This window comes from Eubalaena glacialis, chromosome 4 (assembly GCF_028564815.1).
Source record: "Eubalaena glacialis isolate mEubGla1 chromosome 4, mEubGla1.1.hap2.+ XY, whole genome shotgun sequence".
Lineage (NCBI taxonomy): Eukaryota > Metazoa > Chordata > Mammalia > Artiodactyla > Balaenidae > Eubalaena > Eubalaena glacialis.
The window spans coordinates 183,506,867-183,563,712 of record NC_083719.1 but is presented as its reverse complement, the minus strand read 5'-3'; the positions used below and the strand labels follow the sequence as shown (position 1 = coordinate 183,563,712).

At 57.0% G+C, this 56,846-nt stretch overlaps 1 protein-coding gene across 3 annotated transcripts; it reads right to left on the bottom strand.

The window, feature by feature from the left end:
* Positions 1-2,884: 2,884 nt before the first annotated feature.
* DPP9 (dipeptidyl peptidase 9) lies at positions 2,885-43,716 on the bottom strand. Of its 3 annotated transcripts, XM_061190691.1 has the most exons (22): positions 43,556-43,716; positions 42,515-42,567; positions 39,856-39,944; positions 35,917-36,170; positions 30,191-30,303; positions 28,819-28,992; positions 28,569-28,737; positions 27,698-27,811; positions 24,550-24,678; positions 23,209-23,270; positions 21,504-21,604; positions 20,656-20,833; positions 20,261-20,423; positions 16,694-16,773; positions 13,738-13,890; positions 13,201-13,336; positions 11,054-11,199; positions 9,956-10,102; positions 8,889-9,041; positions 8,120-8,262; positions 6,672-6,783; positions 2,885-3,998 (listed from the first exon to the last, which is right to left on the bottom strand). In XM_061190691.1, exons 3-22 carry the CDS (start codon positions 39,909-39,911, stop codon positions 3,906-3,908), a joined length of 2,676 nt encoding a protein of 891 aa, XP_061046674.1. In that variant the 5' UTR covers positions 39,912-39,944; positions 42,515-42,567; positions 43,556-43,716; the 3' UTR covers positions 2,885-3,905. The 3 variants fall into 3 exon arrangements, 2 of the variants coding, with proteins under 2 accessions (XP_061046674.1, XP_061046675.1); XM_061190692.1 differs by lacking the exons at positions 2,885-3,998; positions 6,672-6,783 and adding an exon at positions 8,632-8,766 and having other exon boundaries at positions 8,175-8,262; XR_009700882.1 differs by lacking the exons at positions 2,885-3,998; positions 6,672-6,783; positions 8,120-8,262 and having other exon boundaries at positions 8,953-9,041; positions 11,070-11,199.
* Between the last annotated feature and the right edge of the window lie 13,130 nt (positions 43,717-56,846).

Genomic DNA, 56,846 nt, shown 5'->3' with positions numbered 1-56,846 from the left:
AGGTCTAGAGTCTAGTTAATTGCGTCGTATTCACATCAGTTTCCTGGTGTGACAGTGTGCTAGGGTTAGGTAAGATGTAAGCTGGGTGAATGAAGGGTACACGGGGCTCTGCATTGTGTTTGCAACTTCTCATGTGTCTATAGTTGATTTAAAAAAAAAACAAAAAAAAAGAAACAGAGGTTTCCCTGGTGGTCCAGTGGTTGGGACTCCGTGCTTCCGCTGAGGGGGCATGGGTTCGGTCCCTGGTTGGGGACCTAGGATCCAGCATGCCTCGAGGTGCGGCCAAAAAAACAAAACACCATACAGCATTATAAATCAACTATACTTCAATTTTAAAAAAATAGAGAATTTTAAAAATACCATAAACATGTTTGAAAGGCAAATGACAAACTGGGAAAGTATCTGCAAACGATATGAAACGGGTTTTTATGTCCATCGCTTATGGGTTCTTGCCAGTTAGTGAAGAGCTGAGTGCTTCCACCAAGAAAGGACTCGAGCATGTACACGGGTGACCTGAAACAGAGCCGGAACCCTCCCTCAGATGGAAATCCCACCAGTGGTGGAGAAAACAAGTGGCCCTGTATCAACCATGAAGAAAACAAAGGTCTCTTAACCTGCCACCTCCAAGACCAAGACCTTCTGCCAGCAGACACTTGTCCTTTTGTAGCTGCCCCTCACCCATTCCCCCCATGTCCCTCCCCAGGCCTTGTTGTCCGGGCAGGAATACAACTGACTGAAGTTTGGCCAATGGATGCTGAGTACTGACCTAGGGAGGTAGGGGTAGTAAGTTCCGACGAAGAGCTCCTGCTTGAGGGGCTTCCCTGGTGGTCCAGTGGTTAAGACTCCACGCTTCCACTGCAGGGAGTGTGGGTTCGATCCCTGGTTGGGGAACTAAGATCCCGAACGCTGTGAGGCACGCCCTGCCCCCCCCAAAAAAGTTCCTGCTTGAGACAATTGCAGGGCACCGGCTGCCAAGCCTCGGGGGGCAACCCCAGTGTCCCCTTTCTCACCAGCTTCTGTCATTCTGTGACTCGTGACTAGTTGCCTCTCCACTTTCTTTCACAGCGGATTAAGGGCAAGACACCTTCTTGTTCCTGAGATGATTTTAAACATTCACTGGCTGAGATTCCTACCCATAAAACATTTTGAGATCAGCAACACAGTTCAATTTGCAACATGTATGACCATGGACTGATTTCCTTCATATATAAAGAGTGTCTACAAATCAGTGAGGTCAATAGATCAAAAGAAAGGTGGGCAAATGATTACTCCTAAACAAGTGTCTTAAAGCATGAAAATATTCGTACACATAAAAGAAATGTGGGGGGCTTCCCTGGTGGCGCAGTGGTTGGGGGTCTGCCTGCCAGTGCAGGGGACACAGGTTCGAGTCCTGGTCTGGGAGGATCCCACATGCCACGGAGCGACTGGGCCCATGGGCCACGATTGCTGAGCCTGCGCGTCTGGAGCCTGTGCTCCGCAATAAGAGAGGCTGCGATGGTGAGAGGCCCGCGCACTGCGAGATGAGGGGCGGTCCCGGCTTGCCACAGCTGGAGAGGGCCCTCGCGTGGGAACGAAGACCTAACACAGCCACGGATGGGGTAAATAAATAAATAAATAAATAAATAAATAAATAAATAAAGGGGGAAAAAAAAGAAATGTGCATTTGAATTACAGTGAGATGCCATGTGTCACTCCTAAGATCGGCAAAAATAACACGTAATGAAGGAATGGAGGAGCAAGCACACTTCACCAAGAAGTGTGTACACTGAGGCATTCTTTAGAAGGTAATTTGCAATATCCTTCAAAATTAAAAATGAATATGCCTTTTTATAATTCTAGGAATTTACCCTATACACTCAGACATATGCCCCAACCATGTACAAGGCTGTTTGTTGTAGGATCCTTTATACCAGGGATTGGTCAATTACAGCCTGTGGGCCAAATCTGGCCGGCTGTGTGGCTTTGTAAATAAAGCTTTATAGGCACACAGCCATGCCCACTCATTCACACATCACCGGTGGCTGCTTTTGAACTGCAAGGGCCAGAGTTGAGCGGTTGCAACAGAGACTGCCTGGCCTACAAAGCCTGAAATATTTACTATCTGGCCCTTGACAAAGTCTGTTGATTTATACGAAAAGCCCAGAATAATCTATGTTATCCCTTGATAGGTGCCTGGCAAAATAAATTATGGCACATTCACAGGGCAGAATAGAAAGCCGGTATTAAAAAGAGAGACTGGGGAGGGGTTACCTCTCAGAAGGGAGGGCGTATTTTTCCTCTCTATATCCTTTTGTACTGGTTTGTTTTATTCTTTAAGCCATTAAAAATAAAACTGGACCTTCCGAAAGGATGGAGCGGGTGATGGCACAGGGAGAGGCTACCGTGCTATTAGAAACTCAAGTACCAAGAGTGCCCTCTGCGCAGGCATGGTCTCCGGTCTCCTAGTCTCTCAGCTGTAAGGACAGACATGAAGAGGGGCATGGCCTGCCCTCCCTTGTCGGTGTGTCCTGACCCCCAACCGCTAAGTCAAGTCTCCGGACAAGGAGAGGTGCAAAAGGAAGTAAGGGCCAGGCCACCCGTGACACCCTGGGCTGGGCACCTCGGAGGCACCCACGGGCTGCCTCAGGACCTCTGGGACTGTCCTTACTGGGCCAGTTGACTGAGGGGTGGGGCATCTTCCAGCCACGATATGGTGCCCCACACCCCCACTTCGTGCCAGGGCAGCACCGCTGAGCAAGCAGCTCCCCCATCCTTTGACTGCAAGGACTGCCATGCCCTTGGCTCAGCCTCCTCCCAGGACCCCCGCCCACTCAAGGAGCCCCCATCACCAGCCCCAGGGGTTCAGAAGGAACCTCAGGCAGGTGGCGACGCTTCCATCTGGAATCGTTTAATGAGTCTACTTCTTACACGCATAATTATAAAAGAATAAGAATCGACAAAAATATTTTCTTTCCATAATGTGTAGAGGTGGTTCGTCTCTGGTGGGGGTTTTTTTTGTTTTGTTTTCTTTCCTACCCGCCCCTGGCAGAACTCTTGGCGGGAGGGAAAGGAAGGAGTAAGGATAACCCTGAGGCGGGGAGGGTTCCACTCCCAGCCCTGGAACCCCGGTCTGGGCGGGCGGGCCAGGCAGAAACATGTGCCCGGAGGGCTGGGCTGGGGAGGGGGCGGCAGCCGCTGAGCAGCAGAGAACGGGGCTGGGCGCGCTTCAGAGCCTGCCTGAAAGCCGGGCCGGACGGCTGCCCCGCTTCCCTGCGCACCGCTCACGGCCTGCCGGGCACGACTCCCGCTGTGGGCTTCGGGTGCTGGCTGGGGTGAATCCTGTGGCCCGGCGGCAGACCCCGATTCTAGATTTAGGCAGCCCTTGCTTTCTGTCTTTTAAATAATTAAGAAAAATGCCCACCCCCCAAAAGAAAAACAAAACGAAACACAAATATGAAGTGGGCGGGTGGGGAGGAAAGGCAACCGCATGCTTCTGTGCCGGTGGCCGGGCTGGGCCTGGGGGTCCCCGGGGCAAAGGCCCGGCCCCTCCGAGTCTCTTCTGGCCTCCAGTGCCCAGTGGAGTTGAGGCTCCTGCTCCTGGACGACAGGGAGAGGAGGGATGGCTTGAGGAAGTGCCTCGTGGACGTTGGCCTCATCTCTCCACCCTGGCCACGAAGAAGCAGCAGGCAGAAACCCCAGGAGCGTTAACGAAAACAGTAAGTAAAAGGCGTTGGGGCGAAGGCTGCAGCTCCTGGGGTGGGTGGGGCGGGCGGTCTGGCGGGGCCGGTGGGAGGAGGCGCTGCGCAGGGCCTGCGGGGCCGCTCGGTCCCTCCTGCCTCGTCCCCCACCCCCATCCTGCAACGGCGGTGGCGGCGAAGCCACTTGTGCTCTGACTGTGCAGGCCCCGCATGTGGCGGCCCGTGGGCTCAGAGGTATTCCTGTAGAAAGTGCAGCAGTGTGACTTCATAGTGCTCGCCGGACTCGGGGCAGCGGATACTGTGTCTCTCGTTGGGGTAGATCTGGGTGGACAGAGAAGGCAAAGCTGGTGGCACCGAGGCACCCCTGCACCCTGTGCCCCGCTATCCCCGAACCTCTCCACCCCTGGCTCAGAGCATCTCTCCTCAGGGCCTCGGTCCCGCCCCCGGCCCCCCACCCCCCGGGGAGGGCACTGAGGGACCCAGGTTCGAATCCCCCCTCCACGGCCAGCTTGCTGTGTTAGCTCTGGGCAAGTGACAGCCTCCCTGACTGCAGCCCCCCATGAAAACTGAGCGAAGAATTCAGACCCTGTAGGGTCTTTGTGGCCTGGGCAAGCTAAGGTCTCAGACACAGAGCACTTGCATATACGAAAGCCTGAAGAAACTGTGCTGCTGCTCTATCCCCCAAACCCAGGGAGCTGCAAGGAACCCAGCTCCGCGGAGTGGCTGGGGCTTCATGTGTCACAGACGTTTGGTGCCTCCGCCTGAGCCACGTTCATTTCACCAACAGGCCCCATTGGGGATTATACACGCTAAGGCCCCAGGACAGCCTCTCCACCCCAGGCTGTGCCAGGTGTTTTCCTGGGTCTGCTCACCACCTGAGGGGGGGGGGTCATCCCCAGAGAGAAGCGGCAGCACGCTGGTGCCAAGGGCCATGCCCAAGGAATCACCCAGTCCCTGAGACCTGGCTGAGCGCATGTCCAGGCTCTTGGGTAGATGGTGACAAGGATGCAGGTCTTGCCTCTGGCTATGAAATGAGGGCTCCTGCACCCCAACAGTTCTCGGAGGAGCCCTAAGGGCTCATGGGGTAGGCGTGAAACCTGCTCCAGACTCTAGGAATGCATTACCCTAGGAATGCATCAAACTGCCCAGAGATCTCCCCTCCTCCACCCTTGCCTTGATGAATCCATCCTGGATGAATCACAAGTCTGATCATACGGTCCCCAGCTCAGAGGTCCGCAAGGACTTGCCAGCCTGAGATCAAGACCTGGACTCCTGGGTCCTGCTGCCCCTACAGCCTCACGGGCCCCACTCCTTCCGGGCCCGGGGCAGCGGCACTACCTGGGACAGACCCCGCTGCACCCACCCCTTCATGCCACCCTCGGTCCTGGGTGTCTGGTTACTTCCTCCTTCTGGGCAGTGAGGGCAGGGAGAGGGTCCATCAGCTCCCCACCGTGCTCCCAGCCCCCAGTCCCAGGCCTGACATCTGACAACAAACGTGATGCACCAACAAGCTGGGGCTGTCAGCCTCCAGGCCAACTGCTGCCCGGTGTCTGAAGAGGAAGGTGGGCGTGCTCCATCTCCCCCACTCGCAGCCCCCAAGGGAGCGTCTTGTCTCACCTTCAATTTCCCCTGGGGAGGCAGGGGCACAAGCCTCTGGGCCCCCCTTGTGTGCCAAATGCTTTTCCTGAGAGAACTCATTTGACCTTCACAACCTCTGGGAGGCAGGGGTTATCATGCCCATTTCACAGATGAGGAGACAAGGCCCAAGGTTAAAGGACCTGCCACCAATGGCCGCACGGGGAGGGAGCGGCTATCCCAGCCACGAGGCTCAGGGCTTCAGGCTCAGAAGGGACAGGTGAGGATCCATCCTGGACCGGCCTGACTCCTTTGCTCTGATGTGCAGCTGCCTCTGGCCTGTGTTTGGAGAGCATGTGCAGCTGGGGGCGGGACTGCCAAGCGGCGCCCAACCCAGCTCTTCACCCACAGGGAGCCCCGCTTCCCTCCTGCCCTGTCTGGCAAGCGCATGCCCAGCCACAGGTCCCTGCGGCCTGTCCCTCCTGCCCGGTGACCCTCAGTTTCCCCATTTGTTGAATGGCAACGTGTCTTCCCCTGACAGGTCAGAGCGCATGGAGGCGTCCAGAAAGCGGAAAGACTGCGTGGCGGCAGCAGGTAATAAAATATGTCCCTCTCGCCTCCAGCACACACCGCCCCCCACTCCGAATCCACCTGGCCTCTTGCTCCCCACTCCCGCCCCCTTTCCTGCCGGGACAACTGACTGTGGCTCATGTCCCACTGGCCCCCATGGGCCTCTGTCTACAGGGCTGCCAGAGGGATGCCTGACACCTCGCCTCACCCTTCGGAACAAAACACAGCCCTCCCGAGGCCCACCCCTTACCGCTGAAGCCCCGCCCTATCATGAGGCTCCGCCCCTTACTGCTGAAGCCCCGCCCATCACCGGAGGCGTCACGCGGCTTGCCATGCCCGTCACCACACCCTGCTCCCCAGCTGTTCTCCTGCTGGCTCCAACCACCCTGGTCTCCTGCCCTGGAGCTGCTCCCTCCTACTAATTTCCTGTCTGGTGTCTTCCGCAGCCGCCCCCCAGGCCTAGATGAGTCCCCACTTACTCTTTAGCACCCTTAAATGTCACCTCTTCGGGGAATTGTTTTCTGACCCCTGTCAAGGGACACCCCCCCCCACCCCGTCCCCAGATGCTTTCAGCATTCTGTACAGTTCCTTCAAAGCAAGGTTCCTGGTGCGCATGCGCAATCATTCCGGTAACATCAGCCTCCCTCCACCGGGCCCAGTTCCCAGGTGTCGCCAGCAGAGGGCGGCGCGGACCGGGAGCGATCAGCGCACGACTGCTGAACGGTGGTCGGGACTCAGGGAGCCGGCTAAGTGTGGAGCCAGGCAGTCAGGTGTGCGGACGGGGGCGGGGCCACGGGTGCCCCGACCCACTGCTGCCCACCCTGCGGGCTCCTGGGAGGAGCCACCCACCTGGAGCTGGTAAGGCTTTCCTGCTCGGATCAGCTGGGAGACGAGGAAGTTCGTGTGGAAAAAGTGCACGTTCTCATCCAGGAAGCCGTGCAGGATGAGCAGGCGGTTGGGCCTGGAAGACAAGGTGGGCGTGAGCACCTGGGGCGAGACGCCCTTCTCCCGCCCGTAGGCAGTCGCACCACAGTCCTCGCTCAGCCAGGGCTGGGGGCCCAGGGTCCCGCCCCAGCCCCAGGACAGCGAGGGCGGAAGCAGCGGCTCAGAAGCGGAATGTGGCGGAGCCCAAAGCCCGGGCACAACTGGCGGGTCTGGGAGACCCCTCCCTTCCTTCCAGGCGAGGAGGGCAGGGGTGTGCTCAGGGCTGGAATGCCCTGAGCCCGGGGAAGCTTCTGGAGCAGTGCTGCCCACGGGCACTCTGAGACGATGGAATGTTCTAGACCTGCGCCACCCATCGCCGCCAGGTGGCTACTGAGTGCCTGACATGTGGCAAGGGTGGTCGAGGAACCTTACTTTTTAAAATTTTGATTTATAAATAAAAATAACTTACTGAAGTGACACTCACACAACCTAAAATTTACTAATTTTAAAGGGATTTAGGGGCATTTGGTGCATTCACAGTGTCGTGCAACCATCACGTCTATCCTGAGTTCCAGAGCACTTCCATCACTCTGGAGCAAAGCCCCGTGCCCACGAGCAGTCACTCCCCACCCCGGGCAACGACTGGCCGTCTGTCTCCATGGTTTTACTGTTCTAGTGAATTGGGATGAATGTGAACGTAAATCGGAGTGGCCACGGAGCAGTGGGTTCTGAGCTTGGCTGCACGATGGCACGCCACCGTGGAGCCCAGGCCACCCTCCAGACTAGAGAGCAGCCTTGCGGGGAGAGGGGCCCTGGCGGGGTCAGCCTGTGACAAGAGCCCTGGCACTAAAGACGGGGCCCAGGTTCACCAGACAGAGCCACACCAGAAACTGGCCACGCCAGTTTCTTTTTGATCGGCGAATCAGAAGCCAATGCCCAAAGCGTGACATGGGACATCAGAGCTGGTCCAACACACCTATATGTTAGAACCACTGTGGACCTGTGTTCTGAACCACGGTGTCAAAACCCACAAGACAGAGGCCGTTCAGGTTCAAAACTAACCCAGGGGGTCCATGGTGGGCCGCGTGTTTGGGGGGTGAGGGGAGCCAGCACGTGCAAGGTGCGACTCTAGACCTTCCCGTCTATCTTTCTGGGGGCAGGGCTGGGGGGCTTCCCTCCCTCCTCGCTCCAAGAGGACGCAGGCACCTGCTTTCAGGGAGGAGCGCTGAGGAGGGAGGGCCGTGGGAGCAGAGGGAACCAAGGGGCAGGCAGAGCGGGAGGCGCGGAAGCCACGCCCAGCCGGCCACAGGCGGGCCAGCTTCATGGGCGGCCAGCCCTGGCGACCCTGAAGTCAGGGCGGGTGGGGGCCTTACTCATTGGGCAGCTTCTCCACGTGCAGGGCCACGGAACCCGCCTCGTAGCCAAGCTGGTTGTTTTCTGGGACATCCATGTAGCGCTCTGTGTACCCTGTGTCGTAGGCCATCCAGACTGTGACCGGAGCGCCTGCGATGGCCACCTGAGGGCCACAGTGGATGGAGCGGGGGGAGAGAGAGAGAGAGAAAGAGAGAGACACGTACACACAAAGGTCAGGTCCCGGGAGCCTGCGCTTGGCCGGCTGTCCCGGGGCCTCCCCCGGAGGACGTGAGGAGCGGGCATGCACACGGGGGCTGGCAGGGGAGGGGCCCTCAGACGTGTCTCCCCTGTGGACCGTGCATTGTCTCGGGAGGGTGGGTGAGCTGAACGAGCGCGCCGGGGCCGGGATCGGCCCCTCCCTGGGCCCACTGCCTTCCTGCCGCCTCCGCCTCCTCATCGCCGCCCCGCGGTGCCCTGACAGTGCCGCCGGCCTGGGGGCCCCTCCCCCGACGCTCTTCACACCATGCCCCACCTCTGCCCATCCGAGGCCGGGGTCCCGGGCTCAGCCTCCCACAGAGAGCTGCTGGCGGGGTTTTGTGCAGCCGGACGCCATCCTGGGGTCAGCAGTGGCGGGCAATGAGGAGGGGGGCTCGGCCCCATGGGGCTGCTGCGGGGAGAAACAGCCACGTGGCAAGGCCCCTGCCAAGATGCCTCCCCCGGGGGGGCGGGCTCCAAGGGGCACGGGTGGGCGCTGGCAGACAGGAGGGAGGAGGCGGGGGCAGGACCCACCTTGAACACCTGGGGCTTGTGGATCAGCCCCATGAGCGAGAGGAAGCCTCCGTAGGACCAGCCGTGGATGGCAACCCGGCTCAGGTCAATGAAGCCGTACTTCTCGGCCACGAAGTGCAAGCCCTCCACCTGGTCCTCGATCTCCACCTGGCCCTGGGGGACGAGGCCAGGCACCTCTCAGTGGCCTCTTCCCAGGCACGCGCCCTGCTGTCCCACCTCTTCCCTCGCAGGGAGCCCTCTTCCTCTTGGATCAAAAGCAGCTCTCTGGAAGCTACCCCTCTCTCCAGGCCCCATGCAAATCTGCTGTCTGGGGTGGCGGTCAGACCGGCCTGGCACCAACCCTGCCCCACCATCCCCTGGCTGACTCTGAGAAAGTCATGTCCCTTCTCTGGGCCTCAGTTTCCTCATCCCCAAAAGGAGGACGTTAACATGAATAGGACCGAGTCTACAGTGGGTGTGAGGATGAAACGAGATGCTGAGTGTCCTGTACTCTGAGGCCTGGCGTATGCTGAGGCTTGATGAACAGCTGGTGTCATCACCGTCATCACCACCACCAGCACCACCATCGTCACCACCATCAACATCCCCATCACCATGATTATCCTCATCACCACCATCTCCATCTTCATCACCATTATCATCAGCATCACCACCACCATCACTAGCATTATCAGCCTCATCACCACCACCACCATCAACGTCTGCATCACGATCACTATCGTTATTATCACCACCACCACCATCACCATCACCACCATCAGCACCACTTCCACAGCCACCAGTGCCTGTCTTGCCCAACCCTTGGGACTTCCTGCTGATCAGGCCTATACTGACGTGTCTGGCTGCATCTGGGTTTTGGGCACCAGGTGGGGCGTGTGTCTACCTGTCTCCCCACAGGTCCAGCTCAGAGCTGAGCAACAGAGTGGATGTTCCCTCTGGTTCCAAAGGCCGCCCCACTTATGACTGACATCCTGGCCAGGACTGCCCTTGATGAAGGTGCCCCAGGGCCGCCCCCAAGCCCCAGGTCCCTCTTCACCACACAGGAAGGGACTGGGAAGAGCTGTTACCATTTGGTTTTTCAGGGCCCCTTCAAATCGGAGCCCTCGCTGACAGGAGCCCCTGCCGTCAATCACGACCACGGCGTAGCCCAGAGACGCCAGAGTGTTAAGCCGCAAATACTTGATTCCTTTGAAGGAGTTATTGACCAGCTGCACCTGTGGGGAAGGCGAGATGAGGCGAGTGTGAGAAATACAAGTAAAACACCAGCAGGATGGGCTAGACGGGCGAGACGCCAGCGGGACGGGACGGGGGCTTACAGCCTGAAGACGGAGCCTGTGCTCTATCGTGAAGGCTATGGATGGCCTTGGGCAGGTTGTGGACGTGGAGGGAGGGGAAGGTCAGACGGGGGCCCACTGTGCACCAGGCCTTGTGCTTGGGATGTGCTACAGAGAGGAAGGCCCCGGCCAGGCTCCCTTGTCGGCCAGGGCCTCTACCCCAGGCCCTCTGTGGAATTACTCCCTTATTTCTTCAGCCTCTTTCTTTTCTACCCTTCAGTTATCTCTAAACACAGACACAAAAACTGCCGGGGGTGGCGGGCAGTGTGTTCCCCAAGTAACATCACTTACGCTAGTCCCTTATTTGGCACGATGAATGTTCGGGGCCTTATCGTCCTCTGGGGGTAGGGGCATCCCGCTGACTGTAGGGTGTTGACAGCATCCGAGGCCTCTACCCACTAGATGCCAGGAGCATCCCCCACCCCAGCTGCGACAACTACAAATGTCCCCAGACATCGCCAAGTACCACCTGGGGGGACAGACCACCTCCAGCAGAGAACCGCTCTCTTAGATGGATCTGCTTGCCAACTGGCCTGCCTGGCCTGTCCCCTTCTCAGAGAGCTGGGCCCAGGGCCCTTGGCCACCTCTGTCCCCAAGCTGGCGACCAGGGGTGAGAGTGGGTCACTGCTGGGCAGGTGGCCCAGACACACACGCCGGGTTTAGGGGGGCTTCCCAGAGGGACACGGGAGTATTAGCAGGTGAAAGGGTGGCTGTGCCGGAGGGTGGGGTGTGTGGAGAGCCAGGGGCCCCCCAAGGACCCTGCGTGGTCAGTGGGGATGGGGAGGGGCACTGGTGGAGGGAGGAGGGTGTGCGGAGCAGGGCAGCGCCCACCTGCGGGCCTCCGTACACGAAGAGGACGGTGGGGTGCTTCTTCCCTGGCTGCACGGCGTGCGGCTTGTAGATCATGCCGTAGAGCTGCACGTCCGAGCGCGTGTGGAAATGGAAGATTTCCGGGGGCACGTAATCCGGGGGGCAGCCTGCGGAGACAGAGCGGCTGTGGCTCCGAGGGCCAGGCTAGGCCAGGGCGGGCCCGGGAAGCCCACCTCGAAGCGGGGCCCACGTCTGGCCGACGCCCACACTCCCCCAGCCCCAGAGGGTGGACCGGAGGCACCCCATCTCCTGCACTGCCCGACAGTTAAAATCAGAGGCTGAGGGTGGAAGTGACCCTGCACCCTGTGAGCCGGCTTGGGCCAGGCCACAGTCTGGCCGGAACCAACTCCAGAGCTCATTTAGTACGACACTGGCTCATCTAGTACGGAGGTGATGACAGCGCTGGGATTTGATTAACGGCCAGTTTTATGGCGGGGAGGGGGCTCTCTCTGATTTTCATGGTTACCTGTATCTTTGCAAAGCAACACTGGTTTTCCAATCCAGTGGTGAAGACAACTCTTCCTTTAAGTTCATTTAGGTTAAACAGGGTGTCGATTTAAGAGGAAAGTAAGTAAATAGTGATGTAGGTCAGGGGTCTGCAAATATTTACTGTAAAAGGCTAAGTAGTAAGTATTTTTGGCTTTACACGCAGAAGAGCCATCGTGTGTCTCTGGGTTGTAACTACACTCGTCCCTCTGTATCCTCGGGGGATTGGTTCTAGGGCGCTCCTCAGATACCAAAACCTGCCGATGCTCAAGCCCCTCATGTGAAATAGCATAGTATTTACATATAACCTATGCACACCCTCCCACGTGCTTTAAGTCACCTCTAGGTTACTTATAATACCTGATACCAAATGTTATGTAAATAGTTGTAAATATGATGCAAGTGCTATGTAAATAGTTGCCACGCACAACTCAAGTTATTCTTTTTGGAACGCTCTGCGGTTGGCTGCATCCATGGATGCGGAACCCGTGGCTAGGGAGGGGCTGACGGTACTTGACTCCGCTGCTGCCGCAGCCCCAAAGCCACCAGGGGTGATGCCGAAATGACTGGACGTGGCCGGAGTTGGCCCACGGGCCAGCTTGCCAGCTTCTCACAGATGTGGCCCACAAATACGGCGAGACTGGACTTTTGGGGCAGCGGTGCCCCCGTCCGCCTGCCTGCACGCCCAGGGCTGGGCATCGGGACACCTGCGCCCCCATTGCTGCCCCACTGGCTGTGCTGGGTGCCTTGGCAGGCCCCTCCCTTCCCTCAGTTTCCTCTTCTGTGAACCAGGGCCAGAGTTCCCACGCTGTCACATCCATGGTGACATGGGGAGAGTCAGGGACTGAGCTGTCAGATGGAGGGGGCTGCCTACTTATTCAGCTTTCGGGGGCGGTGATGTGACAAACTGCTTTCCAGCCCATAAAACACACCCCAAACTCCAGGGATTCCTGTTTCCTACAATGTTCTAGAAATCTGCAAGTGGCAGGGCTGGGTTCAGGGAAGGGCGTCCTCTTTAGTGAGCGCTTCCTATGAGCTGGGCGCTACGTGAGCGCTTGGTTTACATCCCACGGGCTGCCACTGGACCGTTCCGTAGATAAGGAAACATTTCAGAGAGATAAGCTGACTTGCCTTCGCTTCCGCAGCCAGAATTGGAACCTGGGGTCAGCCGGGCAGAGTCCTGGCCACCCTGGAGGCTCCTGGGCAAACTGACAAGCTGCCTCGTGCTCCCCGAGGCCCCTCGCGACCGACCCCCAGCTCCTTCCACAAACGAAGGCTTTGGAGAGTCTGCTCTGCACAGGCGCCCTTGGAGACGGCCGCCCCTGAGGACGAGGGTGCCCCATATAGGGACCCCATCCGTCTGGCAGAGTCGGCTCCTGCACTGAGTATGTGCTCCATCCATAACAGCAGCACAGAAACCAGAGACTGTCTCGGGGGGCCCACAGGACAGTTCGGGGCCTGTGGTTACGCTCAACCCACTCTCGGGGCCGTGCCGCTCAATGCCTTGTGCTCGCCCAGATGGCCCACTCTCACCTGCCTTATTTACCAGGCCCGCGACGAGCAAGCTGGGGCTCCCAAGGGGAAGGACTTGCCCAAGGGCCCGGGGGCCTGGGGCTACTCACTGGCCGCCTCCATCATGCTGGCCCAGAACCGGGGCTGCTTGTGCAGGGGGTCGTCATCGGGGCCGCTCAGCTTGTAGACGTGCACGCAGGGTGGCGTGCCCACGCTGCTGTAGTGGCTGATGAACATGTCGAAGTTCTGCGGGCGGGACGGGGTGCTGAGACCGCGGGGCGCCTCCCCCTCCCCCTCCCTGCTCACCCGCCACCTGCATCAACCACATGCCATCTTCACCCCGTGTGGTGTGTTCCCCTAACTCTGCTGCTGTTACCACCAGCCCCGCCTTGCAGATAAGCGGACTGAGGCGAGAGAAGCCTGTCCCCTGGCCAGGGGTCCCCAAGCGGAGGCCGCTGGACCCAGCGGGGGTGGGGGTCAGAGCCAGACCTGCCCGATGCCAGAGCGTGCCCATCTTGCTGGTTCTGCAGCCAGCAAACGGCCACCGGCTGCTTGCCCGGGATGGGAGTAGCCCTGTGCTCATGTTCCAGAATGCTGCCTGATGTTCTAGAATGTTCCAAGGGAGGGAGCATCAGGGAGGTGCCCACCTGGCTCATGGAGCAGCTGTGGGAGAAGCCGGGCGTGGTGAGGCGCACGATCTCGCCGGCCGACTCGTAGCTGACCACGTACAGGTGGTGCTCCAGGGGTGTGTCCTTCGTGCCTTGGAAGTACACCAGCTTCGTCTCCTCGTTGACCCAGATCTGCGGGGGCACGGGGGCTCTTGGTGACAGGGCCGCCCTCCCCACCCCCAGGGAGGGCCCAGCGTTCTGTGGACAGGGGACCCGTTCTCCCCGAGCTGGCTTGAGCCCGCCGGCTGGAGAGCTATCTGGGAGGCTTCACAGACCCCGTGGGGCAGGAGCAGACCCCACTAGGGCTGGGCTAACTGCGCGTTCTCCGGTCTGACTTGGAATCAGAACTCCAGGTCCGGACAGCTCCTTCCAGGCAGACCCAGAGCAGCCGCTGAGGGGCTGGGACAGAGGCTGAGGGAGGGCCTGTTCTGGGCCTGCCCGGCCCCGGCCCTGGTCCCCAGCGGGGACAGCCCACCTCTCTGACCCAGGTGCTCAGGGCTAAGAAGTGGTAACTCCCTGCCCCACCGGTTTCCTGGGGGAACGCCCATCAGACCCCCGGCATGGTTCTTAGGCAGTGTCCTCAGGAGGGGCAGGAAGGAACCTTGCTCTGGGGCCGGGAACAGGCACTGCCTTGCTGGGGCTGACCGCGCAGCACGGACGCTTAAAGAGGCACTTCAAAAAGGCACATCCTCTGAACCGGCGATTACACCCCTGGGAATTGCTCCTGAGGACTCCACCAGAGAGGTGAGTTCAAAACGAAGGCACAAAGATGCTCCAAGTGTTCTTCAGACTAAAGAGAGGTGACACCCTGAATGCCCAAAAGACGGACTGGTTCCATAATTATGGCACGGTCCTCCGTGGCCACATAAAGCTGTACTGTCTAAAAAAGCCCTATACATCCTCTAAAATTATGATGCTCCTGTGGAGACGTGTGCAAATAGGAAAGATCTGCAGTGATTTCCCCCCGTGGTCACCTCTGAGGCGGAGTGGGGAGGTCACAGGGGTCTGGGGTGAGGATGGAAAGGGATTATTTAGAACGATTCAATTTTTACAACAAACACTGATGTGTTCGCTGTCACTGTACTTGAAAAATAAATGCAGGTTTTCTAGAAATGGAGGATGTCGTGGCAAAACCCCACACCACACGTAGTTAAGTTGTGTGCTGGTGTTGTCACAAGGACCATGTGAGAAGATATGCAGGCGGGAAGGAGGATCTCCAGGCGGGGGACCCACCGAGGCCCTGGGCCATGGCACAGGCCACATGGAGCACGCGGCCGTGGTGGCCGTGGCAGCGGCAGAGGGCTCTCTTTCCCTTTTTAACTCTTAAAATGCTTTTTTTTTAAAGAAAATTTCTGGGTAAAAAGATAAGGCATGCAGAGGGTAAAACTTTCACGTTAAAGAAAGGTTTTGGGTTTTGTTTTTTTTTTTTTTGGCCGCACTACACGGCTTGTGGGATCTTAGTTCCCTGAGCAGGGACTGAACCCAGGCCCTCGGCAGTGAAAGTGCCAAGTCCTAACCACTGGACCGCCAGGGAAGTCCCTAGAGAAAGGTTTTAATACTGTCTTGTGTGTCTGCCAGATGCTACGCTGAGGGCGTCCAAGTACTTTAAAGCAGGGTCCTCAGCCAGGGCTGTTCTGCCCCCCAGGGACGTTTGGCAGCCTCTGGACACATCTGTGGTTGTCACCCCCAGGGTGGGGGCCAGGGAGGCTGTTCCACACCCACAGTGCCCATCTCTGGCCCCGAGTGTCCATGGCGCCGAGGGAGAAACTGCTGTGGAGAGGACCAGCGCTATCTGATGGTCCCATCTCAAAGGTGAGGAAACTGAGTCTTAGCACCCAGCTAGCGAGGGGCCGAGCGAGGCTATGAGCACAGGGGCCTCCAGTGAGATTCAACCACAGCAGAGCGACTGAGTAGGGCCAGGTGTGGTCATACTGGAACGGACACGGTTACCTACAGAACCAGAACCCAGCAATGATACTTTTCTCTTGCTCGAGTGTTTTCTAACCACTACTTCCCACTGTATGAAGAGCACAGCAATGTACACTTGCATGTTAACCTCTCGAGTGTGTCCTGGGGTGGCCTCATAAGGTCCACGCCTAGACCTGGGGCTGCCGCGTCAGATGAGACGTGGGTTGACGCTGTAACAGATGCCGCCTCTGCACCCCAGAAAGGCCAAGCCATGTCACCTGGCTGCGCTGCCCAGGGGTGCCTGGCCCCCTTCTCTTGGCAGCCCTGGGCAGCACACAGGCGGCCCACCTCTCAACTTTTAAAGGGTTGGCCTACATCTCCTCCTGGTTATTTGTATGGTTTAGTTTTTTCCATCTAAGTTTTTGGTCCAGGAGGCCTTTATGCTGGTGTGAGGTAGGGATCCAGGAGGTCTGATTAAGGGGTCTCTTTGTAAAATCTGGAATTCTGTAGACCTGGACGCCGGTGAAGATACTCTGGTCACCATGTTTTTATGATGGAGCATCTGGGTTGGGGAGTGGAAGGTACACCTCTCAGCCCTGCAGCTGCATCTTTTGTTCCCGAACCTCCCCGGGCAGGCATGGGGGTGGGCCCCCGTTGGAAGCTGCGGGACAGTTCTACGGTGGGCACCACCAGTGTCCCACAGACTCACAGACTGCTGTCCTGGGGACAGGTGGCTTCACGCAGTGGATGGAGGCTAAGTGAATGCTCCAGGTGGCACTGAGAATGGGCTGGGCCTCACCCACCAGGATCCGACAAAGGATGCTCAGGACAGCCTGCTTCTTGGACCCAGGGTCTCCAGCTGGTGGGAAGCACAGCCCCCGTGGCCCTTGGCGTGCAGAGCAGGAGGGAGTGGCCGGGGGGGCGGAGAGAGAAGCCACAGGCCCGCAGGGTCTGGAGGTGGCGGGAGCGCGTGTGCATTGTGTCTGTGCACATATGCGTGTACAAGCATGCATGGAGACTCGGGTACCTTGGAGCCGTGCCTGGCCAAAACCTCCCATTCGCCGCTGGTCAGTGTGATCTCCTCCTTGATGGGGCATTTAAATTCATCTGGAAGAAAGGAAAAGAGGTGAAGGGGGCCCGGGAAGCTATGATGGGGACTCAGAGCACACAACGAATTCTCCACGGAGCCCAGGCAGCCAGGTGACAGGCGGGTACACCGGCTGGGCCCCAGGGATGGTACAGGGACCCGCCACACCACGGCCCAGGGAGCGAGGTGCGAGGTTCCTACCATGTGGATGGGGCGCCAGCATTTCCCCAGAAAAACCAGGGATCTGCATTTTTATCAAAAGCACCCAATTTCCAGGACTTCCCTGGTGGTCCAGTGGTAAAGACTCCGCGCTTCCTCTGCAGGCGGCGCGGGTTCAGTGGCTGGTTTGGGAACTAAGATCCCGTATGCCATGCAGCCAAAAAAAAAAAAAGCACCCAATTTTAGAATCCTGCAGGTCAAACCGCCACCTTCCATGCCCTGGACCTGTGACCGCTTAGGCCACATAACCAGATCTTGATTAAACTCTGGGGCTGAGCAAAGGCTCAGTGGAGTTACAGGAGGTTTTTTGGTGGGTAGGTCTTCCATGCCCTGGACCTGTGACCGCTTAGGACATGTTGGGAACCAGATCCTGATAAACTCTGGGGCTGAGCAAAGACTCAGTGGAGTTACAGGAGGTTTTTTGGTGGGTAGGTCTCGCTTTTGAATTTTTACCAGGTAAATAACAATACGGAATGTGTCTTGCCACGTATTAGAAATTATTAAGACAGTTTATGAGCGCTGGGTAAAATTGTTTTCTTTCTTTCTTTTTTAAAAAATATTTATTTATTGGCTACGTTGGGTCTTTGTTGCTGCACATGGGCTTTCTCTAGTTGCGGCGAGCAGGGGCTACTCTTCGTTGCGGTGCGCGGGCTTCTCACTGCGGTGGCTTCTCTTTGTTGCGGAGCATGCGCTGTAGGTGCGCGGGCTCAGTAGTTGTGGCGCACGGATTTAGCTGCTCCGCAGCATGTGGGATCTTCCCGGACCAGGGCTCGAACCCATGTCCCCTGCATTGGCAGGCAGATTCTTAACCACTGCGCCACCAGGGAAGTCCCTAAAATTGTTTTCTATCCTCTTGGATCTGAAGCAAACTACTGCCAACGTCACCTAGGGAGGGACAGATGTCCCCGCACAGACCCACAGGGCTGCACAGTCAGGAACTTCCAGTGCAGAGACCTGGGCCGAGTGACTTGTCACAAGAAGACCCGGGAGGGAGGGCTGTTCCTCCGCCCCTCACTCACCGGGGGCCGGATGCGCCACTTCCTGCCCACTCACGCCTTTGCTGACACCCACTCTGCTGGGCCCAGGCAGGGAGCCCAGTCGCACAGGCCTCCTCTGGGGCTGGCCCTGCCGACACGCCTGCCCCCAGTCCACAGTCTCTGTGCCCTCAATTCTCCTGCTGCCCCCAGGAGGCCTGGGCGATGGCTCAACCTGCGGGTTCCCCTGCCTTGCTCCCACTCGCTCTGACTGTCCTCAGTCGTCTTCCGGGCTCAAGCCCACGCTGCTCACGGCCCAGAGGGTCCCGCCGACCATGCCAGGCCCCTCCCTCCTCCCTTCCCGGCCCCTTGCTGGGGAGCCACCTACCCAGGTGTGTCACCTGGACACACTCCTCCTGACCGGGTCCCTCAGCCTCCTGACCGCCCTCCCACTCGGCCGGGACGCCCTTAAGGAACCCACCCCTTCGGCCTCGCCTTCTGGACCGTTCAGTCGCCTGCAGCAGGCGGAGGCCTTGAGGCAGGGCGGTGGAGAGGATGCAGTCGGGGCGCCACAGGGCGGAGGGGAAACCAGCAGGGCCCACCTCAAAGGTAGGGGTCCCCTAGGGGCACCTGCCGTGAGCTCCACTCAACAGCCACCAGGCAGAACGAGAGCTCCTGGCTGCCCATTTCAAGAGGGAGGATGAGGATTTCTCCAGTGAAATCTCCAAGGCGAGGGGGTTTCCAGACAAACAGAAAAGCAAACGCTGACGAGCATCTCTGAGACGGCTCAGCTGGCCTGTGACGGCCGCGCTCAACCCTGAAGGACAACAACGCCCAGACGGTGGTCACTCCTTGGTCCCCATCTCACCAGACGCCTCGGCAGCTTGTGGCTTCGTCTGTTCCTGACCCTCGGGCTCCTGCGGTGCCTGAGTCCCCCGGATACCCCCTCCCTCGGGTGACCATCTCCACACTGTGGCGGCCTCAGGCTCCTTAGCGGGCATGGCCTCGAAGCCCTGCGGCTCATCCAGGACAGTCCCACACCTAGGGGACACTGGGTGGTGTCTGGGGTCATCTGTGGTTGTCACGACGGGGGCACTCCTGGCATCGAGTGGGTGGCGGCAGGGAGGCTGCTCCACACCCCGCAGGGCCCGGGACACCCCCCAGAGAGTGACCCGGCCCTGATGTCCGCAGTGCCGGGGAGATCCTGCTCCAAGCTCGGAGAGCCCTGGCTTGGCACTCAGACCACATCCTCCCTACCCAGGCTCCGCCCTTGGTGCCCCAGCCTGTCCCCAGGCTGAGATGCCATCCGTGTGTGAGGACGCCCACGTTCCCACCGCGGATCCACCCTGGTCCCCGGAACCTGCACGGAGCTTCAACTTGAACACGTCCAAAACCCAACTCAATAGTTCTCTCCTAAACTGTCCCCTCAGAGTCTTTCCGTCTCAGACTGGAACTCCAAAACCCTTTCAGACGTCCACGCCGTCCCGCTCTCCCTCTCAGACCCCGGTGCGATCTACCGCGCCAGCTCGGCAGTCAAGTACGTCCAGAATCGGGCCCACCTGGATCTACCGCAGAGTCAGCTCAGCCCCACTGCCTGACCCCGACTTTGTCACCTCCCCCCTCCCTCAGGCTCTGCTCCATGAACAGCCACAAGAGTCATTCTAAACCGGCCGAAGGTCAATGGTAAAAGCCCTAGTCCTCCCCGCGGCCCACGAGGCCCTGCGCCACCTGCCCCGTCCCCTCCCTGCCCTCCCCTCCTCCCTCTCTCCCCCTCGCTCACTCTGCTCCAGACACACAGGCCTCCTGGCTGTCCCTTCAACACGCCAGGCCCAGCCCTGCCCTGCCCCAGGGCCTTTGCACGGGGTGTCCCTCGGCCTGGAGCGCTGTGTTGTGGCTGCCTCCGCCTCCACCCGGTCTCTGCTCTGTGGCACGTTATCCACTGCTGTGCCCCTGGCCTCCTGGCCTCTTTTCACTGTATTTGGATGATGCCTGCCTCCTCCACCAGAGCAGAGGTTTTTGCTTTTCTCTTCCTACAGTTATACCCCCGCACCTAGGGCGGGGCAGCTTTTCCTGTAAAGAGCCAGACAGCACAGACTTGGTGTGCAAAGGGCCTGGCATGTGGTCGGTGCTCAATAAATACTGCCGCCTGAATAAGCTGGGAGCTGGCTGTGATAACCCTGCCAGACCAGGAATGGCGTTGGGAAAAGGCCGGCCTCTTAGTCATTGGCACCCACTCCCTCTGGGGTGGGACCAGGGAACAAACCACAGGCTTGAACCACAGGCAATGAGCAAGGTGTTAGTCAGGGTTGCTCACCTTCCCCGGGGTTGAAGGGCTGGGTCCAGTCGTAGCCGCGGGGCTTCAAAACAGCGGTGACTTTGTACAAGTGGCAGAAGCCGGTCTTGCACTCGTTGGCGCGGATGAAGCAGAGTTCGTCCTCTCCCTCTGGTTGGGGGAAGGGATAGAAGATGTCGTGAACCTGTCCGGGCAGAGAGAGAGAGAGGACGTGTCAGAAGCGGGGGCTGGGGGGGGCGGGCGGCACACATCCCTTTGAGAAAGGGGAGGCTCCGACAGCCTGGCTAGAGGTCAGACCCCACCGACTCTCCCTCCTGAGCTGGCTTCTCCACATCGCCAGCCCCTGCCCAGCTGGGGACCTGGGGGCGGGGACGCGGGACCCCGGCCCGGGCGGGGCACACCCCCCCCGCCCTTACGTTGATCCACACGTCGGTGACCTCCTCGTACACCACGTGCGGCTGGACGTTCCTGGGCACGGCTCTGGCGAAGGCTGCCCGCTGCTCCTCGTTCTCGGTGGTGGGGATGAACAGGGCCGGGGGCAGGAGGACGAGCTGGAGCCGCTGCTGCGGCCGGTCCAGGAACATGGCCCAGGCACTGGGGGGCAAGACGAGAGAGGGCCGGCACCTCAGGGGCCAGCGGAGGCCAGCCAGGGCCCGACGGCCCCCTTTCCACACTTGTGTTTGATCAGAACGGCGCCTCCTTTGCCGACCTCACCGACACCTGAGCAGGTGACCCTGCAGCACGCAAAGGGTCCCTGGCCGGCACGCCCGCTCAGGGGGAGACGGGGGTGCTGGCAGAACCGTGCAATCCAGCTTGTTCTGAAAACACCTCACATCATTTGTAAACTTGGCCGATTTCTGCCAAGTCCTCAGCCTTTATTTATCCTTTGTTTCATATTTTACTCTAAGTGGACAGTTTCTTAACTTTTTTTTTTCCCCCCCAAGTCGTGCTGGGCGGCATGTGGGACCTTAGTTCCCCGACCAGGGATCGAACCCGCACCCCCTGCAGTGGAAGCACAGAGACCTCACCACTGTACCACCAGGGAAGTCCCCAAAATACTCTTCTTTGGATCTCCCCCTGCATCACTGAAAAACGGACAAGCCATTCTTGGCTTGTGGGCTGTATGGTAACGGGCAGCGGGCTGGATTTGGCCCCCGGGTGGTGGTTTGGGGCCCTGGTTTAGAGGTGTCTGCCCCAACTTGGGCAGAAGGGTTAGAAAATGACTGCGAAGGGACACCTTCTACCTTGTGAGGGAGACACTCACTATTTGCCGTCGCGCGTCCAGCCGGCCCTGGCGACGTACTCCGCCTTCGGGAAGAGCGAGCTGAAGGGCTGCACCAGCTCCTTCTCTTGTGTGGACACAATCTAAACGCAAAGCAGACTCGGGTCACAGTCCGGCCCGGCCATGTGCTGCCCAGGAGGAGACAGCCACTGTTGGGGGGCACTGTGTCCCCCCCGGCTCCACATGTTGGAGCCCTAACTCCTGGTACCTCAGAAGGGGGCCTTATTTGGAAACGGGGTGGTCGCAGGTGTAACTAGTTCAGATGAGGTCGTACTGGGGTGGGTGGGGGGGGCCCAACCTAACAGGACGGGTGTCCTTATAAAAAGGGACAGAGGCACCACACAGGCAGAGAACGTCTTGTGACGAGACACAGGGAGCAGGCGGCTGTCTCCAAGCCAAGGGGGGCTGCCCGGAACAGATCTTCCCTCAAGGCCTCAGAAGGAGCCAGCCCTGTGGACACCTTGATTTTGGACCTTTAGCCTCCAGAACCTGGAGATGAAGAACTTCAGTGGCTTAAACCTCCCAGTGGTACTTTGCTATGACAGCCTGTTGCCTGGAAACCAAGGGCTCTGGCCTGGGGTGTCACTGAAGAGCCGGGTGGCCTTGGGTAAGACACAGCCTCTGGCCGCTGCAGCTTCCTGGAGGTGACATGGGGCTGGCAGGGCGTCTCCCCGGGAGGGGCGAAAGGAGAGAGGCGGGCAGGGGCTCAGCACGGCCCACACCCAGGCTCGCCACCAACCCCCTCCTGCCCCAGCTGCCTGTTCAGTGGGCAAAACCCACGGCCGCCTCAGGACCCTGCCCATCCGACCGGGCCAGGAACCATTTGCAACAGCTGGGGGCTCGGCAAAGCCACTTAGGACAGATCCCTGTAGAACCTGCCGGAATGTTCTGGTCAAGAGTGCAGAAGGGGTTTGGTTAGGGCCTAATCATGCCCAAACCAAAAACCATCCCCCCCAATCATGAAAACAGGTGTATTTCATCTCACGCTTTTTTTATGAAACATTACACGAGAAGCCATTTCGGCAAACATACGCAGGGGCTTCCCGGCTCGTCTGCCTGCTCCAACCTCTGCAGCGAGGGGCGTCGCCCTTTGACATCCCCACGTGGGGCTGGGCATCCCTACCGCCCTTCTCCCCCTAGCCTCCTCTGCCCTCCTGGCTGTGGGGCCCTGAGGAACGACTCCCTGGGTGATGAGGACCCTTGTCCGCGACGATGACCAGCTGACAGAGGGAAGGATGCAGAACACTGATGGGGCCGGTGAAGTGATATGTGAGGAGCTGCCCAGAGGCTGGGGTGGGGCACCCCTGGCCTGAGGTCGGGGTGCCCCAGGCAACTGCTCCCCACCCCTCTGAGCTCTCTGTTCTGGAAGCTCTGCGAGCCACCGCCCTCCTGCACAGCCCAACCCCTGCGGGGCCTCTGCTCAAAGCTCACGCTCGCCTTGGGGCCACCTGGAGGCAGGTGGGGCCGGGCTCACCACTCCCGTCTTGGAGTCCAGGTTCAGAGTGACGGGCAGCAGGGCCCAGCCCGGAAGCCGGGGCTCCGGGCAGAGCCTCTTCGGGTTCAGTTGGCCAAGAGAAGCACCTGCCATGCAATGGGGGCGAGCGGCCTCCAGACCGTCTCCCAGCGCACACCCCGGCCCTCCTCTCTTCATCCAGAAGCTTCTCCCGGGCGCCCAGGCCCCTCTTACCTTGCCCTGACTGTCGGTCTGAAACTCGGCCAGTTTCAAAGCGATCTTGGGATTCTTGCTGCCTGCAGAAACGAAAGCGAGGTGGATCTGGCAGGTGTCACCAAGAGGGCTGAGAGCAGGTGTTGGGGGCGGCGGCTGGGGGGGTGATCCTCACAGGCAGTGACACAGCCGGCGTGGGGGGAGGGGAGGAAGGCGCCAGCTGGCCAAAGGTCTCTCTGTAGGTGCGTCACCCTCTCTGGCCCAGGCACAAAGTCCCCCAGGTAGGACAGTCTGACTTTGGGCCTGGACCTCAGTCCCGACAGTGACGTGGCAACGACTTTGCTCTTTAAGAACATAGGTCAGGCCTGGGCTGGTGGGAGGGCCATGAGGGGGACACAAACACGAGGAAGATGCCTCCCTGCCACTGGAGAGCTTGAATGCTGGCTGCAAAGACAGCACACGCCCGTAACAAAAGCACCAATGATGCAGAAAGGTGGCCCATGTCCCAGCAACACAGCCAGTCTTCAGCTGTCGGGAGGCAGGTGGCCTATAGGCTGGGGTGACCGAGACATGCCCTCCAGGGTGGGATTTGGTTCAGGCCCCTGTTATTCCTACGACGGATCTCAACTCTGGCCCCCATGGCTCAGCAGGTAATGTCTCGGTGCTTCTGTTTCCTCGTCTCTGCAACAGGGGAAGGGAAGGACCGACTTCCCCATTCACACCAGGGACTGCAAGTTTCCCTAGGAAGGCTCTGCATAGCATGGCCCACAGTTAGCAAGAACGAGTCTGTTGTAGGCTTCCACGGAGGTCCCGAAGATGCTGAACCTGGCTTGCACACGTATTTTGTGTGGCTAAGTCTTTTTTTTTTTTTTTTTAATTGGCCGCGCCATGTGTGGCATGTGGGATCTTAGTTCCCCGACCAGAGATTGAACCCGTGCCCCCTGCAGAGGAAGCGTGGAGTCTTAACCACTGGACCGCCAGGGAAGTCCCGCTAAGTACTTTTAAATGATTCGAACCACGTTTAAGAATTGGTAGATTTCTGGGACTTTCCTGTATTCTGGGCAAACCCTGTATTCTCACAAGGCAGTGAGTGTCTGACGCGCCCCCGGAGGGGGCCCACACCTCCCACTGCCTCCCCAGGGCTCCTACTGTCTCCTGGGCCCCGAGGCAGGACACCAGTCACCACTGATGGTGGCGCTGGCCTGGCTGTTGTTCTCGAGTGCAGCCTGCTTCTCTGGGTCCATCCCTGTCTGGGTCTTGTGGGCCCATCCTGGTTGGTGCCTCACCGTGTTCTGTGAGGCTTCAGACCACCGCCGAGCCGCCCTCATGTGTCCTGGGCCCTCACCTGTCCTGGGCCCTCACCTGTCCTGGGGTACCGGTAGGAGTCCGTCTTCCTCTCCTCTAGCGCGGGAGAGGGCACGTGAATGATCTCCACCTCGGACTCGTCCACTTCCTCGTACAGGATCCGCAGCGTCTTGCAGCCTTCTGAACCTGGGAGGGGGCAGGGCAGCTGCTGAGGGTGCCGGGCGTCGCCTCTGCCGCCCCACACCCCCCTGCCCACACGGGGACTCTGCTCTACCATGGCAGGGCCCAGACAAGGATGGTCCCTGGGGCTGGAAACCCAGCTCTGCTGTGTACTAGGCCTGAAGCCAGTCACATGTCCTCCTGGGGCCTCGATTTCCTTCCCTGTAAAACCGGAGCAAGAACGGAGCTCTTCCCAGCACAGGAAGGCAAGGGAGATGGCCACCTGGGGACTTACGGGCTGAACCACACGCCCACCCAATTCCTACATTCAAGTCTCAACCCCTGGACCTCAGATCGGGACTGTATTTGGAGATGGGGGTCTTTAAAGAGGTGATTTGGTTAAAATGCGGCCCTGAGGGTGGCCCTGATACAGTATGACTGCTGTTCCTATAGAAAGAGGTTAGGACACAGACACACAGAGGGAAGACCACGTATGGACAAGGGGAGATGGCAGCCGTCTGCAAGCTGAGGAGAGAGGCCTCGGAAGAAGCCAAACCTGCCGACACCTCCATCTCAGACGTCCAGCCTCCAGGCTGTGACATCTGAGCTGCCCCATCTGTGGGACGTGGTCACGGCCGCCCGAGCAGACTAGCACTTGGGGCAGGGCTCAAGAAGGGGTACAGTGAAAGTTGTCATGAGAAGTAAGCGAATCACCGGGAGCTGACAGCCTAGCAAGGGGCGTGGGGACTGGCAATGCCAACATCAAGGGGACGGAGCCCACGGCTGTTCCTTTTTCGCCTGCTGAGAAGGGTCCCCATCTGCTTCCTGTACCCTCACCTGACTCACTAGGACGGACCAATGACACCCGCCGACCTCGGCCAAGCCCACCCTGCCTTCAGGTCTCCACACCTGCTCTATGGGGCGCTGGCGGTCACAGGGCTGAGGCAGCGGAAGTGCTGCAGCTCAGACTCAGCGCTAAGGGCTTCTATGTCTGTCCACGGGGCATGGGTTGTTCCGGGGCCCTGAGTTTTCTGGCCAGGAAAGACCCTCTTGGGTTGCCAGGTCGTGTAGCTCCACGGGCGCATGCCATGAGCGGGGCTACAGCAAGCGGGGTAAACGTCCCTTGGCCTCAGCATTCAGGGGCTCTATCTGAGGGGTTCTGAGCTGTTAAGAATAGCAGAGGATCTTGATGTCATTGAGACCAGTGGATGGCAACCAGGGGCCATTCTGTGTCCCCAGGGGCCATGTGGCAATGTCTGGGGACATCTGTGGCCGTCACAACTCAGGTGACACACTGAGTCACCACGGCCCCCCACAGAGAATGACCCAGCCTCCGTGTCCACAGGGCCGAGGGGGAGAGACCTCACTTTACAGGCCGGAAGTTGAAGGGTGGATGGTCACCTGCTTCAGGCGCGCAGAGTCACAAGCTGAGTGACCTGACCCAGGACCCTGACTCCTGACCTGGAGCCCTTTTCCCCAGAGACACAGACCACAGGCACACACAGCGCTGCGGTGGTGATAGACCCCGGCCCAGACGAAGGGGGAGCGCGTGCGGCGTCCTCCCCAGAAACGTGCCGATCTGGGCCCCATCTCGGCAGTACCAGCAGCCCTTAGGCGCCTGACGCTGGCAAGTCACCCTTTTCCTGGGTGCCGGCTAGAATGTTCGGCGCTGGTTTCTCTCCGTTGCACAGTTTTCATGCCTAGCTTCTATTCATGGTAGGACCATGAAGTTTTCTTTTCAAATCGATTTTGACGTAAAGGCAGGGGTGACTAACAGATGAGGTGGCACTCGGCTGCGGCGGTGGATGGCCAGTGCCTGGTCCCCAGGATCCTGGCTTGCGTGGCCACTCGCCCACTGACGCACACAGAGGCGCTAAGGCCAGGGAGGACTCTATGCGCAGCGGAGGCCTGGCCCACTCCTGCTCGTGCAGCAGAGGGTGTGATGGTACTCACGCACCCCAAGAAACGACTCTCCCCGCGCTCAGGAAACGGACTTTGGTCCACTGAACAGGGGAGATAAGACACCCTCGCCTCACGCACAGCACAGAAAAACAGATACAAAGGGGCCTGCTGATCTGGCTTCTTTCTAACTTGTTGGCAAAATCCGTCAAGATTTAAGATGCATGTAGCTTCAATTCATCTTTCTTACAGCTGGGAATTTTCTCTAAGGCAGGATTTTCGATACTTTGCGCTGTGGACATTAGGGCCGGGTCATTCTCTGCGGGGGGGCCACCCTGGGGTGGGGTGTGGAGCAGCACCCCTGGCCCCCACCCCCTCGATGCCAGGAGCACCCCCAGTCGTGACAACCACAGATGTCCCCAGACACCGCCCAGTGTCCCCTGGGCGTGGGGGGGTGGGGCAGAACCACCCCTGGCTGAGGACCATTAACATACTCCCAGGAGGTCACGAGGATAAATGTACGAAGATTTTGCTGCAGTATTGTTTACAACACCAAAGCAAAACCAAAATCGGAAACTGGCAACAACCAAAGTGCCCATGAGTGTGGGCTTCTTAAACTGTGGTACATCCATGCCCCCAGGACATCCACAGTTAAAGGATTCTCTGGGTGCTGACTGCAATGGACTGAATGTCTGTGTCTCCACAGAACTCAAATGTTAGACCCTACCCCCCAGTGTGATGTACTGGGAGGTGATTAGGTCACGAGGGTGGAGCCCTCATGAAGGGGATCAGTGCCCTTATAAAAAGGAACCCCAGAGAGCTCCCTGCCCCTTTACCATGTGAGGACAGGGTGATACGACAGCATCCATGAACAAGGAAGAGGCCCTCACCAGACACCGAATCTGCCTTGGATTTGGACTCCCAGCCCTGGCAACAGTGAGAAATAAATGTCTGCTGTTTATAAGCCGCCCTGGCTGTGGTATTCTGTCACAGCAGCCTCAAAGGACTGAGACACGGATGTTGATGGGAAGGTTGCTGAGGTTTATCTTAAATGAAAAGAGCAAAGAGCAGACTAGCATGTACACTGTGCTTCTGCTAACAGAAGAAGTGTTTGCAGAAGTGTTTCTAAAAACAGAAAGGCGCTTACCCTCCCAGGAGGCTGTGGGACACCACCAGTAGCCAGTGAAGCGGTCAAATTCTTCCTGGATGACGAAGGTGGCTACACCCGCGGATCTGGGGTCGTCAAGGACACTGGACAAGCCTGGAGGGGGAGGGGGCCGGGCGAGAGATGATTCAGAGCAGGTTTAGAGCAGGGCTTCTCCCCTGGCACGGCTGACATCGGGGCCGGACCGTTCTCTGTGGGGGCGTCCTGGGTGCTGTGGGGTGTGCAGCAGCCTCCCTGGCTGCACCCACTCGATGCCAGGAGCATCCTCACCTCGCTGGGACAGCTGAAAATGTCTCGGCACATGGCCAGTACCCCAGTCGCCCCTGGCTGAGAAGCTCAGTGAGGTTTAGTGAGAGGGCACCAGGGCCTTGGGGCAGGACAGGAGGCAGGGATTGGGGTCGGAGGCCACAACCCATGCAGTCCCACAGATACATCTGCACAGAGGTGATGATGTCACTGTCGGCAAGCAGGGGCCTGAGGGGCAGGCTGGCTCTGGTGAGTTCTGGGCTGGAAGCATGGCGCGGGGACAGGAGAGCGGAGGCAGGAGGGGCTGAGGGGAGCAGAGGCGCACCAGTGTCCGGCGTGGAGGCCAGGCCCCAGTGGCCGGGGCGATTCACGCGGAGGAAGACCCTGAGCCAGGCAGCTGGACTCTCTGTGGGGCCAGAGGGGGAGCCACGGGAGGGGGGCCGTGAGATCACGGTCTGGGAAGGCGCCTGGTGGTCCGGCGGGGAGCACAGTGACGGGGGCAGGAGTCTTTCTAGAAGCTGGACTGGTGGCTGTGAGGACAGACCACACCAGGGGTGCGGTTCCCGTCCGCCCCGCCCTCCTCCCGGCGCCCTCCGCCCGGCCTCACCCTTGTGGCAGAAGGTCAGCCGCTGCTCCTCGCCCGTCTCGATGTTGGCCACCCACAGGTCGCTGTTGTTGATGAAGGAGAAGAAGGCGGGGTCGGCGGGGCAGATCTTGGGGTCCATCCGGGGCCCGGAACACTGGGTCTTGATTTCCAGGGGCTTCATGGGGGACACCTGGGGACACACAGAGACCCAGCTCAGGGGGTCAGGAGGCCGCCACCTGCCCCGCCCCCCCCACCAGTGAGCGGGGCTCACCATGAAGCCGTTCTTGCCGCCGTCCCGGCAGTGAAAGAGACTGTTGCTGGCCTGGAAGAGGAAGAGGCCGCTCTCGCCGTGGAAGTCGTAGGAGGTGATGCCGAAAACACCCAGGCGCTTCCGCTCCCGCAGGAGTTCCTCTTCCCGGGAGTAGACCCCATGGTGGGGCGTGGCCTGGGGACACATTGGGCGGGGCCGGGGGGGCGGGGCGGAACACCGGCATCAGCAGCTGGAGGCCCCAGCACCCTGGCCACAGAGCGGCACAGACTGGCAGGGCTGCGGGGCTCACCCGTAGTTCCAACCTCCTCACCCCCCACCAAATCGCTCTAAGACAGACGAGGGTCTCCTCCGCCCCCAGGGCCACCCTACACCCTACAGACCCCCGCCCTCCCTCCCTGGTCACAGCCCCTTCCTGCGAGAGCATTCGAGCTGAAGCCACCCACCACCAGCCGTTCCTGCTCTTGGCATGGGTAGGGGTGGGGCAGATTCCACGCCTGACCGCCCTAACGCCTGACCTTGGGCAGGGCAGGCAGGTAAACTATGGTGGACACCATGCAGCTGCCCCAAGAAGAATTCTGAAGATGATGTGGAAATTCAGAGGAACGTTAAAGGGAAGAAATACATTTTTATTTTTATTTTTTTAATTTATTAATTTTTTTTTTTTTTTTTGGCTGCGCTGCGTGGCATGCATGATCTTAGTTCTCCGACCAGGGATCGAACCTGCGCCCCCTGCAGTAGAAGCGCGGAGTCCTAACCACTGGACCGCCAGGGAATTCCCAGAAATGCATTTTTAAAGAGCAGAATCCAAAGCAAAATGAGCCCCACGCTGCGAGGAAAGCCACGTAAACAGGAGTTGGTCAGCTTGGGACAGGAGACAGGCAAAAGAGAGAGGGGCTGCACGGGTTCCCTCCTCTGCGTACTGTCATATTTTATTTTCGATCAAAAATAAATTAACATACACCAGTGCACAAAGCACTCTCACCGCTCACCGGCCATCTCCCCCTCTGGAAGCGAGGTGACTTTGGGCGACATCCATTATTAGCTAAATTTCTATAAAAGGGTCTCGGCCCAAGTCACTTGCACGCCGTTGGTGAGGCATTTAAGAGGAAGAGGTGCTTCTGACGGGAGCTGTCACCGCAAGCTACACACTGGGGCTCGGGTGTGCACCGAAGGGAGGGGGCAGGCGTGGCACAGGGGTCCAGGGCCAGGCGCTCCTCTCCGAGGGGCTGCCGTTAAGCAGGGGATGGGCTGGGACCCCCCTCGGGGGGTGGGGTAGGTGCAGGGCCCAAGGAAGCTGAGTGAGGCTGAAGAAGGGGCTGCCGTGTGCCCGCTGTGCCTTGCCCACCGGGAGGGCCCGACTCCCACGGCTCACCTGAAAGTGATCCAGCATCTGCTTCCAGGACAGGAGCAGCAGCGCTTCCTTCCGGACCTTCCTGGGGATCTCGGAGTAGAGGAGGGAGTTCTCTCGGCTGCCGTAGGGCATCCCTTGGGAGGAAGAGAGGAAAACCAGAATGGGCGCCCTTGCCAGGGTCAGGGCGAGGGACTCGGGCGGGACCGGCCTCGGGCCCTGACTCCCCGTGGCTCCCTGGGGCTGGGCCCAGCTGGTTCCTCCTGCTTCTACAGCACCCTGACGGCACTCCCCTCCCCAGAGAAGCCACGGACCCTGGGTTACACCCGCCAGCCGAAGCAGCAGGCAATTCCACCTGAGATGTTAGTGCTGAGTGTCTTAGCCTCAGTTACTGAAGACATAGCGCACAATGGGACTTCCCTGGTGGTCCAGTGGGTAAGACTCCACGCTCCCAATGCAGGGGGCCCGGGTTGGATCCCTGCTTGGGGAACTAGATCCCATATGCATGCCACAACTAAGAAGTCCGCATGCCGCAACTAAAGATCCTGCGTGCCGCGACTAAGACCCGGCGCAGCCAAAATAAATAAATAAATAAATAAATAAATAAATAAAAAGAAATAGCACACAAGAGGACGAAAAAAGGGGGGTTGGTCAGTGATTCCCAACTCTCCACAGGTTGGGCTCTGGTCCAGGAATTAATCGAGGATCAGAGAACCGGCAACGCTCCAGACGGACTGGGAAACGTGTATCCAATCCAGCCTCTCCCATTCGGTGCTGCTGACACCGGGACCGGTCAACCTCTGGGGGGCCGTCCCAGGCACTGGGGGGTGTGGAGCAGCCTCCCTGACCCCACCCACTGGATGCCAAGAGCACCCCCAGTGTGACAACCACAGATTTCCCCAGACACTGCTGAGCATCATCCCCTGGGGCAGGAACAGCCCGACTGAGAACCTGAGAAACGCTGAGCTAATCTAACCTTATCTGTAAAATACAGTAGCTGCCTAGTGAGACCTCTGTGTGGATTAAGTGAGGTAAGAGATAAAAAGCACTCAGCACAAACAGTGGCAAATAAAACAAGGACGTTATCTTCTAACCAGGCTTTTTTTGGCCACGCCACACCGTGTGTGGGATCCTAGTTCCCCGACCAGGGATCAAACCCATGCCCCCTGCAGTGGAAGAGCGAAGTCCTAACCACTGGACTGCCAGGGAAGTCCCAACTGGAAGTGCCTTTGCCTCGATGGATGACGGTACTACGGCTGTTAACAAAGTTAATGGCGGGAGCAGAATGGTTCTCTTGGGAAGCTTCGGGTTCCCCACTCTCTGGGCAACGAGGTGAGGGACTGGGGCAGAGCCCCCCGGCAGCAGGCGGGATGCTCTGCGGTCGCCCAGGAATGTGCTGTGGCCGACAGCGGGTCACAGAAAGCAGGCGCGCCGCTTTGACCCCTCTCAATCCCAAATTTCTCCAGGAGGACGGCTCGGTTTGGTGCTGGCCTCTCTTCCTCGTAGGCGCTCTCACTTCTAAGAGTGGGAGAACAGGAGGGCCGCCCCCCAAGCTCGGCGCCTCCAGAGCTAGATAGAGCTTCATAAATAATACCTATTCCACCACAGAAACTCTTATGGGTAGCTTCTCAATATGGCAAGCGACTCGCGTCTTCCACTCATGACAAAGTTTCCTCGTGAAGTATAGTTAGTAAAAAAAGAGTGAAAACGCAAAGCTACAAGTGGGAAGCATTCACAATTCGACTTCTAAGGACTCTCTAAGCTGCCACAGCTGGACTCATTCCCAGCTAGAGGCACGGATGTGACGCCGCCCGTCCGAGTTGCCCACAGGGCCATCTTCCTAAGTTCACAAGACAAGTTGGGACGGGAATCGTGCAGTGCATGATTCCATTTCTTTTTTTTTTTTTTTTGGCCACACGGCTTGTGGGATCTTAGTTCCCAGACCAGGGATGGAACCCGCGCCCCCTGCAGCGGAAGCGCGGAGGCTTAACCACTGGACTGCCAGGGAAGTCCCTGTGATTCCATTTCTGTGAAAGGTCCAGAACAGGCAAATCCAGAGACAGGAAGCAAGTCAGTGGTTGCTACGGGCTGGGGGAGGGGGATAGGGAGCGACTGCTAATAGGCACAAGCGTTGCTTTCTGGGGTGATGGAATGTTCTGGAATTTGACTGTGGTGACGGTTGCACAATACTGTGACTGTACCCAAAACCACCAAGCTCTCCACCTTTAAGAGAGAGAATTTTATGGGATGTGAATTACATCTCAATTTTAAAAAAAAGCAAACACCACCCAGCGTGGTGGCTGGGAGGGCCAGCGTGGAAGGCTAGGAGGGAGCAGGTGGCCGCTCTCGGCCGGGCGCCGTGGGCTCTGCACAGCCCGTGTCCGCAGGCTCTCTGGGAGCCGGAGCCTTCCAAACAGGAAATCAACGGTGCGGCCTCCCCAAGGACATCGGAGCCGCCTCCCCCCGCCAACGATTCATAAGCAGTGACACGAAACGGCCCATCCCGGCACATTCCCTGGAGGAGCTGCCCTCGGCACCTGCGACGGTGCGCACGGCGAGGGTCTGGGACGGCTGACCACGGCCGAGGACTTCTGCTGTCACGGTCCCTCCCGGGCCTCCTCTTACCAGCTCCACTCCATCTCTGGGGACAGCACCCCACCCCAAAGCCCACCAGCATGGCAGGTGGCCCAGGGGCCTGGGCAAACACCGCGTGGCCTGGATGAGGGGCCACGTGGGGCATGTGACCCTGGACCTGGACACAGGACACGAGGGACCCCCTAAGGGACCCCCAGTGCTGTCTGGGGCCCCGTGCCCTCCTCCACCGAATGCAGGACACCCGTTTGCAGGGGGGAGGAGCCGACCCACTGGGGGAAGTTGAGCCCTGGAACCGTCTTCCGGGGACGCGCCCGAGCAGCAGGCGTGTCCCCTGTTCTGCTCCATCCCACGTGCACTGGGCTCCCAATGAGCCTTCCCAGAGGACAGTGACTGGCAGGGGTCCCAGGGGAGCAGGGGGCAGGCTGGGCATCGCCCCTAGAGGTCCTTTCTGTTCAATCCATAAATGCTTCTGGCTGCCAGCATTCCCCCAGCACCAGGCTAGTGCAGACAGGTTATAAATACACGGGGGTTCTGGGGAGACCTGCCCCAGGAACTTGGACATGGAGTGAGGTCAAGGGTACCCCGAGGGTGTTGAGTGATGCAGACTGGATCAGCTCAAGGGTGAGCAACGTCACCCCAAGAGAAGCAGGATGGCTTTGGGCTGTTCTAGGCACTTTTTGGAGCCGCAGTGGGTCCACACTCCTTGTCTGGAGCCGCCCCCTACAAGAGTGGGCCCTCAGCACCTGCTATAGACGGCAGGGACCGCCCGCCCCAGGCCAAGGATGACTGGCTGAGTGGATGTCTGAGCCCATCATACTCGCTCTCCCAGAAATTCAGAGAAAGCTGGTCCGTTTCTGCTGGTGGCTGGAACCAGACGTGCAATCCCGGGAGTGTGGCAGTGGAAGGTAGGTGGGCAGTGAGGGTGGATCCACGGAGAGAAACATACGAGGGCAGATGCCTGGATTCCATATGGTTGGGCTTCTCAGTGCTGGTCATGAGGCTGGGGGGTTCCCTGACACGCCCGTGCCCTTACTATGAGGGGTCCTTGGTGGCTCAATGCAGCTCGGAGCATTTCTGTCCCTTTCGGCAGCTCTGTGGTTGGCTTAACAACGGCTACGCTCGTGTCCTAATCCCTGGAAACTGTATGTTACCTTCCTGGCAAAAGGGCCTTTGCAGATGGGATTATGTTAAAGACCTCTAGCTGGGGAGATTAGTCTGGATTATCTCCGTGGGCCCTAAATGTAATCTCGTGCCTTATCAGGGGGAGACAGAGAGATTACAGACACACCGGAGAGGAGGAGGCGATGAGACAATGGACGCAAAGACTGCAGTGACGCGGCCACAAGCCAAGGAATGCCGGTGGCCACCAGAAGCCTCAAGAGGCAAAGAACAGATTCTCCCCTAGAGCCTCCAGAAGAAGACTGGCTCTGCGGACACCTTGACTGGCCCAGAGAAACTGATTTCAGACTTCTGGCTTCCGGAACTGAGAGAGAATACGTTTCTGTTGTTTTAAACCACTGAGTCGGGGGGCATTTGTTTCAGTAGCAGCCCCAGGAAACTCATATAAGTACCGTGACCAGGACGGCACCTTGAACTTGAGAGAGCGAGAGGCCCAAGAGAGACTGCGTTGGGAGAAAGGGACTGGGGGCCACGGAACCACAGGAAAAAAGAAGAGAGAGGCAGCAGCTCACCACTGTCCCAGGGCCTTGGCCACTTTCGGTCCTAACAGCCAACTCTCCCTTGGGTAAATGAAACTTGAAGCATGCCCTAATCTCTCCTAGGCTAGAGTTGGCAAGCATTTTTCTGCAAGGGGCCAGAGACAGTAAGTATTTTTGGCTTTGCGGACCACATGACCTCTGTTGCAATTATGCTCGAAAGCAGCCATAGACGGTCTGTAAACCAGTGGGCATGGCTGTGCACCGGCAAAACTAGATTTCTAAAAACAGACAGCCGTCGCTTGCTGACCCTTCTAGACCATTCCCCTCTCTGCCTTTGCTTGCCAAACCGCCATCTGGTTTCCACATGGGCCTCTAGGAGGAGAGACGGCATGGACTGTGGGAAAGGGAGAGCCATCTGGCGTCCATCTCAGTCACTCTCACGGTCCTTGGCGTGGGGTCAGCCTCAGGCAGGGGATGACCTTCACTCATTCGTTCACTCCATCACTCGCTTCCAATACTGACTGAGGGCTGACTGGGGGCAGGCTGAGGATACACAGAGAAAGCGCTGGCCTCAAACGTCCAGTGCTGAGGTTAAAAACCTGCCCTGGATCAACAAGAACGTGTCAGGCTACTTACAAAGGGACATGCTTGGCACTGTTCCTTCCTGCCTTGGAAGACCTTTAGGCGAAATTCATTTGCTCAATAGATATTTGCTGTCCCCCTACCAGGAGCCAGGCCCTGGCCCAGCTGCTGAGGCCACAGGTGTACACGAGGCCTCATCCGTGCCCCAAAGGCCGGCAGGGAACACAAACACATAAATAATTGCCAATGACGTAGAAAGTGCTGCTCGCAAGGCACATACCAGGAGGCAGACGTGATTAGCCATTAACGTGCTTAGCCGCCAGAGATCTCGGGCAGGGAGCGCAAACCCCAACTGTCAACCCACGACGCACATGGTTATGCCACCGTAGCACCTTTCCTTGAGCCTCAGTTTCCTTCTTGACGCGTTGCTAGCCGGCAAGCATCTACTGGAGTTACTTTCAACTCCCACTGGGGGGAAGTCAAATTGTTCACTAGCCAGGCCCAGCCCAGCCCAGGTGGCAGGGAAGTGACTCAGGGGGCGGGCCCCGCTGACGAGGGCTGGAAACAATCTCAGGGCCTCAGACCCACAGGCCAGGCCCGAACCATGGTGCTGCTGTAACACAGATGGGGCAGGACTGCCCTCTGCTCTGGTCACATACACATCTGAGCCCCGTGGGGGATGCCTGCCCCAGACTTTCACTGTAAACAGATGCCATCCACGGGTGGCATCACAACATGGGCAGCACTGCGTCATTCATGGGACAGTTTGCCCAGGGCCAGGCCCTCTATTGGGACCTTCTAAACTAATTGGAGCGGCCAACATCTGGAGACTAGAGGACTTAGTAGCAGCTGTCCCAGAAATGCTGCCCGGCTCGAGGGCAGCCTGGGGGCTCCGAGGGGAGCCCGGGGGCTTACCCAGGTAGTAGAGGCGGTGGGAGTGGGGGCCCGACTCGTCCGTCTTCTGCACAAACTGGAAGTCGTGTGGAGCTTTGTTGACGATGAGGCCCGAGTTCTTGCGGCTGCCGTGGATGATGCTCCGGAGCCCGTCCCACGAGTGCTTCTGCACCTGGAAGCGGGAGGCTGGGTCCTCCATCTCGACTGCGTCGCCCCGGTCGGATGTCGGCGCCCCGGTGGCCATCCTCTCCGCCCCCTCGGAATTCAGCGAGAAGCTACGAGGAGGGAGGGACAGGCGGGAAGACAATGAGAAGGGGGGGGGTGGTACCCAGGTTCCACTTACAAGCTGCCTCCCATCAGACTCTCCGACTCCCCTGGCAGGGCCCCAGCCCCGTGCAACCTTCCCCGCCCCCCCTAAGTATTTCTCAAATCGTTCATCTTCTCTCCATCCACGAATCCTGAGATCCAGGCCACCATCACCTCTCAGATGAATGACTGCAACCGTCTCTCAGCTTGACTGCACATGCACTGCAAATCTGATCCCCTAACTTAAAACCCTTCCTTGGTTTTCCACACCCTCCAGGGTTAAAAACCAGCGCTCACCACGGCCTTCGATGGTTTCTGCCCTCTGACCTCTGCCAGGCCCTCACACCTCACCCCCCTTCATCACTAGGCCTCGGGCAAACTGGCCTTCTCTCAGCTCCCCAAACAGGCCAGACTGCTTCCTGCCCCAGGGCCTTTGCATGTGCTATCCTTTCTGCCTGGAACACTTTTTTCCCTCTTTCTACTGGACTAACTTCTAATCAGATCTCAGCTTAAGTATCTGTCGGGTCCTCAGATGAACATCTGTACCGAAACCTGTCTCTCCGTTCACCTCTCACCTGCCACCTGGTTGCCCTGCCCTCTGAGCATTCGTCACAGTGGCTGTTCATGGGTCCCCTTCCTGTCTCCCCTGCATCTGTCCCGTTCACAGCAGCATCCCAGCACCTCACACGGCCCCGGCACACAGGAGGCATTCCTCGGAGAGCCACAGAATCATGGTCTCCCCTACAGCCCGCTGGGAGACACGCTCGCTCCCGCACCAAGAACTGAGCGTAAGCAATGGGTCTGCAAACCTCCTCACTGGTGCCGTCAGCTTGCTGGCCAGCGGGGGAACCTCTCGTGCCTCACCAGAGGTGCTCAGAGGCCCAGGCAGATATTCGCTGCACATCGGGGGAGCTCCACATGAGAGGATGGACGTGCAACCCTCCCCCAGAGGCCATCCCACTCTCTCCTCCCCCTCCAGGGGCAGCGGCTGCTGTGCAACGGCTCCCCCCCTACCCCCACCCCCGCTGCTCAGCACACTTCTTGACTGAACAGGACTGGCCAGACAAATATTTGTTTTAGGGAAATCTAAACATGGCCACGGTGACCCGGTTCTGGAACAGCCAGGGTCGTCTAGCGAGGCCAGCCAATGTGAGCGGGCCAGGCTCGATTTCCTGCGAGGGCACCGAATGGCTGAAGGCCTCGCCAGACGCTGGGATTCCTTATCCTCTGGGATTAGCGGCTTTGCGGGCACAAGTCGGTGTTCCCTTGTAGGAGGGGATGGCTTTAGAGAAGTCATGGACAGAGCTGGTGCTCCCCCTTCCAGTGGGAGCCTTAAGACTCCCAGAAGGCTTTGCCCCTTGCCAATATGAGACCCTGCAGTGACCACCACAGGACAAAGGACCCCTGCCCGCTCTGAGAGGCAAGGGGAGAAAGAGACACGAGGCAGTTCCCCTGGCTCCTGAGCACCCACTGTGGGCTGATTATCAAAGTGCCCTTTCCAACCGCGCTCCCTGTTCAGTCCTCCCTGACCCAGCCGGGCTGGGGGAAGAGCGGTGGTGGGGCAACAAGCTGGCGTGTCCTGTCCTCCAGACACTTCAGCTCCTCCCATGGCAGCTTTGGAGACACGGACCACAGGCCATCAGAGCCTTCGGGGCCCTCGGGTCAAATAAAGCAAACTCTGGAAGGACGGAAGCCTTGCCAAGGGGCACGCATGGCCCGTCCCGGCCTGCCGCAGAGCTGCGGTTCACCTCGAGGGTGGCAGGGGCCACGGGCGGTGCTGGGCAGGGGCCGGGCCAGGACCGGCTGAGCGCTGCGGAGCCCACACGGCCCCAAGCGCTGCTGGCACCAAGCCCAGAAAACCAAGGCAGGGGATGTCCTCTAACCCGCCGAGCCCCCCCACCGACTCGGCTGCCACAATTCAAGCCCCGCTCATGGCACAAGAACAGACCGTGGCCTCCAGGGCTCCCACGGGGAACCCCAGAAGCGGAGAGGCTGGCGGAAGCACTCCCGGAATCTCATGGCTTCTTTCCACAGCAAAGAACGATAAAAATGATCTTGCCTCCGATCCGCGCAGAGAGCCCAGGAAGCAAAAACACGATCCAGGAGACGAGAAACGAGATGAAACATCGGGAAAAGTTCTAGGAATCTTCTAGATGTGGCCAGGCAGCCTGAGCTCCCAGGCTAAGGCTTGCTGCTACACCCCGGTCCTCCGCTCGCCCCTCTCCTCCCCAGACGCAGAGAGAGCCTCGGAGGGGGAACAGGTGAATGCAATGCAGCCCATAGAAAGCAAGCCTGTGCCGGCCCCATCTCATTCAGTGCCAGCTGGGGCTCGGCTTCTTGACTCAAGAGTTTACACAGCTGGGGAAATGAAAGTGGATTCTAAGCCACTTAGGCCAGGTCCACCTACGCTCTCCTTCTGCCAATCGGTAGGATGCCTCACAGCCCGCGACACTGCCAGCGCACAGCTCGGGACCCGCTGGTGCGGTCACAGTCGAGGCCCGATGGCATTCTGTGATCTGTTTGAGCCAGTGCTTCACGGGCTGGGACCACCCGCCCACAGGGGCACCAGGTGGAGACCCAGGCGGGGCCGGTGATGAGGGAAGCAGATTCTCATAAGGCACAAGGGGAGGGGAGGGGAGGGGAGGGGAGGGGAAGGGAGGGGCGGGGCCCGCCACACTCCGGAAATGCCTCAGAGTGGCCCTCAGGGAACTCGCGCATGCCTGCGGGTGCGGGTTCCCTGGAAGCAGCAGGCCATCCTCTGCCCTATGAAGGCCATGCCCTGGCACTGCCCGGGCCTTCAGCTTCTTCAAGTCAGTATGCAGCCCAGCCCGTGCCCACGTGGTACCTAGCGCACATGAGAGACGAGACTCGGGGTCCCATCACTAACCGACACCGGAATGCACGCACACCACCCGTTTTCAGAGCCCACATCCGGGAAACGAGTGACCGTGCTTAACGTCAGCCCTGTCTTCCAGAACCATCTCCCGTTCCCTTCCTGCCTCCCCGATCCTCGCGCTCCCTAAAAGCAGATGAGCCTGAGGATCAGAAAACTGATAGTGAGAGAGGTCGGCTAGGTTGCGGAATTCCTGTGGTCCCTTCCTCCCGTGCCGGGCCCCACACGTGGAACTTACAAGCGCCTGGACCTTGTGTGGATGATTACGTTTAATCCTCACTGCAACCCTGGCTAGTGAGTTCTGGGCTCGTCCTCATTTGGACTGGAAAGTAGGCTCAGAGGTCATGTGGCTCGCCCAAAGTCACCCACGAGGAAGGGCAGGAGCCCAAGTCTGTTGGACCCCAAACCCACATCCTGACCGTCTGGCCAGCGGTTCTCACCTGGGGCTGACCCCGTCCCCAGGGGACACGGGGTGATGTCTGGGGACACCTGTGGCTGTCGTGACAGGTGGGTGACGCTCCACACCCTACAATGCCAGTGCGGGCACTGAATGACCCAGCCCCAGTGTCAAAAATGCCAAGGCTGAACAACCCCTCCCTAGCCCACGCTGCCGCCCACGCAGAACAGCCAGACGCGCACCCCGGGGAAATGCAGAAACGTCGGGGTGGCCAAGGTGCCTTCCCAGACCTAAGACTCCGCTGGAAATTCGGGAACCTCTACCACGTCCCCACCGACCAGGGCTCCCAGGGCACGCCCCTTACCTTCGCCAACGTCCTGTGTTTGTGTTGTCCAGCCGCACCTTCTTAACCTTCCGCATTAACCACTCGGCTGACCTCGGGGGGGGGTGAGCCTGTGAGGGGGCAGACCGAGGGGCTGCAACTCTGGCAGTGTGGGGTTGTGGGCCCCCCTCCCTGCCCCCATTCCTCGAGGCCGCCCTCCTGTCTGCGGGGAACACCCAATGCCAAGGGCCTCCTCATGAGGCAGATGGTGCAGGCCCTGTCCTGAAATTCGAAATTCGAACACCTGTCCGGGCGTTTGCCAGAAACCGGGTGGTTCTCCCAAGATGAGAGTCCCTGAGAAGATGAGAGTTTCAAACGATTTGGGGGCCGCCACCCACGGCACTTGCTGGAAATCAAATAAACCCAAATTCCCCACTGTGGTTGCTCCCTGATGGCCTTCCTGACCCCACCTCCTTGACCATGATCTCCAGACACGCTGGCCTTAATCTCCCCTAAACATGCTGACTCAGTCCTACCTCAGGGCCTTTGCACTTACCAGTCCCTCTGCCTACAACACCCTTGCCCTGCTTTTTGTATGACGTGCTCCCTCTTATCCTTTGGGTCCCAGTATCACCTCTTCAGGGGTCTTTCCTGGCACGAAGTCCAAAGTTGCTACCTTGTTATCCCCATCTCAACACCTGGGCCTTTCTGTAAGCACTCATTCTAAAATGGTAGTTCTCATTGGGGGTGATTTTCCCCCTCTCCCTGCCCCCCTGGCCCAGGGGACCCTTGGTAATGTCTGTAGACATTTTTGGCTGTTACCACTGATTGGGGGAGTGGTGCCACGGCATCCAGTGGGTGGGGCCAGGGATGCCTCTCATCACCCTACCGTGGCCATGATGGCCCACCCCAGAGAATGATCTGGTCCCAACGTCCACAGTGCCCAAGGGGAGAAACTCTGTATTCATTGTTTGGGGGAAAGAAATGGAGTTAGATCCTTAGGCTCACACTAGACACCAAAATAAATCCCCAGTGGTTCAGATGGTATAAATCAGAGTGGCCCCCAGCGTCTGTGAGTCGCCTCCTGTCCCTCCCTCTTGGTTTGTGTGTTTAAATGTGTGCAGCATCCTAGGACCTCTGAGGGTCAGATGGTCATGGAGTGCAGAGTCTCTTGGGGGGTCAGTGAATCTCCTAAGCCAGGGGGTCTTGACGAGGGCTGGTGTTCCCAGGAGATGTTTTTGGTTGTCACGACTGGGAGGCATGCTGCTGGCATCCGGTTGGTGGAGACCAGGGATGCTGCTAAGTCCCCCACAATTAGCAGGATGCCCTTCCCCCGCCAGAAAGAATAATCTGGCCCCAAATATCGCTAGTGCTGAGGCTGAGAAGCCCTCTCTGGGTGGGTGAGCACCCCGCACCAGGATGTCAGCTCCATGGAGGCAGGCCCCCATCTGTCCTGTTCCTGCTGTGGCCCCGGCAGACAGGAAGCACTCAGTACAGCAAACATCTCAGGTTGAATGAACGAGTCCCTGTCCTCACTTGAACGCTGAACAAAGTCAAAGGGACCCCTGGTTTGGTGGGCACCCCACCCCCTTCTTGACAAGACAGGTGCCCTGATGGTTAAAGGAAAAGAAAGCAGCGCCTGGTCCCAGGACAGAGATCCCATGGAAGAAGTGAAGCAAAATGTCACCATAAAGAAGCACTGATTTCACCTCAGTCCAGTGGTGAAAACTGTGGGCTCTGGTGTCAGAGAGGTTTGGGTTCAAATCCTGACTCTGCCACTACTGGGTTATGTGACCTTGGAGAAGCCGCCTAACCTCTCTGTGCTTCAATCTCCCCAGCTACAAATGGGACTGAAGGGCTTCCCTGGTGGCGCAATGGTTAAGAATCCGCCTGTCAACGCAGGGAACATGGGTTCGAGCCCTGGTCCGGGAAGATCCCACATGCCGCAGAGCAACTAAGCCTGTGCGCCACAACTACTGAACCTGCGCTCTGGAGCCCGTGAGCCACAACTGCTGAGCCCGCGTGTCTAGAGCCCGTGCTCCGCAACAAGAGAAACCACTGCAACGAGAAGCAGCCCCTGCTCGCCGCAACTAGAGAAAGCCCGCGTGCAGCAACAAAGACCCAACTCAGTCAAAAATAAACAAATAAATAAATAAATTTATTTAAAAAAAAAAAAGTGGGACTGCAGTGCCTACGCCTAGGACTACTGTGAGGATTAAATGAGATTGCACGGGTAAAGTAGCTGACATAGCAGAAACTACGGGCCAGCTAATATTGTCATCTAACCAAGTTACTTAAAATTACACCAAGGGGAGAATTGGACTCAAGTTCCTTTCAGAGCCAGAATCCACACCATTTACAGACTGAGCGCCAGGCACCGTATAAGGTGTGTACGTGGCGGGGGAGGGGGAGATGCAGCCACACATCCACCAAATCCAGCTGGAATCAGTGCTCCCTCCTTTTTCTCCCCCTGTCCTTCCAGGGCGTCTGTCCATGGACATCTAGCATACGATGCTGGATAGAAAGAAAAGTCTCCAGCAAGAGCACACGAAGCTGCAGCCCCTGACCACTGTCCCCAAGACCAGTGACCCCAGGGCTGCAGAAAACCACTTCCTGCCAAATTCTGTATCCAGGAGCAGGCAAATAAATCCCACCAGCACACACCCAGCCTTCCCGGCCACCCCAGCCCAGCACCACTGACCTTCTAAAGGGTCCAGAGAGCCTCCATTCCAGCTGCAGACGTGGAACACAGACCTTGACAGAGTAAATGTCTTATTAACGCGGCGAGTTAATGGAAGGACCGGCTAACTACTCATTTTCCTGCCACTCGGGGAGTCCCTGATGGTCGGGCCTGATTTTCTGTACCCAGTAGTTCCTAAGGATGCCTCACAGCCCTGAAGCGCTGTCTGAACCACACCAGGGAGGAAAGTCCTGCCACAGGGCCCAGTTCGCCCAGGATCCAGCAAGGGACGACAGGGATTGGTGGCGACAGGGCACCCCTCCTGGGCTTTAGTCCCAGCTCCTGGAAAGGTTTGTTCTTGCCGCTGAGGCAAGTGACTTCCTCGCGGTGGGGGGGAGGGGGGACAGGGATGGGCTCAAAGGGAACGGGCCACTTCTGAAGGCTCAGCTGCCGCATGGATGGGGAAGTATCAAGGCTGGTTGGAGCCCCTGTGCGAAGAAGGTGGGTGGCTGGACTGGCCTGGGAGCGAAGCTGAGGGAAGGGGCTGGACCTGTGGGGATGTGGGTGGCGGGGAAGCCGAGCGCTGCGGAGGGGTGAAGGGGTGGGAGCAGGTCAAGGAAGTGGTCTCTGGTCTCATATAGATAGCGTGTTTGCATGGGGAGGAGGAGAAGGTAGGGACCTCCAGAGCCGACAGGGAAGGGAAGGCGTTACTGGGTGCGGCCACCCCCAGAAGGGGTCAGAGCCAGGTGGTCTGGGCAGCAACGGGATGGGAGAGTAGGTCGGGACAGGCCGGGCGTTGGAGAGGCTGAGAGGTGGCCCTGCCGGCGGAGGGGACGGGCGGGGAAGGAGTGAGGAGAGGCCGGGGCGGAGGAGAAACGGAGGCGGGGACTGGAGGAACCGCGAGTCTGGGCAATGGCGGGGCCGGGGTGCGCGGAGGCCGGGACGGAGGGCACCAGGGAGGCCGGTCAGTGGAGGATCCAGAGTCGGGACTGAGGTGGGGCCGGTCAATGGCGGGTTCAGGGTCGCGGCCGAGGCCGGACGGGGCGCGCGGGTACTGCTCACCGGGGATCGGGGCCAGCGCGGGGCGAGGGCCGGGCTGGGCAGGGCGTCCCGGGGCCAGCGGCGCCTCAAGCTCGCGGCTCCATGCCCGGGACTGCGGCCCAGGAAGTGGCGGGCGCAGGGAACAGCGGCAGCAGCGGACACGGGATACCCGGCAGCTCAGGCCCCTTTGACCCGGAAGTCGAGCGGCCCAGGCGGCGGCCTGGGATTGGCCACCTCCCGGCCGGCACCAAGGAGTCCGGGCCGCTGGGGGGGGGGGGAACGCGCCAGCACGGCCCCCGCGGCAAGTGGGGTGAAACGTCCCAAACGTGGCGTCTTCCTGTGCGAGCAGGGACGTTGGGAGAGACACCCCCGGTAACTTGGTATCGCCCGGCCTAACCGATAATACTTCTACTAAAGGCTCCGAGAGAAAAAATTGACTGCCGCGGCGTTGGTGGTATAGTGGTTAGCATAGCTGCCTTCCAAGCAGTTGACCCGGGTTCGATTCCCGGCCAACGCAAGTACATTTTACGGATTTTTCTTAGTTTTACAGTCCACTTAGAACTTTCTCGTCAAACATCGACCTAGAATTTGTATTATTTTGCAATAACATTTTAAATTCCATAATAGCTAAAAAAGACCAGAGAAATAAGATAAAAGAAAAAGGCACCGACGCTGAATTTCTACTGAAATTACTTTGAAGCAAGTTTTAAAATACTACAGTAAACATGTAGAAATGTTTCTGCTGGGGATCGAACCGGGGTCCTTTCACTTGTGAGGAGAACGTGATAACCGCAGCACTAGGGAAACAGGTGAGGGTCGCCCTTCTTAAGCTTATCATAAACAATGTTATGGAGATTGTTACATTGTAGCTCCTGAAATGAACATTCTTTCTTTCCTTCCTTCACGGTGATTTCCGCTCTTCCTGAATATCCATCACTCTGCTTGAGGCAATGGAAGCTGGAAGGAGGAAAATACAGAATAAAAAAAATCCAATAACCCCCTTCGCAACACGCACAAACACACTATTAAAACAATCCAAGAGAGAAACTGCTCTCAAACCCACCCTGAAGCCCAACAATGTTTCATTAGTTCGTCTCATAGATAGATTTTAAACTCTTGCCTGTCTACAAATGTTGACGTTGTTGCTTCAGCCCAAACCACTTTCTACAAGAACTTTCTGTAAGACCTCTGAAGGACGTCAGGTGCAGCAAATTGCAAAGGGAAAAAAAAAAAAAAACAAAAAACCAAAACAAGCCGGACATGGAAAGAAGATAATTTAAATGATTTCTCATCTTATAACCCAGTAACTCATTTTGGACCAATCTTTTTTCTTTTTTCTTTTTTTCTTTTCTTTTTTTTTTTTAAGAGAGATAGTAGAAGGAAGGGAGGTAATGGTAAGGAGTTAGGATCAGATTGCTGTAAAATCTGTTTTGTTTGTTTTTTCCCCTTGCAGGGCCAGGATTAGAAGGTGAGTGAGGCAATGACCTCAAGTGCAAAAATTAAGGTGGCTCTAAAAAACTCAATAATCAAGATAAATAATATTTTAATGCATTATTCTAAAATATCAAATTAATGGCAAAAAGCAACCCCATGGTGAACAAAATATCAAAATCTTAAAGCAAGACAGGTTCTGACAGTGTCTTACCAAGCCATATTGGAGTCTGAGGCAAGAGCAAAAACGTGTGCCCCTCTACGTCTGTTTTGTTTTGTTTTTTGTTTTTTTAATTTATTTACTTGGCTGCATCCGGTCTTAGTTGCGTTGCACTGGGCTTAGTTGCCCTGCAGCACCTAAGATCTGCCTTTTAATAGAGACCATGATTTAGGCGTAATTCCCCAAAGGAGAAAATGTCTGTGACACTTTTCTGGAGGAGTTCTGATACAATAGTGAAACTTTTCTACAGTTAGATGTGAAATAACAATGGTAAACATTTTAAAGGAAACCTTAAAAGTCCACGACTATTTAAAGTAAGTAGGATCTTTTTGCAGGGAGTTGTCTGACCACAGAGCAGGAATCATTGCGGAAGGACAGACGTACAGACACAGGACAGGCCCCGCCCCACAGAAGGCAGCATCTTAATTCCCTAACCAGGTATCGAACCCGTGTTCACTCTATTGGCAGGCGGATTCTTAACCATTGCATCACCAGGGAAGGCCGGAAGGTGGGGTCCTAGCCACTGGGCCACAAGGGAAGTCCCATATGTCTGTTTTTACGCATTTTTAATGGTTATTTTCCCCCAGGACATCGTTGAAAATATTGAAACTTAAAAATAGGTATATTAGAATTCACAACATTAAGAACTTACAATTTTACTTTTCTTTTTTTTTATAATTTTACTTTTCTGTGTTTAATGGAAGCAAACATATCGATAACATTCTCAACATATGCTTTTGGGGGGAGGAATTAACTACTAAAAATCACATAAAACGTACCAAGAAGCACACAGTTTTCCTTTTGCCTCAGATCCCAATATGGCTCAGCAGGGCGCTGTGACACAGTAACATCTTGAAGATCTTCTGTTTTAGTTTTCTACTGCTGCTGCGACAAATTACCATAAACACTGGCTGAAAACAACACAAATTTATCATCTGACAGTTCTGGAAGTCAGAAGTCCAAAAAGTGGTCCAAAGGGGCTAAAATCAAGGTGTCCACAGGGCTGCATTCCTTCTGGAGGCGCTGTTCCTTGAGAATCCAGGAGAATCCATTCCTTGCCTTTTCCAGCTTCTAGAGGCTGCCCACACTTCTGGGTTCATGGTCCCACATCACTCCAACTTCTGGTTGAAGTGAAAACACAAGAGAAGTGAAAACACATCTATGTAAAAACCTGTACACACATGTTCATAGCAGCATGATTCACAATAGCCAAAATGTGGAAACAACCCAAGGGTCCATCAATGGATGAATGGATACCCAAAATGTGGTCCATCACACAATGGAATATTATTCAGCCATAAAAAGGGGAAATGTATTGGTGACTTCATGTTAAGTTCAGCATCTGATCCAACTGCCCCCTCCTCCTGGGAAATCCTCAGGGACCCTCCTCTCCTCAATGGCCCCATTGGTTTCCTTCTCTCTCCCTCGTTGGCCCAGGGCTGGGTCTTCAGGTCTTTCCCCTCCCCCCTGGCAGCCTTCTCCTCCTCCACTCCTAGGACGTTAACCCCATCTATACCCCGATGACACCGAGGCCTCCCCTGAGCTCCAGACTCGGGATCCGACTGCCCCTGGATGTCTGCGCTTGGCGGGCTCATGGGGGACTCACACTTACCATGGCCCTAACTGAGCTCCTATATTCCCCAACCTGCTTGCTAAGGACATAATGTTTGTGTCCCCCTAAAGTTCATACGTTAAACCTAACCCCCTATGTGATGTCTGAGGAGGTGGGGCCTTTGGGAGGTGATTTGCTCATGAGGGTGGAGTTCTCATGAATGGGATTAGTGCCCTGATAAAAGAGACCCCAGGGAGCTCCGTCACCCCTTCCTCCAATGAGGACACAGCAAGAAGACATCATGTGTGAACCAGGAAGAACACCCTCACCAGACACTGAATCTGCCGTCACCTTGATCCTGGACTTCCAGCAATCCAGAATTGTGAGAAATAAATGTCTCCTGTATATAAGCCACCCAGCCTATGGTGGTTTGTAACAGTAGCCCAGATGAACTATGAAACTGCTTCTCCCTCCATCTCCTGCCCCAGTGGAGGACAGCTCCTTCCTTCCAGGCACTCAGCCAGAACCTGCTCTCCCACCCCCACCCAAACCCTTAGCAAATCCAACTGGTGCTGCTTTCAAAATATACTCAGAATCTGATCATTTCTTCCCTCTTTGATGGACATCTCCCTGGTCCTCCCCATCATGGCCCACCTGGACAAGTGTAGTCACCTGTTGTTTCCCGCCCACAGCCTGTTGTTTCCCACAGCAGCCACTGCACCTGTGAGCACCGGACTCAGGTTCCCTCCCCTCCTCTGCCCACAGCCCTCCAGGGCTCCCACCTCCTTCGAGGTAAAAGCCCAAGTCCTCCCCGAAGCCCACAAGGCTCTGCATGACCTGCCCTCCCCTCCTCCCTCTCTCCCCCTCACTCACTCTGCTCCAGACACACAGGCCTCCTGGCTGTTCCTCCAACACACCAGGCATGGTCCTGCCCCAGGGCCTTTGCACATGCTGTGCCTGCTGGCTTCTCCCAGTTATTTCCAGGGCTCACTCCCTCTCCTCCAAGTCTTGGTTTGAATGTTACCTCCTCAGAGGTGACTTCCCTGAGCCCCGCTAACTTTAATCTTCTCCCCCAGCCTTGGCACCCATAAATTCAGTGCCTATCAGTTCATTGTTCTTTCAATGACTTATCAGTCTCTGAAACAATCCCATTTGTAGATTTGTTTACTTGTTTCTCCTTTGCCTACCCCACTGGGCTGTGAGCTCCACCAGCTCAGGGTTTTTGTTGTTTGTTTGAATCTATTTTGTTCTCTATGTGTCACTACGGGCTCAGTAAACATTTATTGAAATTATGAACAAATGAACAGCTGGCCAGTGGAGAGAAAATGCCTGGGAGTGGGGATGGAGTAATACAGGTGGGCTTCCTGGTGGAGGGGGAGAACCTCCGAAAACATGTTCTCTCCCCCATGAGCCCCATCGAGGCCTGAGAGCTCACTTACCTGCAAAACAAAACAAAACAAAACTTCCTTTAAAATTATCTCTTGTGTCCTTCCAACCCACTCAAGGCAGCCAGTGCACTGTGTGATGCCCAGAAAGTCGCTCCCCTTCTCTGAGCCTGTGTTTGCCTGTGTGAGGTCGGGTACATCTTCCTGGGGAGACTACAAACTCAGGTTCCTTGGATAAAAAAGAAGATAATTCTGTCATTCCACTAGGTGGCAGCAGGAGCGCAGACCCCGGGCATCGCACAGTGTCTCCGCCACCCACCCAGCATTATCCCCTGACTGCCATCCACCCCATCTTCCCTTCCAGCGCCACTCTGAGCCCCAGACCTCAGCATCTCAGAGTCAGAAACCCCTAATATTACCCCCCCCCCCAGTATTTGCAGAAGTGTCCTTGTCCCGAAGCAGGTGGCCTCAGCAGGCAGGGTTGCTGGCCTGTCCTACCAAAGTGTCTAGCTTTCCAGGAGCCTTCAGGAAGGTTGGGGGGAAGAAAAGGAAGAGGAAAGAAAGAAGGGAAGGGGGTAAGGATTTAATGTTTCCAGTCTGGGAAACATTGCTTGCAAATGCTGGCTGCAACAGATCCCTTTGTATGTCTGGGAATAGCATGCATAGAATAATGGAAATGTGAGAAAATGTCACATTTTAAACTCATTTAGTCCTCCCAACAACCCCGTGATACTGGCGCTATCATCAGCAGCAGCCCCCTTTTAATGGGTGAAGAGACCCAGGCGTGGAGAAGTTAGTAACACGCTCAAGGAGACACAGAGAGGTTAAATAACTTGCCCAAGGTCACACAGCTTATAAGTAGCAGACTAGAGATTCGAAGCCAGATGGTCTTGCTCCGAAGTCCATGGCACAAGACTAGATTGTGTACTACATAGTTGAAGTTCAAGGTAATCAAGATAACTAAAAATAAAATAAAAGTCATTGAATCAGAACCAGCCATCGGAACATTCAGCCTGGGCCGTACCAGGGTCATTCATGAGTATATTAAGACAGTGTAGCCCAAGAGTTTTCTGGGCAAAAGAACAGAAACAGCCCAATTGTCCACTCACAGCCATAAAATGAATTAAGAGGCCCTTTGTGTTCTGAGCTGGGACAGTTTGGGGAGGTGTATGTCCTACACCACCATTTATCAGAATAATCACGATCCAGAAAGGATACACATGTATATGAACACAGTCGGGTGTATCCACGGAACATCCCTGGAAGGAATCCATGAAATGGGCAGCAGGGGTGGCTGGCCATGACCTTTGGGTGAGGCTCCTGGAGGCTGGGGGCTGGGAGCTTGGGCAAGACTGACTTTCTACTCCTCAACTTGTATACAAATTGAGATTCCGTTGTGGAAACCATTCCAAACATACAGAAAAGCTTGTGGGACAGTAGAATCACGGCTCTAATGCAAAATCCTATTCTCTTCAACAGCTCATTTAAAGAATGGCACCACCCCACCCCGCCCCGGGGAATTCCCAGGCGGTCGTCCAGTGCTTGGGACTCCGTGCTTTCACTGCCCAGGGCGTGAGTTGGATCCCTGGTCTGGAACTAGGATCCCGCAAGCCGCGCAGCGCGGCCAAATAAATAAATTAAATTAAATAAAGAATGGTACCCCGCCCCCCACCCCGCGCCCCCGATTTCAGTGGAGTTAGGGAAGGAGCAGAGGGGATGTGCTGATGTAGAAAGACACCCCCCCACCCCCAGCAACCTCGAGACATTTACAGTTAAAAAGAGCAAACAACAGATGGGTCTCCCCTTTGCATGGGCAGACGCGTGAAAATAGACGTGCTTTGGAAATTGCTAGAATCGAATAGGAGACACCGAGGAAAATAATTTCTGGCAGTAACTAAACTAGACGACCTTCTATATAGATAAAATTCAAGGTCATCAAGATAACGAAAAATAAAATAAAAGGCCATCGAATCTTTTTCACAAGGTGGGAGAGAGCCTCGTTTTTCATGGCACACCCTTATGCACTGTTGAATTTTGATGAGCCACGTGTCATAATTAAAACCCATTAAAATGGTAAGAATATAGGATATTTGCTGTGAGTTTTTTATTTTTTTTTATTTTAATTTTTTTTGCTTGTGGCCTTTTTTCAAGTTTATTTATTTATTTATTTATTTTTGGCTGTGTCGGGTCTTCGTTTCTGTGCGAGGGCTTTCTCTAGTTGCGGCAAGCGGGGACCACTCTTCATCGCGGTGTGCGGGCCTCTCACTATCGCGGCCTCTCTTGATGCGGAGCACAGGCTCCAGACGTGCAGGATCAGTAGTTGTGGCTCACGGGCCCAGTTGCTCTGCGGCATGTGGGATCCTCCCAAACCAGGGCTTGAACCCGTGTCCGCTGCATTGGCAGGCAGATTCTCAACCACTGCGCCACCAGGGAAGCCCTGCTGTGAGTCTTTTAAAATCAATAAATAAGTCATTTCTGATACAGTTGATGTCCTCTGTGAGCTGGGATCACCTTTTTAATTAAAAATTAATTAAGAAAATCATGATAGTTAACTCCTAGCTAATGAACTGGTTAACTAGTAGTTAAATAATGATAGTTAAGGTGCCAGGTCCTGAACTAGTTGTTTTAATCACTTCCTTATCAGAAGCCACATTTATGGGGGTCGGGACTCTCATTATGCCCATTTTACAGATGGGGAAACTGAGTCTTGGCAATTTAAGTTACACAAAAAGCAGTGTATGGGGGGAGGGGAGGAAGGGAGGGAGGGAGGGGGGAGAGAGAGAGAGAGAGATTAATTTCATAAACAACCTCGCTCACTCCTTTTTTGCTGTAGAGAAATACTTTTAAACTATTTGTTCCCTGGGTGTTGGAACCACAATGATCATGTTTGAATGAATCAATTCTTTGACTGATTAGCTGGGGAGGTTTGCAGTAGCTGGGAACTCCACTGCTCACCTTATCTTTGCAATTTTCATCGATTTATGAAATGATGCCTTTTCCTCCGCAGCCCATGTGGAGTCCCCCCGCCAACACACAATCCCTGGTGTTTGGGGGTCCTTAAATTCTATCTCACACACCACCATCACCACAACCATAACTGCAGATAACATTAATCAAAGACCTCGTGGGTGCCCTTCTAACATATTTCATCCTCCAGCGACGCTGTGAAGTGTGATCATTAATACCATTTTATACATAGGGAAACTGAGGCTGAAAGAGATGAAGTCACCTGTCAGCCAGCCGGGGAGTGGCGATTCTAACCCTGGCATTCTGACTCCGGAACGTAAGTCTCGAAACTTGTCCGCAGCTAGCCCAGTACCTATAAATATAGAAAGGGCCCTCCTAATCAAGAGATGATGACAAAGTCGGCTTGTTATTTTTTTTATGGGGCTGCCGGAATGGTAGATAAGAGAAGAAGCAGCCCTGGGCTGTTGACAGAAGCTACAGAGCAGGGAGTCTGGGCGCGGGGGTGGGGGGAATGCGTGGATGAGACTTGCCTCCCTGCCTACTTGCTTCCCCTCATCTCTGCCTCTCACCTCCCTGCATCTCCAGGGCACTTTGCCGTTGAGGGTTATTCTTAGCTCCGCACAATCAAACCGTCACTGTCTGAAGGCTAAATGTGGGGGGAGATGGGATGTGGCGGGGGGGGGGAGGGGGGGCGGTGATGGAGGGACGTGAGAAAGCTTTTCTCATCCCCCATATCTGTCTCCCCCACCCCGACACACACACACACACACACACACACACACACACCCCACTGGAATTTCCCCAGGACTGCGTTTCTGTCTCACTCACTCTTGGGTATCCTGGTGAACTCAGCCTCACTGTGTGATACTGGGCAGGTGGCTTTCCCTCTCTGAGCCTCAACTTCTTCATCTGTGAAATGGGGGTGATAATAATAACACTCTCTCATGGAGGGTGATGGGAGGATTAAATAAAATAAAGGCTAACTATGGGGTTGGCACAAAGTAGGTCCTTGATACATAGCATCTGTGGCGATTTTTATTTGGCCCAGGGCCCCTCCGGGTGGGGACACTGGTATGAATACTGCTATTGACTGGGAGTGTCATCACACGGACACTTGTCAGTGCCTCAGATCCAACATAGGGATCCTCATCCCTGACGCCATCTGGAGCCCACAATGAGAAAGGATCCGCCACCCCATCCGTCGACCAGGCGGGACCATCATGTGACAACTCCCACCGTGAATCTTCAGCTGAATTTTCCAGCTCCTTTACTGCCTGCTCTGTGTGCACCAGGCCTGCTCCTCACCCCCACCCCTGACACGGCTGGAGAGGCTAAAGCACGGATGTGCCAACGAGCGCAGCTGATGCTTGCTGGGCCCTGCCTGTGATGCTGGGCAAGGAGGATCCTGTGACGACCTCAGTGTTCTCATCTGAAAAATGGGGGTGACCATAGCACCTGCCCCCTGGGGTTGTCGCAAGCACTGAACGGCTCACGGCAATGACACGCAGGAAGGGTTTCCCATCGCAGGCCCCCGGTCCCCAGGGAGTCAGTGGTGCCCTTTCCCCTGTTGCTCAGCCCAGCCCCCTCCCCAGTTGTGCCCTGACCTGTCCCCACTCAGGCAGGGAAACACTGCGGTCTCCAGATTGTCCCTTCAGATGTCTCCTTGCCGTTTCTGCTTTTCCCCAAGCCATGCCCACCTGTCTTAGCCACTGCTCTGTCCACAGTACACAGCCTGTTGTGTTCAGGAAAGACATTAATTGTGTGAATGAATGAATGAATGTTTCCTGTCTTCCTTCTAGAAATCTCTTTCCTTTGTTTGAGGAAGTAAGGCCAACTTGCCCATGAGCCTACTACATTCAAAGTTCATCCCCTAAATTAATTCATCCCCTAAGCTAAGTTCACCCCCTAAGCTACTATATCTTAGTGGTTAGGAACACAGGCACTGGACCCCTGAAGCCTTGGTTCAAATCTCAACCTTGCCCCAGCCTTTTTTTTTTTTTTTTTTTTTGGCCGTGCTGCACAGCTTGCAGGATCTTAGCTCCCGACCAGGGATCGAATCCATGCCCCTTGCAGTGGGAGCATGGAATCCTAACCACTGGACACTGGACCACCAGGGAATTCCCTCAACCTTGCCCCTTAATTGCTGTGTGACATCAGATATGCTACTGACCCTCTCACTGCTTCAAGCCACCATCAAGAGTGGTTTTATGGGACTTCCCTGGTGGCGCAGTGGTTAAGAATCCACCTGCTAATGCAGGGGTCACAGGTTCGAGCCCTGGTCCGGGAAGATTCCACATGCTGCGGAGCAACTAAGCCCGTGCGCCACAACTACTGAGCCTGAGCTCTAGAGCCCGCGAGCCACAACTACTGAGCCCACGTGCCACAACTACTGAAGCCCGCATGCCTAGAGCCCGTGCTAGGCAACAAGAGAAGCCACCGCAATGAGAAGCCCGTGCAAGGCAACGAAGAGTAGCCCCTGCTCACCACAACTAGAGAAAGCCCGAGCGCAGCAACGAAGATCCAACACAGCCAAAAAAAAAAAAAAAAAAAAAAAGAGTGGCTTTATGTCAGGGTTAATCTATGTTGTAAGGGGAGGTGTGCCCAGTCTGGTGGGCCCACAGCCCTTTGCTAGATTCACAAACCATGACCTTGAATTTGGGGGCTGGAGTAAGAGAGATTCCATTAACGAATGGGGCCCACTGGTGTCTCCAGGACATGGGGGAGGGGCGCCGATCTGAGCAGGCTGCTGCCCCCGCATCCAAGTTGCGGCGGAGACAGGTGGGCACCAGTTCCTGGGGACCAACGCTATAACCATTTCCTAGATGGTAAAACTGAGGCTTGGAGGGCCTTTCTGTTTTCTGGCCCTCTCCTGGCTGGGGGAGGGGAGAGGAGCTGGACCGCTGTGGGAGGATGGAAGCGGGCCGGGGGTGCGGGTGAGACAAAGCAGGGTTGGGGTCCATTTATTAGCTCTAATCGCTGTCTCCCGGGCTGAATTAGACCAAATTACAGCAGCCCGCCCTTAAGGACAGCGGGCTCCCAGCATTGTGTGCGGGAGCGAGCAGGCGGCGGTGGGGAGCGGGGGGGCGGGGCTGGGGGGGCCTTCTCTTGACAATGAAGCCCCCCAATTAGCCAGGCAGGGAGGCGGGAGAGCTGCAGCCCGGCCCCACCTCACAGGGCTGTGCAGAGTCCCAATGAATTCAGCTCCACGAAAGCCAATTAAAGTCGGCAGGGGGCCCAGCGGGCTGAGGAAGGAGGAGGGAAGAAGGCGGGGGGGGGGGGGGGGGGGGGGGGGGGGGGGGGGGACCACGTGATGCAGGGTCGGGGCACCTAGGCTGTGGCTCCCAGGCCCATGGGGACCTGTACCAGTGGGGGCAGCTGAAACCCCCCAAAGCACAGAAGGGGTTGAGTTCTGTTCATCACCATGCCTGTTCCCCCCAGACCTGATTAGGAAGACGGAGATTCACACACACACACACACACACACACACACACACACACACGCCCCTGTGCCACTCAGAACCTGAACTGGCGGCCAGCTTTCCTTGGTAAACCAGGGTCAGCTGGTCAGTCCCTTTGGCCATCTAGTCGTGGGGTCCAGGGTCCACTCCTCCAGGTTGGGAGGTGGCGGTGGGGAGGACTCTCCCAGGGGAAAGCAGGCCAGGCCTCCTGGAAGCCCTCCAGGATTGCTGCAGGCCCTCTCTGGGGAGTCCTCAATCCCAGGTGCCCCACCCCTCTTGGAGCTTTCCCCCTCTTGGAGCCCACCTCTGAGACCCCCTCACCTTTGGAGCCCCCTCCCCTTCGCTGAGCCACTCTCTGACTTCGCTCCCTCTCTGTGAGCCCCCTTACCCACTCTGAGCCCCCTCTCCTCCCTGAGCTCCTTCCCCCCCCTTCCTCCTCCTCTTGAGCCCCCCCCCCCCACCAGCCTGCCTCCCTGGGGACCTGGGGATGGAAGTCCTCAGCTGGGTCTGGCTTGAGAGGCCCCATGATTCTTCCTTGGCCAGGTTTTTGGGGTTTGGGGGGAAGGGGGCTCCCATCCATTTCCCCTTCTCAGTGTCAGAGCAGGCTGCTTGTGGGTCTGCAGTCCACACTGGGTGGGTGAGATGGGGTGGAGGCTGCCATTTGGGACCACAAGGTGACTGTCAGCCGCGGGTGGGTCCACTTCAACGTGAATGATGGCGTGCAAGGCGTCAGCCGCTGCCATGGTGACCCCACCCCCAGGAGCTGCCTTCTGTACCGACACACGCCCCTTCACCCACAGCACTGGCTGCCAGGGAGACCCAGAGACAGAGACTCAATGACAAGAGACAGAGAGTCATGGGAAAAAGCTGGGAGACCCGGGATAGGGGAGAGAGACAGGGAGAGAGGAGAGAGGATGCTAGCCTGGCCATAAGGCCAAAGAGCTGCATCCACGCAGGCTCTCCCTCACGCTCATGTGCACACACGCTGGTGCATCGCAGCTCCCTCTCACCATGTTCCATGCCCAGGTGCCTGGGTTTGGGGTCTTGCTGCTTTCTCCCCTGCCCCCATTGGCATCGGTGCCTGTCGATCTCATCAGCGGTCCCCAGCCATGCACATATAGGAAGCTCCTGCTAGGAGCATCAGCTCTTCTGTTTGTCTCCAATGATCACTTTCCCTTTATGCCTATTTCTCTCTCTTTCTCTGCACTCTCTCTCCGTCTCTGCTTCTTTTTGTCTCTCTCTCTGCCTTCGTTTGTTTGTTTTTGGCCGTGCACCGCGCGGCATGCAGGATCTTAGTTCCCTGACCAGGGATCGAACCCCCTGGACCAGAGATTGAGCTCTCGCCCCCTGCAGTGAAAGCGCAGAGTCCTAACCACTGGACCACCAAGGAAGTCCCTCTTTCTCTCTGTCTTTTAACTCCTACCCTATCTCTGTCTCTCCCCATCTCTGGCCTGAGCCCCTAACCCCGGACTGCTAGGTGCTAGGGGTCAGAGGAGGTGACATTCAAGCACACACCTGTGTAACAAGGAGCAGCCACGTGACCATCTGGAGGTGGGGATGGAGCCAGACGACGTGGCTTCAAATTTAGCCCAAATGAATTCAACACTCCATGCCTTACCTTCCCCATCTATAAAATGGGCATAGTAAGAGTACCTGCGTCTAAAGGATGTCAGGAGGGAAAGGTAGTCCGTGCAGACAAGCTCTATGGTGTAGACTGAGTGCCTGGTGTACACTGAGCACCCACCACACTGCTGTCATCATTATGATTATTGTGAGTTTGATTCTCACGGTGATGGGACTCATGGAAAGATTTTAGGTGAGGGAGAACAGGACCAGATTTACCGTTTGAAAGACTTCCTTGGAGCCCCCTCTGGGGAGCCCAGAGTGTTCCATACAAGCAGCTGGATGGTGGTTCCACTGTCTACACACATGTATGATCTCAGTGTGCTGAACACACAAGATTTGTATGCTTCACGTGTGAAGGTGATGTCTCCATCAAAAGTAGAAGAAATACCATAAGAGGTCCCTCTGGCAACTTCATACAACGACAGGTGGGGGGCAGCAGGGAGGAGATGGGACAAGTGTCTCTAGAACCCCAATGTCCCTGCCCTGCTTGGCCACTTTTGTGTCCCCATCCTGAGCTTGGCTGGGGGTTGGAAGTGTCAGAAACCCACAGTGCAGGGCCCTGGAAGCCTGGAGCCTCGAAGACTGGCTCCTTCCCTGGCTGTGTCACCGATGATTTGGGGCGATCGGTCCACACTCCCCATCTCGCTGCTGGCTCTGCACTCGGCCCCAACCC

Excerpts from the sequence above, each read along its gene's own strand:
- DPP9 (XM_061190691.1), bottom strand. The coding sequence starts at position 39,911 with ATGCGGAAGGTTAAGAAGGTGCGGCTGGACAACACAAACACAGGACGT. Across the intron at positions 24,679-27,697 it reads TCCCACAGCCTCCTGGGAGG|GTTCAGAAGGCTGCAAGACG; the intron begins GTAAGCGCCTTT and ends GCCCCCTCCCAG. Across the intron at positions 13,891-16,693 it reads TGGCCAGGCACGGCTCCAAG|ATCTGGGTCAACGAGGAGAC; the intron begins GTACCCGAGTCT and ends GTGCCCCCGCAG.